At 50.0% G+C, this 71370-nt stretch overlaps 2 protein-coding genes and 1 pseudogene across 2 annotated transcripts; 1 reads left to right on the top strand and 2 right to left on the bottom strand.

The window, feature by feature from the left end:
• Positions 1-174: 174 nt before the first annotated feature.
• lrrc51 (leucine rich repeat containing 51) lies at positions 175-25732 on the top strand. Its single transcript, XM_072477490.1, has 5 exons — positions 175-360; positions 5723-5805; positions 12279-12484; positions 24241-24389; positions 25417-25732. The coding sequence occupies exons 1-5, from the start codon at positions 263-265 to the stop codon at positions 25553-25555; spliced, it is 675 nt and encodes a 224-aa protein (XP_072333591.1). The 5' UTR covers positions 175-262; the 3' UTR covers positions 25556-25732.
• On the bottom strand, positions 6232-6406 carry LOC140392200 (U2 spliceosomal RNA; annotated as a pseudogene).
• A 7585-nt stretch (positions 25733-33317) lies between the features above and the next one.
• On the bottom strand, positions 33318-63039 carry lamtor1 (late endosomal/lysosomal adaptor, MAPK and MTOR activator 1). Its single transcript, XM_072477491.1, has 5 exons — positions 62874-63039; positions 47550-47701; positions 41332-41409; positions 36901-37024; positions 33318-36323 (listed from the first exon to the last, which is right to left on the bottom strand). Exons 1-5 carry the CDS (start codon positions 62913-62915, stop codon positions 36231-36233), a joined length of 489 nt encoding a protein of 162 aa, XP_072333592.1. The 5' UTR covers positions 62916-63039; the 3' UTR covers positions 33318-36230.
• Between the last annotated feature and the right edge of the window lie 8331 nt (positions 63040-71370).

Genomic DNA, 71370 nt, shown 5'->3' with positions numbered 1-71370 from the left:
ATCCGGGCACTCCACCCGGCTCTTCGCCCGTCAACATTCTGCCCCCTCGCTCCCAACTGCGCAGGTAACGTCAGCAACATCCGGGTAATTGTGCTCCTGGCTGAATGGCCTCACCGCCAGCGTCAGCTCCCCACCCCCGTTACATCCGGGTATGAGCGGGGCTCCAGCGTGATGAGATCACGCGCAAACAAGCGGGCTGTCCTGTGCCAGCCGCCATGGTGGCCACTGAGACGGGAACGCCGCCAGTGTAGAGAAAGCGGCCATGTCATCCAAAGAGACGCAGTCCCCAGGTGTCCTGAGCTGGATTGCGGACCTCCAGGAGGAAAGTTCCCGACCGTCGACGTCGCGTGATATCACCAGGTGAGCGTCTCGCTTTGAATCCTGTTAGTTCTCCCCTCCAGCTCAGCGGTTAACTTCGGATTTGCTTTTGTGAGTGAAACGCGAACGGTTGAAGCGTGCGCGGAATTCGGCAACTGGGGGGAGAAATAAGTCACCTCAAATTTACTCCAAAGGCCGCCGGGCTCCGCGCACGGCCTGTTGGGGGCTGTGGTTCTTTCCCGGGATCTTTGGCTGGGTGACGCGGCGGGCGGAACTACATCCCCCAGCAGGCAGCGCGCGGCGAGTGCTCCGTTGTCCCTGGCAACGCCATGATGCCAATGGAGGACGGTGAGCGCCTTGACAATGGGCGAGGAAAAGCGACCATTCAATGGTTTATCCCCTGTGATATACTGAAAAACAGCACTTCATCCTTAAATTAGACATTTTACAGTCTTCTGCACTCAGCATTAAATCCGACAATTTCAGACTGTAAACTCTATTCTGTTTCCTTTCCTTTGTATGACTAGGTTTTCTTCTTTTTTTTTTCTCTTTCAGATAGTAGTGGATTTGCTTTAGGGTCCCTACACCGCAGAAGGAGTAATCTGCACCACCCTGCGATAGAGCACCCCAACCCAGGTCCACTCCCCTGCCCTATCCCCGTAAACCCACCTAATCTTTGGACCCTTAAGGGGCAATTTCTAATGGACAATCCAAAGCCGACACTCCCAATGCAGTCTTTGGAGTTGTGAGGTTCCTGTGGTGGAGAGTGGCTGCTGCTCTCTCTCTCTGTTGCTGTTGCTCAGTTTGTTGCTTGTTTCCAGTGTTGGTTGCTGCTGAGCTGCCTGGAGGAAGGAGAGGTGAGGGAATAAACAAGAGAAAGACAATAAGAAGGTGACTTCAACGCTGAGGTGGGAGTAGAGCCCTTTAGACTCAGAATCATAGGATTTACAGGGCAGAAGGAGGCAGCATGGTAGCATTGTGGATAGCGCAATTGCTTCACAGCTCCAGGGTCCCAGGTTCGATTCCCGGCTTGGGTCACTGTCTATGCGGAGTCTGCACATTCTCCCCGTGTGTGCGTGGGTTTCCTCCGGGTGCTCCAGTTTCCTCCCACAGTCCAAAGATGTGTGGGTTAGGTGGATTGGCCATGCTGAATTGCCCTTAGTGTCCAAAATTGCCCTTAGTGTTGGGTGGGGCTACTGGGTTATGGGGATAGGATGGAGGTGTGGACCTTGGGTAGCGTGCTCTTTCCAAGAGCCGGTACAGACTCGATGAGCCGAATGGCCTCCTTCTGCACTGTAAATTCTATGATAATCTATGAATTTGACCCATCGAGTCTCCACTGGCTCCTGGAAAGAGCACCCCACTTAAGCCCACACCTCCACCCTAATCCACTAACCCCACCTAATCAAAGGACAATTTAGCATGGCCAATCCACCTAACCTGCACATCTTTAGACTGTGGGAAGAAACTGGAGCACCCGGAGGAAACCCATGCAGACATGGGGAGAACGTGCAGACTCCGCACAGACAGTGACCCGAGCCGGCAATCGAACCTGGGACCCTGGAGCTGTGAAGTAACTGTGCTAACGACTGTGCTGCCCTGTGGATGGCTGAGGGCCCTGCCTGGCCCGGTTCCCCCAGCTATCAACATCTGCCTCGGCAAGGACAAAGCCTTCCTTCTTCCATCAGGTGTGCTTGTTCCAGGACAGGGGGATCCAGTAGACAGTATGTTTGCTGAGCCCCTCCCAGGCTGAAAACCCCATACACTGGTGGCCTCTTTCTGCAGGGAGGACGTCAGATTGCATTGGGTGGTCATTCCAGGGTGGGAGCACGGACTGTGTTTTTTTTTTTTTGTTGAGTCCTACTCTGGCTGAAGACCTCGCAAACCAGCGCCTACATGCATTGGTGTGGTCATTCCAGGGTGTGAACACGGATTGTGTTTTTGGCTGAAGATCTGCTTGTGATCAACTATTGTCCGACCCAGGCAGCGCAGTGGTTAGCACTGGGACTACAGCGCTGAGGATCCGGGTTTGAATCCCGGCCCTGGGTCACTGTCCGTGTGGAGTTTGCACAATCTCCCCGTGTCAGCGTGGGATTCACTCCCACAACCCAAAGATGTGCTGGTCAGGTGGATTGGCCACACTAAATTGCCCCTTAATTGGAAAAGAAAAATAATTGGCTACTCTAAATTTATGTACTCTTTTATAAAAAAAAAAAAACACTGCTGCATCACTGCCAAAACTGTCCTCCCACCCTCCAGTTTCACAGGAGTTTCCACCTCAGACACCCATCTATGGTACCTTACCCTCTTGTGGTGCTATCCCACTCCCACTATGTCCCTTATTCTCTCTTCCCTTCCTTTTCTTCCTCCTCATACCTTCCTAGGGGGGAAGAATACATTGTTCCACCTCACTCTTCCCCTCAAACTCCCCATTATCTATTTTCCAATCTAATACAACACGACAACGCCCACATCTCCATTCTGGAGCTTTTCCCTGAGTTATTCCCGGATCTGTCCAGTGGCCCGCTTCGCGAGCGGAACCGGTGTCGGAGCGACTGCCCAGTTCCCCGAGAGGAGCCGGCGAGGAACCCGTCTGTCTACGATCTGTGGGGGTGGGATCGAGGCAGACCCAGGGCTAGTTGGTGGGTCCGTGCCGTCTGCCACGTTCAATGTGGTGGGGGACTTGAGTGGTGACTCATTATATTAAAACAAACTTTAATTTAAACAGAAAATTAACTATTAACATCAAACTTTACAAAGCAAATAGCTTTACAATGATCAGTTAAGCAGTTCTTAAACGCAAGGAAAAACTTCAACTTACTATCTATACCTGCTACGAACTCCAATTCAGCAACCCAATACAGTTCAAATGGCACTTATAAATTTAACCGATTACTTGCTTTGTTGTGCAGAGACTTCTGGAGAAAGACATCCTTTCAGGAGCAGAACCAATACACTTCTGCTCAACCTAACAGCAAATGGCAAAACTGCTGTCCAACTTAAAATCCTTCTGTTCTGTCAGACTCAAGTCCTATGGCAAACTGCAAAACTACAGACAGACCTGGTTCCTCCCATTAATTACATCATCTGTATCCCACTAAGATGTCACATGACATGCTTATGTCGGACTAAATATGGACCTCAAATTATCTACTCTAGGGAATCTCCAGCAATCAAAACAATATCCCATTTGCACTTTATCTGTAACCAAGTGGTTGGAATGAATCATAACCTCATCTTAGAGACACAGTTTGGATACATTAACCTAGGTTCTTTCGTAATATTACTGCAACAAATGTATACCGTAACCCTGCTTTTAATAACATTATTGCTACAAATATAAAATATATTCGGGCAGCACGGTAGCACAAGTGGATAGCACTGTGGCTTCACAGCACCAGGGTCCCATGTTCGATTCCCCATTGGGTCACTGCCTGTCCTGAGTCTGCATGTTCTCCCCGTGTCTGCGTGGGTTTCCTCCCACAGTCCAAAGACGTGCAGGGTAGGTAGATTGGCCATGATAAATTGCCCTTCGTGACCAGAAAGGTTAGGATGGGTTATTGGTTTACAGGGACAGGGTGGAAGTGAGGGCTTAAGTGGGTCAGTGCAGACTCGATGGGCTGAATGACCTCCTGCATTTACGATGTGTATATATATATATATATATATATATATATATATAATAAATTGTACATTCATCACACATTTAACTGCCCCCTGAAATGGCCTAGCAAGCCATTCTGTTCAAGGACAATTAGGTGTGGGAAATTATTGCTGGCCTTGACAGCGACACTCCATCCCATGGAGGAATTTTAAAAAATAGCCAGACATGTCTGCTGGTGCATGGTAGCACAGTGGTTAACACTGTTGCTTCACAGCACCAGGGACCTGGGTTTGATTCCCAGCTTGGGTCACTGTCTGTGTGGAATCTGCACATTCTCTGTGTGGGTTTCCTCCTGGTGCTCCAGTTTCCTCCCACAAGTCCCGAAAGATGTGCTGTAGGTTTTTGGACATTCTGAATTCTCCCTCGGTGTACCCGAACAGACGCCGGAATTTGGCGACTAGGGGATTTTCACAGTAACTTCAGTGACAATAAAGATTATAAAAAGATTGTCATCTTATGAGGATCACACAGATTTGGTGATTCCGAGGACTGCGCCTTCTCTTTCATGTGAGACTTCAACCATGAAGTGAGGGAGCAGCGAATTGAATTTTATTTGGTTCTGGTTTTATTTATTACTTTCATAACATAGTGTATTGTTTAAAAAGAAAAATCAAGTTAGATTACTACCTAGTGAATAAATAAAGACAAACGTTCCACTGGCAAAAGGGACAGTAACCAACACACATGGATCATTAGACAAAGAATCCGAAGCGGGATGTTGTTTTTTTACACAGTGAGTTGTTGTAATCTGGAACACGGTGTCTGAAAGGTGATGGAAGCAGATTCAACAGAAACATTCAAAAATAAATTGGATATGTACTTGAAGGAAAAAAGATGTGAGGGACTAAAAGGACAACTTTCTCAAAGAGCCAGTACAGGGTTAACGGACTGAGTAACCTCTTTCTGTGCAGATTCCCCCCCCCCTTTTTTAAAAAATATTCTGTCATGGGCTGCGGGTGTTGCTGGTAAGGCCAGCATTTGCCGCCCCTTAGAGGTCAGTTCAGAGTCGACCACATTGCTGTGGGCCTGGTGTACGCACCATTACAGATTCCATGTTTAGCAATTGAATTTACATTCTACTAGCTACCAGGGTGAGATTTGAACCCATGTCCCCAGAGCTTTTACCTGGAGTCTCTGGATTGCCAGTGACCACAATATCAAAATGCCCTCTTTGGCTATTTTGTTCTTTGGGGCATAAAGATAATGCAAGTTGTTGTCGGCGCAGGGTGTTGAGATACTATTCAACTACGGAAGCCAATTCCATTTCGATTCAGCCTGTTTACTTCGAAAAAAATGTAATTGCAGATTTTGTTTCCAATTAACTTCCATCATTCACAGTGTCCAGATTAGCCTCCTGCTAGTTCACTATTGCTCATTGGATGTTAGGTTGACAGATTTTTTAAGCTTCATAAAATGGTTACAGGACAGAAGAAAGCCAGCCAATCCCATCAGCTAAAAAAAGATGGATAATACCATGATGACTGAGTAAGGTATAGGGGTCAAATCTATCTACCCTGCATAGTTAAATCAAATAAAAGCAAATTACTGCAGATACTGGAATCTGAAACGAAAGAGAAAATGCTGGAAAATCTCACCAGGTCTGGCAGCATCTGTAGGGAGAGAAAAGAGCTAACGTTTCGAGTCCGATGACTGTCAAATCAAATGATCTCTCCTCCCTGCACCCTCCTACCCCTTAATTTGTACAAAATTCAGTAATTTATTTGCACTTTATTCCCACAGGTCCATTCTAACAAAAGAGTTCGATTCCATCTTGTATGGTCCAATTGTGGATTATTCCTTCAGAAATCTGGAAACTTTATCTGGTGATGTCTATCTATAAATCTTCACAAAAACGCTACTTCATATATTCAATCGCCCCTCGGTTCATTTTGCTCATTAGAAATAATACAGAATCAGATGGGGTCATAGACAATACAAAAATGTTTGGAATGTCTTGTGTATAAATGCACAAAAGGTGTTCACAAGGTCCATTAAGCTGCGGGCACAAATAACCACATGGGAATGTCATAGTGGCGATACCCAAGACCTGCCTTAAAAAGAAAAGTGATTATTCCTGGGTATGAGATGTTCAGGAAAGTTAGGGAAAGAAAGATTCCTTATGGCCTTTTCGTTAGCGTCCCTGCCTCTGAGCCAGAAACTCTTCAAATTCAGGAATTGATCGCCATTAAAGGTGTATTCGTAATACAGCCAAACAGGTTGAATATTAACCTGCAAAATCCTTTTTTTTTAAAAGTTCCTGTCTCAGAATTACAAAGCCAAAGCGCAGAATGTACAGAGGCAAGCCTCTAATCCATCTCTTTGCCTGCTCCAAAAACCAATTCAAGTTGAATCCAATTCATGGTCCCCACAAGAAAGACGCACCTGATCTCGCGCTCGATCTTAGCCAAAAGGCTGAGAAGCGATAACCTGCAAAATCCGTAACACACCAATGACAGGGGGTAGGAGTGTGATGGAAATAAATTGGAACCTATCACAATCCATAGATCCAGGCGACAACATGTGTGTAAAAGTGTACGTTACCTCAGCAACTCGGACTCCTTTGGAGGGACCAGTTAGCTCGGTTGGACAGTCAGTCTGGACCAGATTGGTGCCAACACCACGTGATGCAATCCCCATTCCAGCTGGGGTGGATTTCGGACTTGCCTCCTTGCCCAACCCGGGGCCGTGATGGGGATCACAGCGTGAGGCTGAGACCTGCCTCCAGGCAGAGAACTCAAAAGGGAAGGAAGAGGACCATAGAGCATTGATAATGTGAGATGTGAACTATCCCAATATTGAATGGGAAAATGATTGTCAGAGGTAGAGAAAGGAAGGAATTTCTGAGGAGCAATATAAAAGGGAATCCAAGGTTTTTATGTAAATATTCATGCCAGAAGTGAAATGACAAATTATTTGCACTTTGAATTTGTTACTGATTTTAATGGAGGTGCATAAATTGTCTGGGGCAGACTGGGTGAATGGAGGAAGATGCACAGTAGAGAGGCAGTCCTGGCTGCCCCAGGGAGACTGGTGTCATCTGGTCAGCTGAGGCTCTTTTGACCCACCTTCCAAACCTGTGACTTCTACCACCTAAAAGGATAAAGCATGCAGATGCAAGGGGCCATTACCACCTACAAGTTCATCTCCAACCACACACATCGTGGTTTAGGCTGTATCATCGTTCCTTCAATGTCCCCTCCCTATCAGCACTGAGTGTACAGATACCAGATAGAGTGCAGTAGTCAAGAAACCAATGATCATACATTTTTCAACACTTCTCGGTTATTTTCTTCAATGATCCCACAATCGTCTTTTTTAAAAAATGTATTTTATTCCAAACATGTATCAAAACAGGTTACAGCAAACAAACACCCGGGAAACATGCTTCCCAACAATCCACTATACAGTCTATACAGAGTTTTCCCCTTTTCACTCTCCCATGATGAACAGCCCCTCAAACACGGTCTCGAACATCCCCAATCTTTCCTCCCTTCTGAAGAGCCCCTTAACTCATCGGAGGAAGTCGTACAGGTCACCCAACCAAGCCGCTACCCTCGGTGGCAATGCCGACCACCACTCCAGCAAAATTCGCCACCGTGCAATCAGAGAGGTGAAGGCCAAGACATCGGCCTTCCTCTCCATGAGCTCCGGCTACTCGGAGACCCCAAATATCGCCACCAAAGGGTCCGGGGAGCCCACGATTTTCACTGACTCCCTGATCTGCTGGTTCCTGATATCCTTTTCCATTACTCCACACATCCATCTCGGGATCTAGATCCAATTAGTATCCAGTTCTCTCTTCTTACTGCCCAAGTTTCAGCACTTTATAACAAGAGTGGTCTCTCAACTGTCTTATAGATTCTTCCCTTCAATTTTAGCGATCATTTTCTATCACGCAATACTCCATTGCACTTCTACCAAAGCTAATCCATTGCTTAATTTCTATTTCCATCTTCTCCCACCACTGACCAAATGCTTGAAACTATTCACTTTCCCCCTGATTTTCACCCTCACTCTGATTCTCTTCCCTAGGATTGAAATATTTGATGAAGTCAGTGCCATGGAAATGAAAGAGATTGGATGTGGTTTTGGGCTAAGGACAGATAGGAACTTACATATGGAATGAGTGGTTCTTTGTGTTGACTTGCATATGCTCTTGACATGCCTCACACTTCTTGACGACAACTTCAATGTAATTGTTCCTACTTGGCTAATAGGCTGTCACTCTGGTGAGTCTTCTCATCCGATCAGTGCCCATGTGTGAGTGATGAAGTTGCTGAAGAATATCGAGTCACAAAGATTCCGATATATTGACTTTCCTGCCTTTAAAAATGACTCCCTAGGAGATGCCCTAGCTTGTCCAGTAAGGCCAAAATAGTCTCATGTTCTCATGGACATGTTGAATTGAATCAGGCCATGTTGAATTGAATCAGGCCATTCTTCAATGATGGCTTTCCACAGTTTCTGTAGTGTCAATTCTTTCGCCATTTCTTCTTCAGCTGTTGGCATTTGCGTTGCTCAAAATGTACCAGAACAAAGAAAATTACAGGACAGGAACAGGCCCTTCGGCCCTCCCAGCTTGCGCCGATCCAGATCCTTTATCTAAACCTGTCGCCTATTTTCCAAGGATCTACTTCCCTCTGTTCCCCGCCCGTTCATATATTCAGGGGCAGCATGGTAGCATTGTGGATAGCGCAATTGCTTCACAGCTCCAGGGTCCCAGGTTCGATTCCGGCTTGGGTCACTGTCTGTGCGGAGTCTGCACATCCTCCCCGTGTGTGCGTGGGTTTCCTCCAGGTGCTCCGGTTTCCTCCCACAGTCCAAAGATGTGCAGGTTAGGTGGATTGGCCATGATAAGTTGCCCTTAGTGTCCAAAACTGCCCTTAGTGTTGGGTGGGGCTACTGGGTTATGGGGATAGGGTGGAGGTGTTGACCTTGGGTAGGGTGCTCTTTCCAAGAGCTGGTGCAGACTCGATGGGCGGAATGGCCTCCTTCTGCACTGTAAATTCTATGATCTATGATATATCTGTCTATCAATTTGGGGATAATCTTCAAGTTCGATGTCAATGAAGTGAACTTGTAGATCTAAGGATACATCTTTTGTTTTCACTGGGCTAGGCAATCTCCTAAGAGTATCCAATGTGATCATCAGCTTGCCTGGCTTGTACATAATCTCACAGTCATAACCATGAATCTTTGTCAAGAGATGTGGCAATCCTGGTGGTACACTGCTCTTGCAAGTATCCCATACGCCATGTCCCGCTGCCTTCAAGGATCTATGGATATGCACCCCAAGGTTCCTCTGTACTTCCTTAGGGTCCTTACAGTTCATTGTTTATTTCCTTGCCTTGTTAGTTATCCCAAAATGTATCGCCTCGCACTCTTCAGGGTTGAATTCCATTTGCCAGTGTTCTGTCTTATATGAGGGGATCTCATAGAATCTTATAAAATTCTAACAGAATTAGGGTAGATTCAGAAAGAACATTTCTGATGGTGGGGAGTTGAGAACTAGGGGTCAGAGTTTGAGGATAAGGGGTAAACATTTTAGGACAGATGAGGAGCACTTTCTTCACCCAGAGAGCGGTGAATCTATGGAATTCGCCACCACAGAAAGTAGTTGAGGCTAAAACATGTGAATTCAAAAAGGAAATAGATATAGCTCTGGGGGCTAAAGGGATCAAGGGATATGGGGGGAAGGTGGAACAAGGTATTTATTGAACTTGACGATCAGACATGATAATGAATGGTGGAGTAGGCTCGAAGGGCCGAATGGCCTCTTCTATTTTCTACATATGTTTCTATGTAAGGAGCAGAATGTAGAAGAAGAGGTGAAGGGTTTGGATGGAGAACACAAACGTGCCTCAGCTGCACAGGGAGGTGATCTGGTCCAGCACAGACTCAATCTCATCAGATGTCATTAATGTCGGGGATCATCTGATTCTGACACAACTCCAGTGGGCCCCTCTGACCCAAGAGGAACGGCAAAGTCTCCAGCTCACCCTGTGCTAGCACTTTTATTCAAGACGCAGCCTGGAACATGCAAATTCTTACTTTAAAAAAAATTAATTTAAGGGATGTGGGTGTCACCGCTTAGGCCAGCATTTATTGCCCATCCCTAGTTGCCCTTCAGAAAGTAGCGGTGAGCTGCAGTGTCTGAGATGTAGGTACACCCACTGTGCTGTTAGGAAGGGAGTTCCAGGATATTGCCCCAGCGACAGTGAAGGAACGGCGATATATTTCCAAGTCAGGGTGGTGAGTAACTTGGAGGGGAACCTCCAGGTGGTGGAGTTCCCAGGTATCTGCTGCTCTTGTCCTTCTAGATGGTGGTGGTTGTGGGTTTGGAAGGTGCTGGAATCTTGATGAGTTACTGCAGTGCATCTTGTAGATGTTACACACGGCTGCCACTGTTCGTCGGTCGTGGAGGGTTTGAATGTGGAAGGGGGAGTAATCAAGCGGGGCTGCTTTGTCCTGGATGATGTTGAGCTGCTTGTGTTGGAGCTGCACTCGTCCAGGCAAGTGGAGAGTATTCCATCACACTCCTGACTTGTGCCTTGTAGATGGTGGACAGGCTTTGGGAAGGGGGGTCAGGAGGTGAGTTACTCACCGCAGGATTTCTAGCCTTTGATCTGCCCTAGTGGCCACAGTGAAGGGAGTACATCTGTCCAGAGGTTCCACCATCACAGGGAACCATTCTCTCCGTCACCACTCATCCCTTTTTTCTTGTCCTACAATTTAATAAAAGGATGTTTATGCGATTGGCTTCATGCTTCAATATCAAGTTTTCTTTTTTAAATTTAGAGTGGCCAATTCATTTTTTCCAATTAAGGGGCAATTTAGCGTGGCCAATCCACCTAGCCTGCTCATCTTTGGGTTGTGGGAGCGAAACCCACGCAAACACTGGAAAAATGTGCAAACACCACACGGACAGTGACCCGGGATCGAACCTGGGACCTTGGCTTTGTGAGGCAGCAGTGCTAACCGCTGCGCCACCGTGCTGCCCTACATGTTTCAATATTGACGCGATGCTCATCAAGACAAACAGTTACAGGTAGAAAATGCCCCAGGGGCCCAATTTGCCCCAAGCAGTGGCTTCTGCACGTGGCTACTTCTACACAAAGCTCCCCTTGTGGCCTCGTAAAAATTGAATGCAGGCTGCTCACTTGCCTCGACTTGAGAATGAAATGCACATCGGGTTGTCCTTTTTGTCGAGGTGTCCATGGGATCATCCCTCCCCGAGGCTGCTGCACTGCATTGTTACAGAGCCAGCCTCTGTCACTGCACAGATGTTGCCACTGTCAGAGGTGACCCCCTCACCCTCGTCAGTCACTGCCTCATTCATTGGCTAGTTCTTTGGATGGCTGAAAGGGCCACCAGCAGGGGTGCTGCTGACATCCCTTCAAAGCGCCCATGCACCATCAGCACCCAAACTGCCAAGGCTCCAGATTGTGGAATGCAGTGTGAACATCAGTGCACATTTCCTGCAGTCACTCCATCTGCTGCCACATATAGCCCTACAAGAGGTTGGCCACTCTCAATGCAGGGGCTCATGCACACAAATCCCTGAGCGATGGTGACATGAGCTGCATAGCCTCTATTCTGAACCCATCATGCTGCATTATCTGAGAATTCCAAGATGTGGGAGCACATTAGTGGTTGCTGGACCATTCCTGAAACCCTGCAATGCCCCACTCAGCAAGGCTGTGCCTGTTCTCTGTCCTCACAGGGACAGTATTCATAGCTGCCCTTCCTCTGTCACCTTCCCCTTATGACGGTCCTGCTCATCACCCACTGCCACCCTATCTAGTTTATCAGGGTTTACCACGGACAGCAGGATTAGTTTGGGATTGATGCAGGGGGGGGGGGTTGTGGATTGGGAATAGTTTGGGATTGATATAAAGCTATGGGGAGAGAGTGGACCAACATATTTCTTGGAGGGCAGCACGGTGGCGCAGTGGTAGCACTGCTGCCTCACGACACCAAGGTCCCAGGTTCGATCCCGGCCCTGGGTCACTGTCCGTGTGGAGTTTGCACATTATTCTCCCCGTGTTTGCGTGGGTTTCGCCCCCACAACCCAAAGATGTGCAGGCGAGGTGGATTGGCCACGCTAAATTGCCCTTTAATTGGAAAAAAATGAATTGGCTACTCTAAATTTAAAAAAAAAACATATTTCTTGGGCTTCATGGTCTTGATTTGTGTTGCAAAATGTTATAGGAACTGGTAATTCAATAGTCTCTAGTGTATGATCTGTTTCTAGGGCATTTGAACTCCTTTTTAACTGTTTCTCTCCATTATGCAGATTGTGTTAAACTGACCCCTCGGTCTGGCTTCCGACCAAACCAATACACAGAGGACAAGAAGCTGAAGAGCTGTTCCCTACGTCTGAGCCACAACCAGCTGTGTGAAATGACTGGGCTGAATCAGCTGATTCCCGCCTTGCTTGTGGAACCTGAACGTTTGTTCTGGATTGATCTCTCCTTCAACATCTTTCCCAGCATTGACCCTGTAGGTCCTGGGGTGCTGCTGGGCTAGCTTTTGTTGCAGTGAAATCTATCTACCTTTCTCCACTCACTTGCCACTATTTCAACAGCAATCAAGGAGCCAAGCTTCATATTCACCCGGTTTCATTATCTAATCAAAACCAGAGAATCACTTGAGACAACTTTAGCTGCTCCCGCACCATTACCTGTGGTGTCCCCCAAGGCTCTATCCTTGGCCCCTTCCTATTTCTCATCTATATCAATTTCTACAACCAGCTCTACTGCACCACCAACTCTCCAGTTCTCACTAAACTGGCTAGTGTGGAGCAGTTGGGACTGTTTTCCTTGGAGAAAAGAAGGCTGAGAGGAGACCTGATAGAGATATTCAAGATCCTGAGGGGTAAGGAGGAGGTAAATGGTGAGAAACTGTCCCCACTCAAGACAGCACCTAGACGGCACAGATTCAAAATAATTGGCAAAAGGAGTGCATTTTATTTAGAAGTTGGGGTTTGGAATGAGAGGGTGGTGGAGGCAGGTTCAATCGAGGTATTCAAAGGGAATTGGATTGCTACCTGGAAAGAAAAAGTGTGCAAGGTTAGAGGCAGTGGGATTCCTGTGGAATGCTGTTTGAGAGCCAGTGCAGACTCGATAGTCTGGCCCTAACCCGAACCCTTCTGCACCGTAATGGTTTATGATTCTGCTAGAAACTCCATTTCCTAACTACCAGCTCCACCCCTCTCCCTGGCAACAATTTGAGATTAAGCCAGTCTGTTCACTTTTTTCATGTCACATTTGACCCTGAGGGGAGCTTCCAAATATGCACTTGTCCCCTCACTAATTCTGTTTACTTCCATCCTCTGTAACATTGCCAAACTTCACTACTATCTTTACTCATCTCACTTGTTGCTGAACTCATTTACTTCCAGACTTGACTCTCCAATACTCAACCTTCCGCACTCTGTAACTTTCTGCTGCTCTGTCCCATTCACCTATCACCCACTTTACTCCTGACCTACATTGGCCCTCAGTCCAACAATGCCTTCCTTTATTTTAAAATTCTCATCTATGTTTTCAAATCTCTCCATGGGCTCACCTCCTTATCTCTCTAAACCCCTCTGAGATCTCTGCAATCATATGATTCTAAGAACAATGCAGAAGGAGGCCATTTGGCCCATCGAGTCAACACCGACCCTTGGAAAGAGCACCCTACCCACCCCATCCCAGTAACCCCACCTAACCTTTTGGACACTAAGGGGCAATTTATCATGACCAATCCACCTAACCTGCACATCTTTGGACTGGGAGGAAACCCACGCAGACACGGGGGGGAACATGCAGACTCCACACAGACATGAACCCAAGCCGGGAATCGAACCTGGGAGCCTGCCGCTGTGAGGCAGCAGTGCTAACCACTGTACCACCGTGCCGCCCTGATTCTGGCCTCTTGAGAAACCCTGATTTTAATCGCTCCACCATTGACAGCCGCGCCTTCACCTTCCTGAGATTTCGAGCTCTGGAATTCCCTCTCTAAATTCTCTCCACTTCTCTACTCCTCTTGCCTCTCTACTCTTAAACCTTGCTTCTCTGACCAAGCTTTTGGTAATCTTCCTTCTGTTGGGTATTTCAGGTTTGGCTTTATGATCTTCCTGGAAAGTGCCTTGAGATATTACAATTAAAGTGAGAAATAAGCTGTTGTTGTAGCTAGCGCTCCAATTCTGGGAACTTGCTCCAATTGCTCTTGCGTATCCCAGATTTAAAAAAAAAAAAAAAATTTTTATTAAAGTTTTCACAAAATATCAACAACAAAATGTAGAAGGAACCCAATAGAATTAAATACAAAACAAAACAACCCAGTGCCCCCCTCCCCCCATACATTAATAATAAATTAACACCCGCCGAAACACATAGCAAACATATACACCCCCTCAGATCCCCCAGTGTAAACAAACAAAAATAGAACCCCCTCCCCACCCCGCCCCGGTTGCTGCTGCTGATCAATGTCTACCGTTCTGCCAGGAAGTCCAAGAACGGTTGCCATCGCCTGAAAAACCCTTGCACCGATCCCCTTAAGGCAAATTTCACCCTCTCCAATTTAATAAACCCCGCCATATCGTTGATCCAGGATTCCACGCTTGGGGGCCTCACATCCTTCCACTGAAGGAGAATCCTTCGCCGGGCTACCAGGGACGCAAAGGCCAAAATACCGGCCTCTTTCGCCTCCTGCACACCCGGCTCCTCTGCAACCCCAAATATTGCGAGCCCCCAGCCCGGTTTGACCCTGGATCCTACCACCCTCGACACCGTCCTCGCTACGCCCTTGCAAAATTCCTCCAGCGCTGCGCATGCCCAGAACATATGGGTGTGGCTTGCTGGGCCCCCTGAGCACCTAACACACCTGTCCTCACCCCCAAAAAACCGGCTCATCCTTGTCCTGGTCATATGTGCCCTGTGCAGCACCTTAAACTGTATGAGGCTGAGCCTCGCGCACGAAGAGGAAGAGTTCACCCTCCCTAGGGCATCAGCCCACATCCCCTCCTCGATCTCCTCCCCCAGGTCCTCCACCAAGGCCTCTTCCTCCTCCTGCATCACCTGGTATGTTGCCGAGATCTTCCCCTCTCCAACCCACACCCCCGAGAGCACCCTGTCCTGTACCGTGCGTGGTGGCAGCAGCGGGAATTCCGCCACTTGCCGCCTGGCAAACGCACTTACCTGTAGATACCAAAAGGTGTTTCCCGGGGGCAGCCCGTACTTCTCCAGCTCACCCAGGCTCACGAACTTCCCATCCACAAACAGGTCCCCCAACCTTCTTATCCCTGCCCTGTGCCACCCCGAAAACCCTCCATCTATTCTCCCTGGGACAAACCGGGGTTCCCCCGTATCGGGGTCCACACCGAGGCCCCAACTTCCCCCCCCCCCTGTGCCGCCTCCATTGCCCCCAAATTTTGAGGGTAGCCGCCACCACCGGACTCGTGGTATACCTCATTGGAGTGACAGCGGTGCCGTTGCCAGTGCCTCCAGACTCGTACCCTCATAAGACGCCGTCTCCAGCCTCTTCCATGCTGCCCCCTCCCCCTCCATCACCCACTTGCGCACCATTGCCGCATTGGCGGCCCAGTAGTACCCACAGAGGTTGGGCAGCACCAGCCCCCCCGCCCCCGTCCCTACCCTTCTCACCCTCGTAGAGTCCCTCGCGCCCACACAAACCCCGTTATGCTCCTGTTGACCTGCCTAAAGAAGGCCTTCGGGATAAGAATGGGGAGGCACTGGAACAGGAGCAGAAACCTTGGGAGTACCATCATCTTGACTGACTGCACCCTACCCGCCAGGGACAGCGGCAACGTGTCCCACCTCTTAAACTCCTCTCCATTTGCTCCACCAGCCTCGTGAAATTAAGTCTATGCAGGGCCCCCCAGCTCCTGGACCCCCAAATACCTGAAGCTCCTCTCCACCCTTTTTAGTGGGAGCTCGTCAATCCCCATCTCCTGGTCCCCTGGGTGAACCACGAACAAATCGTTATTCCCCGAGTTGAGCTTGTACCCTGAGAAATACCCGAACTCCCTGAGGATCCTCATATTACATCCGGCATTCCCCGCACCGGGTCCGCCACATACAGCAGCAAGTTGTCCGCATAGAGCGACTCTCTATGCTCCTTCCATCCCGCACCAGCCCCCTCCAGTTCCTCGACTCCCTCCGTGCCATAGCCAGGGGTTCAATCGCCAATGCGAAGAGCAGGGGGGACAGGGGACACCCCTGCCTCGTCCCTCGATGCAACCGAAAGTACTCAGATCTCCTCTTGTTCGTGGCCACACTCGCCATCAGGGCCTCGTACAATAGCCTAACCCACCTGACGACCTCTCCCCAAAGCCGAACCTCTTCAGCACCTCCCACAAGTAACCCTACTTTACCCTATCGAAGGCCTTCTCCGTGTCCATCGCCACCACTATTTCCGCCTCCCACTCCCTCGCCAGCATAATAACGTTCAGAAGCCTCCGCACATTCGCGTTCAACTGCCTCCCCTTCACAAACCCCGTCTGGTCTTCGTGGATCACCTGCGGCACATAATCCTCAATTCTCGTGGCTAAGACCTTCGCCAGCACCTTGGCATCTACATTTAACAGCAAAATTGGCCTGTAAGACCCACACTGCAGGGGATCCTTGGCCCGCTTCAGGATCCAGATCAGTGCCTGGGACATAGTCGGGGGCAAAGCCCCCCCCTCCCTTGCCTCATTGAAGATCCTAACCGGCAACCAGCCCAACAGGTCCACATATTTTTTGTAAAATTTGACCGGGAAACCGTCCGGCCCCGGTGCCTTCCCTGCCTGCATGCTCCCTATCTCTTTGGTCAGCTCCTCCAGCCCAATCGGGGCCCCTAATCCCGCCCCCAGTCCCTCCTCCACCTTCGGGAACCTCAGTTGGTCCAGAAAGCAGCCCATCCCTCCCTCCTCCAGTGGGGGTTCAGACCGATACAGTTCCTCATAAAAGTCCCCGAAGACCCCATTGATACCGACCCCACTCTGCACCACGCTCCCTCCCCTATCCTTAACTCCCCCGATCTCCCTAGCTGCGTCCTGCTTCCGAAGCTGATGCGCCAGCATCTGACTTGCCTTTTCCCCATATTCATAAATCGCCCCCCTGGGCCTTCCTCCACTGCGCCTCCGCCTTCCTGGTGGTCAACAGGTCGAATTCGGCCTGGAGGCTACGCCTCTCCCTCAACAGTTGCTCCTCCGCGTACCTCCTGTCTACCCTCACCATCTCCCCCACCAGCCTCTCCCTCTTCCACTGCTCTCTCCTCTCCTTGTGGGCCCTAATGAAGTTCAGCTCTCCCCTAACCACCGCCTTCAGCGCCTCCCAGACCATCCCCACTCGGACCTCCCTGTTATCGTTGGCCTCCAGGTATCTCTATGCTTCCTCGGACCCGCTCGCTCACCACCTCGTCCGCCAACAGCCCCAACTCCAAGCGCCACAAAGGGTGCTGGTCCCTCTCCTCCCCCAGCTCTAGGTCTACCCAATGCGGGATGTGATCCGAAATGGCTTTCGCCTAGTACTCTACTCTTGCAATCAGCGCCCTGCTCAGAACAAAAAAGTCGATCCGGGTATAGGCCTTATGAACGTGCGAGAAGAATGAAAATTCCCTAGCCCCCGGCCTTGCAAATCTCCAAGGGCCCATCCCTCCCACCTGGTCCATAAACCACCTCAGCACTTTAGCCGCCGCCAGCCTCCTACCCGTCCTGGACCTGGAGCGATCCAATGCCAGATCCAACATCGTGTTAAAGCCCCCCCCCCCCCCCCCCCCCATCATCAGGCCCCCCACTTCCAAGTCCGGGATCCGACCCAACATGCGCTGCATAAAACCCGCATCGTCCCAGTTCGGGGCATACACGTTGATCAGCACCACCCTCTCCCCTTGCAGCTTACCACTTACCATTACGTACCTGCCGCCAATGTCTGTCACAATGCTCGACGCCTCGAACGACACACTCTTTCCCACCAAGATCGCCACCCCCCGATTTTTGGCATCCAGCCCCGAATGAAACACCTGGCCTACCCACCCCTTCCTCAATCTTACCTGGTCTGCCACCTTCAGGTGTGTCTCCTGGAGCATGACCACATCCGCCTTCAGCCCCTTCAGGTGCGCGAACACCCGCGCCCGCTTAACCAGCCCGTTCAGTCCCCTTACGTTCCAGGTTATCAGCCAGATCAGGGGGCTTCCCGCCCCCCCCTCCCCCGCCGACTAGCCATAACCCCATCTCAGCCAGCCACGCGCCCCACGCCCGGCCCGTTCCCCATGCCGGCAGACCCCCGTCCCAACCCCCCTCTACTCGCTCCAGCTCCCCCTTGACCATACCAGCAGCAACCCGGTTCCCCCTCCCCAGCTAGGACCCCTCCTAGCTGCATTGCTCCCCCCATTGCACTCCCGCAAGTCAGCTGACTCCTCCTGACCCTGGCTGCTCCCGCCTCTCCTTCGACTCCTCCCATTGTGGGACTTTCCCTCCCCCTCCATTACCCACCAGCAGGCTCTCCGCCTCCCCCTTCCATCCCAAGCATGGGAAAAAAAAAAACGTGCTTCCCCGCCCCCTCCAGCCTTCAGCACGGGAAAATGTCTGCTTTCCACCTGCCCGGCCCCGCCTCCTCTGGCGCAGCTCCTTTCACAGGCCCAGTCCCCTCACCCCTGACTCGGGCCTCCCCCTCCCCCGCGGGGCCCCATCCCCCCTACTCCATTTACTTACCCCCCTCCAAGAGCCCACCCGACAAACCCAACCGAAACAGTGCCCAACCCACCCTAACCACCCACATCGAACCAAAAATAAACACAAAGAACCCCCCCTCAAAATGTAACACAACAACAACAATCTCTGACCATCCCCACGCCCGACCCCCCCCCCCCCCCCATCCCGACCCTCAGTTTGTGTCCAGCTTCTCGGCCTGAACAAAGGCCCACGCCTCCTCCGGGAACTCAAAATAATGGTGCCGGTCCCTGTAGGTGAACCACAGACGCGCTGGCTGCAGCATGCCAAACTTCACCCCCTTCCTGTGCAGCACTGCCTTCGCCCGGTTGTACCCGGCCCTCTTCTTCGCCACCTCCGTGCTCCAGTCCTGGTATATTCGAACCTCCGCGTTCCCCCACCTGCTGTTCCTCTCTTTCTTGGCCCACCTGAGTACGCACTCCCGATCAGCTAACCGATGAAACCGCACCAGCACCGCCCGCGGTGGCTCGTTAGCCCTGGGCCTCCTCGCCAGCACTCTATGGGCCCCTTCCAGCTCCAGAGGCCGCTGGAAGGACCCCAGACCCATCAGCGAGTTTAACATGGTGACCACATAGGCCCCCACGTCCAGCCCCTCCGGGAGGCCCAGGATCCGCAGATTCTTCCGCCTCGAACGATTCTCCATCTCCTCGAACCGTTCCTGCTATTTCTTGTGGTGTGCCTCGTGCGCTTCCACCTTTACCGCTAGGTCCGAGATCTCGTCCTCGTTATCTGAGATCTTTTGTCGGACCTCACGGATCGCCACCCCCTGGGCCGTCTGGGTCTCCAGCAGCTTATCAATAGAAGCCTTCATCGGCTCCAGCAGGTCTGCTTTGAGCTCCCTGAAGCAGCGCTGGATAACCTCCTGCTGCTCCTGCGCCCACTGCATCCACGCTGCCTGGTCCCTGCCCGCCGCCATCTTGCTCCTCTTCCCTCGCACTTTCTTTGGCTTCGCCACCACTTTTTTAGTCGCCCCGCTCCTGGTCCAAGCCATACACTGTCGGGGGAATGTTGCAGTCTTCTTCCCACACCGGGAAATGTCGTAATAATGCCCTTGGGGGCCCTGAAAAGAGCCCAAAAGTCCGTTCCAAGCAGGAGCTGCCGAAAGTGTGACTCAGCTCTGCATAGCTGCAACCGGAAGTCCTCCGTATCCCAGATTTTAATCGCTCACCACTGGTGGCTGTTCCTCACTTGGTGTCAATTTTCCATTTGATACTGCCCCAATGAATTGCCTTGGGATGTTTTACAAAATTAAGGACACAACACAAATACACTGGGGGTCTGGTTAGCTCTGTTGGCTGCTCGGCTAATAATAATAATAATCGCTCATTGTCACAAGTAGGCTTCAATTAAGTTACTGTGAAAAGCCCCTAGTCGCCACATTCCTGCGCCTGTTCGGGGAGGCCGGTACGGGAATTGAAACAATGCTGCTGGCCTTGTTCTGCATTACAAGCCAGCTGTTTTAGTCCACTGCTAAACCAGCCCCTTCTAGCGTGCAGATCAGAATAAAAAGAACAGCACAATCCCCCTTTCCGGCTGAGGTAGACCTGGGGCCTGCCTCCTCGCCCGACCCAGAGTAATGGGTTTTAACTGTTAACTGTGGCTTGTTGAATGATCGCCAAGGACCTGCCTTTGTTCAGAAAACTGAAGAAATAAATGCACACTTTCTCCCCCTGCACTGACTCAAATTTGAGACCATATCACTCCAATGATTGGGTGACCTGATTGGTGCGCAGTATTAAACATGATGCCAAAACACTCAAGTCTTAAACACTCTAATCAACTCTTCAGTTGAGTAAGGGCAGCACGGTAGCACAGTGGTTAGCACTGTGACTTCACAGCGCCAGGGCCCCAGGTTTGATTCCCCACTGGGTCACTGTCTGTGCGGAGTCTGCACGTTCTCCTAATGTCTGTGTGGGTTTCCTCCGGATGCTCCGGTTTCCTCCCAGTCCAAAGACGTGCAGGTTAGGTGGATTGGCCATGCTGAATTGCCCTTAGTGTCCAAAACAACAAAAGGTTAGGAGGGGTTACTGGAGGGGTTATTTGGTTCGGGTAGAAGTGAGGGCTTAAGTGGGCCGGTGCAGACTCGATGGACTGAATGGTCTCCTTCTGCTCTGTATGTTCTATGTTCTGATTTGCATCCTAAAACACTTGCTTCAGAAATCCAATTGGAGTTTGTGCCATTTTCAGATTGGCTTGGTAATCTAAAGTAGTGCATGAGTCAATGACATTCCTAACACTGCAGTTCTCCCACAGTACAAATTCATACAGCATTGGAGGCCATTCAGTCCATTGTGCCTGGCAGCCCTTTGAAAGACATTGAATTATTCCCGCACTTCTGTCCTTTCCTCATTTCCCTGCAATTTGTTTCCTTTGAACGATTTCGCCAATTCCTTTCCGAAAGCTATTATTGAATTCGTTTCCACAGCCCCGTCAGGCATCGCGTTCGGGATCACAGCTCACTGTCTTAATGAAAAATTCTCCGGAGAGGTGAGCACCCAGTTGTCTGTACATTTATTTCCCACATGCCAGCAACCCCTTGCCAGCAACCCCTCGGGTCCCCATTACCCCCTGGCCAATTATTACTGCTGTTTTGGGAGATTGTGTTCAGTGTCCAATTCACAGTCTGCGTATCAGCTGCAGGGATGTTCAGGGACTGGGTGATGGTTTGGGACGAAATCCAGACCCGGCCCTTCTGGCTTTTGGGGAGGTGGCGTTTGTTCGAGATGGAATGAGTTTGGCTGCCACGATCCACTGTTCAGCCAGCAGATGTACATCCTGTAATATTGCATTGTGCTGTACCTGTCCTGGGCGTGTTTGATGGGGACAGAGTAGAGGGGAGCATTACTTTCCTTTTTTTAAAAATTGTTTTTATTCAAGTTTTTCTTAAACAAAATTTTACATAACCAATAACAAAAAGGAGAAAATTAAACAAACAGGTGGTTATAGTCCACTTACAAAAGAGTACATTCCATACACCGTTCCCCACCTATCCCCGGATTGCTGCTGCTGACTTTTCAATGTTCTGCCAGAAAGTCAAGCAACGGCTGCCATCGCCTGGAGAGCCCCAGCAAGGACCTTCTCAAAGCAAACTTTATCCTCTCAAGACTGAGAAACCCAGCCATGTCACTAACCCAGGTCTCTACACTCCGGGGGGGGGGGGGGGGGGGCTTCGAGTCTCTCCACATTGACAAGATCCGTCTCCGGGCTACCAGGGAGGCAAAGGCCAGGATGTCTGCCTCCTTCTCTTCCTGCACTCCCGGATCTTCCGACACCCCAAATATCGCTAACTCCGGACGCGGCTTTACCCAAGCGTCCAAGACCTTGGACATAGCCTTTGCAAAGCCCTGCCAGAATTGTTTAAGCGCCGGGCATGCCCAGAACATATGGACATGGTTTGCTGGGCTCCCTGAGCATCTCTCACACCTGTCCTCCACCCCAAAGAACTTGCCCATTCTCGCTGTCATCATGTGTGCCCCGTGGACCACCTTAAACTGAATTAGGCTAAGCCTGCCACAAGATGAGGAATTAACCCTGCCTAGGCCATCAGCCCACAGGCTCTCATCCAGCTGCTCGCCCAGCTCCTCCTCCCACTTGCCCTTCAGCTCCTCCGCCGAGACTCCCTCTGCAGTTCTTGGTACATGTCTGACACCCTCCCCTGTATCCTAGGGGGGGGGGGGGGGGGGGGGGGAGGGGGTAGTAGCGGGAATACCACCACCTGTTTCTTCAGAAAAGCGCGGACTTGGAGGTATCTAAAGGCATTCCCCGGGGGCAGACAAAATTTCTCCTCCAGCGCCTTCAGTCTAGGAAAAGTCCCAACTATAAACAGGTCCCCCATCCTTTTGATACCCGCCCTATGCCAACTTTGAAACCCTCCGTCTATCTTGCCCGGCACAAATCTATGATTATGCCGTATCGGGGTCCAGACTGAGGCCCCTTCCTCCCTCCTGTGCCTTCACCACTTACCCCAGATCCTCAGTACCGCCGTCATCACCGGGCTTGTGGTGTACCGTGCCGGCGAGAACGGCAGCGGTGCCGTTATCAGTGCCTCTAAGTTGGTGTCCTCGCGTGACGCCGCTTCCACGCCGCCCCCTCATCCATTACCCATTTCCTAATCATCGCTATATTAGCCGCCCAGTAATAACAGCAGAGGTTCGGCGGCGCCAGCCCTCCTCCCCTCGACTGCGCTCTAAGAACAGCCTTTTAACTCGCCGGGTCTTGTTTGCCCACACAAATACAGTGATAATCCTGTTCACCTGCTTGAAGGAGGATTTGGGGATGAAGATGGGAAGGCACTGGAAGACTAACAGAAACCTGGGAAGGACCGTCATTTTCACAGACTGCAACCTATCGCCAGAGAAAGCGGGAGCATGTCCCACCTTTTGAAGTCTCCCTCCATCTGCTCTACCAGCCGAGATAGATTGAGCTTGTGCAGGGCATTCCAATTCCTAGCCACCTGTATACCCAGGTACCGAAAGCTCTTCTCCACCCTCTTGAGCGGGAGGTCCCCCAGTCTCTCCTGGCCCCTCGCATGGATCACAAATAGCTCACTTTTCCCCACGTTCAACTTGTACCCCGAAAAACTCCCGAAGTCGTTTAGGATCCGCGAGACCTCCCCCATCCCCTCTAGCGGGTCCGAAATATACAGGAGCAGGGGAGCATTACTTTCTAAATAACAATGCCTAGGTTTATTTTATTAGGGCGCCACAGTGGTGAGCACTGCTGCCTCACGGTGCCGAGGTCCCAGGTTCAATCTCGGCCCTGGGTCACTGTCCGTGTGGAGGTTGCACGTTCTCTACGTGTTTGCGTGGGTCTCACCCCCACAACCCAAAGTAGTGCAGCGTAGGGTGGATTGGCTGTGCTAAATTGCCCCTTAATTGAAAAAATATGAATTGGGTACTTTCAATTTAAAAAAAAAAAAGGTTTTATTTTGTTAACTCAGTCAAAAAAGCAGATGCTTGGAAATGCTGACAGAATAGACCTGAATGGGTTCTCTTTTCACCACATCAATATTCTTCACCTTCAGCCCAAAAGTGATGAGAAAATAAATGCAATGAAAACATTTCATTTATATAGCACCTTTCACATTCCTTACAGCCTATACCTTGTCACCATTAAAATGTAGGAAACGAGGCAGATAATTTGGACTCTGCAAGCTCCCACAAATAACAATGAGATGAAAACTGATCATTTGATTTAGCCTTGCTGGATGAAGAATAACTATTGATCCAAGGACCAGGGAGAACTGCTTGCTTTTCTTCCAATAGTATCATCTTTTACATCCTTGCTTGATGTCTCGTCTGAAAGACAGTAGCAGACAGTGCAGAATTTTCTCAGTATTGCACTGTCTGGGATTATGGACTCAAGTCTCTGAAATGTGACTTGAACCCACACATTCTGAATCAGTGGCATAGCTGTTTTCAGAGATTGGGAATAAGCGCATTGAATTAACTGGTAATGTTTGAATATAAAGTACAGCTGCTGTCACTTTGGCTTGGAGATTTTTTACCAATGACTCACCCGTTTCATCTTTCGACAGGTCCTGCTGAAGTTCACCAAGTTGCAGATCCTCAATATCCACGCCAACCAGATTAGCGAGCTGTTTGAGGTGGACAAGTTGGTCTCGCTGAACCGCCTGCGGAGCCTAACATTGCACGGTAACCCAATGGAGCAGACCAAAGGATACAGGTACCCAGGCGGGTAGTCCCTGCCTCCTCTGGCCTCTACAGCTACATGACTTCATTTCCCCTCTCAGTAAACCGCCGCATGAACCCAAGACCAAATATATCTTCTTCTGACAGGCACTATTTTATTTTTTTTATAATTGAATTTTTTTTCACCCCCAAGTGGCAATTCAGCGTGGCCTATCCACCTACAGAGCACATCTTTGGGTTGTGGGGGTCAGACCCGCGCAGACACAGAAAGAATGTGCAAACTCCACACGGACAGTGACCCGAGGGCGGAATCAAACCCAGATCCCACAGCAAACGCTGTGATGTAGTAGTGCTAACCACTGTGCCACCGTGCTGCCAATTCTAGGATCCTATTTTAAACCTTTTCATCTTCACTTAGGACACTTCGCCGGAATGTGGCGACTAGGGGATTTTCGCAGTAACTTCATTGCAGTGTTGATGTAAGCCCACATGTGACAATAATAAAGATTATTATTAGGATAAAGGGAAAATGACTAATTAAGAATAAAATCACTTGGCGATACAGAACTTAAATACTGTTGAAGGGATGCGTTGTCGAAGCTTTTTGTCTTGCACACATCAGGACTTTGATGACATTCTTCTTTTCCACCCGAGGAGTCCAAGGTGAAAAACTTCGGCAAGAGTGTCCTTTCAGCAATAATCAAGAACAACGGGTTGTCACAATTTTTCATGTTTGCAGCGGTTCAGGAAGGCAGCTCCACCCCACCTTCGAGAGCCATTAGGGATGGGTAATAAATACTGGTCTAGCCAGCGAAGCCCACATTCTAGTTACAAGTCAATGAGGAACTTTGTCTGGTAATGCTGCTGTGATGTAATTTGGGAGATTTGACATTGAGTGGTAGATAGGTTGCTTTTTGTTGTTTTGAAAGAGTGGAGCTAATAGGGAAGCTTTTTCAAAGAGCTGACACAGGTACTCTGGGCTGTGACCCCCTTCTTGACTGCAAGAGTCCATGAATCGTAGGTACCATAGTTTAACACTCTCTTTCTCTCCCCCCCCAAAGGAGTTATGTGGTGGAAGTTATCCCACAGTTAAAGTCACTAGACTACAGTTTAATCACCAAGCAAGATCGTTCAACTGCCGCTGTTTTGAAGAAATTCATCAAGCGTAAGCATGTTGCAAGGAGAAAGTATGATGACTGATTCCAAGGTTACATGACAGTGGATTTGTCCCCCGCACATTGCTGGCACTGGATTCCCCGCTGGAGCAGAGCCGCTCAATCAGGAATGCTGGAACTCTCTCTGCAACTTTTACAAAATAATTTGATTTTAAAAAGTCCTGTTGATTGCTGCTGATTATTAATAAGATTATTCAATGTCTTTCCCTGCTTGAGGGCGAGGTGTGTGTGTGTGTGTGTTTTTCTCCCCCTCCCACTCTGCTTTTCACTCTTTACGGAAGTTTTTCAGCACGAATGGGTGGCAGAGGCAGGAACCCTCAACATTTAAGAAGCATTTAGATGAGACCTTGAAAAGCCACAGCTACAGATAAGGCTATGGAGCAAGTGCTGGAAAATAGGATTGGAATAGATAGGTGCTTGATGGCTGGCGCATAGGGGAGGCGGTGGCATTGTCGCTGGACCAGTAATCTGGGGACCCAAGTTCAAATCCCACCATGGCAGGTGGTGGACTTCAATCTCCATAAAATATCTGGAATTAAAAGTCTAATGATAACCATGAAACGATTGTTGTAAAAACCCATCTGGTTCACCAATGTCCTTTAGTCAGGGAAATCTGCCTTCCTTAGCTGGTCTTGCCGACATGTGACTCAGATGCACAGCAATGTGGTTCACTCTGAAATGGCCCAGCAAGCCACTCCGTTGTATTCAACCGCTATGAAAACACAAAAAATGAATCCGGATGGACAATCCGGCATCGAACCAGGCACCGAACACAACAACGGCAAAGCTGACCCTGCAATGTCTTCCTTACTAATATCTAGGGGCTCGTCTCAGACAACAAGTCATACTAATTCTGTAATCCCACCCAATGTGGGATTGTCAGCAGCCTGACAGTCATACTCACAGAATCATAGCTTACAGACAATGTCCCAGACAGCACTACCACCATTCCTGGCTATGTCCTGTCTCACCGGCAGGACAGACCCAGCAGAGGTGGCAGCACAGGAGGGAGTATACAGTCAGGAGGGAGTTGCCCTGGGTGTCCTCAACATCGACCCTGGACCCCATGAAGTCTCATAGCTTCAGGTTAAATATGGGCAAGGAAATCACCACGTGCTGGCTACCATCAGCTGATGAATCAGTACTAGAACATAGAACATAGAAAAATACAGCACAGAACAGGCCGATGTTGTGCCGAACCTTTGTCCTAGATAAATCATAGATTATCATAGAATTTACAGTGCAGAAGGCCATTCGGCCCATTGAGTCTGCACCGGCTCTTGGAAAGAGCACCCTACCCAAGGTCAACACCTCCACCCAACACCAAGGGCAATTTTGGACACTAAGGGCAATTTATCATGGCCAATCCACCTAACCTGCACATCTTTGGACTGTGGGAGGAAACCGGAGCACCCGGAGGAAACCCACGCACACACGGGGATGATATGCAGACTCCGCACAGACAGTGACCCAAGCCGGAATCGAACTTGGGACCCTGGAGCTGTGAAGCAATTGTGCTATTCACAATGCTACCGTGCTGCCCTTAAGAACAAATTAATCTACACTAAATCATTCTACCGTAATCCATGTACCTATCCAATAGCTGCTTGAAGGTCCCTAATGTTTCCAACTCAACTACTTCCACAGGCAGTGCATTCCATGCCCCCACTACTCTCTGGGTAAAGAACCTACCTCTGACATCCCCCCTATATCTTCCACCATTCACCTTAAATTTATGTCCCCTTGTAATGGTTTGTTCCACCCGGGGAAAAAGTCTCTGACTGTCTATCTATTCCCCTGATCATCTTATAAACCTCTATCAAGTCGCCCCTCATCCTTCTCCGTTCTAATGAGAAAAGGCCTAGCACCCTCAACCTTTCCTCGTAAGACCTACTCTCCATTCCAGGCAACATCCTGGTAAATCTTCTTTGCACCTTTTCCAAAGCTTCCACATCCTTCCTGAAATGAGACGACCAGAACTGTACACAGTACTCCAAATGTGACCTTACCAAAGTTTTGTACAGCTGCATCATCACCTCACGGCTCTTAAATTCAATCCCTCTGTTAATGAATGCTAGCACACCATAGGCCTTCTTCACAGCTCTATCCACTTGAGTGGCAACTTTCAAAGATGTATGAACATAGACCCCAAGATCTCTCTGCTCCTCCACATTGCCAAGAACTCTACCGTTAACCCTGTATTCCGCATTCATATTTGTCCTTCCAAAATGGACAACCTCACACTTTTCAGGGTTAAACTCCATCTGCCACTTCTCAGCCCAGCTCTGCATCCTATCTATGTCTGTTTGCAGCCGACAACAGCCCTCCTCACTATCCACAACTCCACCAATCTTCGTATCGTCTGCAAATTTACTAACCCACCCTTCAGCTCCCTCATCCAAGTCATTAATGAAAATCACAAACAGCAGAGGACCCAGAAATGATCCCTGTGGTACGCCACTGGTAACTGGGATCCAGGCTGAATATTTTCCATCCACCACCAATCTCGGACTTCTATCGGTTAGCCAGTTCGTTATCCAACTGGCCAAATTTCCCACTATCCCATGCCTCCTTACTTTCTGCAGAAGCCTATCATGGGGAACCTTATCAAATGCCTTACTAAAATCCATGTACACTACATCCACTGCTTTACCTTCATCCACATGCTTGGTCACCTCAAAGAATTCAATAAGACTTGTAAGGCAAGACCTACCCCTCACAAATCCGTGCTGACTATTCCTAATCAAGCAGTGTCTTTCCAGATGCTCAGAAATCCTATCCTTCAGTACCCTTTCCATTACTTTGCCTACCACCTCCATGTTTTTTTAAATACATTTTTAATGTATCCAATTCTTTTTTTCCCCAATTAAGGGGCAATTTATCGAGGCCAATACACCTAGCCTGCACATCTTTTTTGGGTTGCGGGGGCAAAACCCACGCAGACACGGGGAGAATGTGCAAACTCCACACGGAGTGACCCAGAGCCGGGATCGAACCTGGGACCTCAGCGCTGTGAGGCACCGTGCTACCCTAGTACTCCTCCACGTTGAACACCACTTGGAGGAAGCACGGAGGGTGGCTAGGGTGCAGAATATGCTCTGGGTGGGGGACTTCAATGTCCATCACCAAGAGTGGTTCAATAGTACCACCACAGACCGAGCTGGCCGGGTCCGAAAGGACATGAAATGAAAGTCGCTTATTGTCACAAGTAGGCTTCAAATGAAGTTACTGTGAAAAGCCCCTCGTCGCCACATTCCGGCACCTGTTCGGGGAGGCTGTTACAGGAATTGAACCGTGCTGCTGGCCTGCCTTGGTCTGCTTTCAAAGCCAACGATTTAGCCCTGTGCTAAACAGCCCCTAACATAGCTGCTAGACTGGGACTGCAGCACGTGGTGAGGGAACCATGAGGGAAAAACACACTTTACCTCACCCTCACCAATCTATCTGCTGCAGACGCATCTGTAAGACACAGTATCAGTAGAAGTGACCACCGCACATCCTTGTGGAGACCTTCCATTGTGTTGTGTGGCACTACCACCGTGCTAAATAGACTTCGAACAGATCTAGCAACTCAAGACAGGGCCTCCATGAGCTGGTGTGCCATCAGCAGCAGCATATTGGTATTCAACCACAATCTGTAACCTCATGGCCCAGCATATCCCTCACTCTACCATTACCACCCAGCCAGGGGATCAACCCTGGTTCAATGAAGAGTGTAGGAGAGCCAGGAGCAATATCAGGCAGACCGAACAATGAGGTGTCAACCTGGTGAAGCTACAACACAGGACCACTTGGGTGCCAAACATCATAAGCAGCAAGTAATAGACACAGCCAAGCAATTCCACAACCAACACATCTGCAGTCCTGCTACGTCCAGCTGTGAAGAATGGTGGTGGACAATTAAACAACTCACTGGAGGAGGAAACTCCATAAATATCCCCATCCTGGAGGAGCCCAGCACATAAGTGCAAAAGACAAGGCGGAGGTATTCGCAACAATCTTCAGCCAGAAGTGCCGAGTGGATGATCCATCTCGGTTTCCTCCAGAAGTCCCCAGCATCACAGATGTCAGTCTTCAGCCAATGCGATTCACTCCATGTGATATCAAGAAGTGGCTGAAGGCACTGGAGAGGCAAACAGCCCTGACAACATTCCATAATAATACTGAAGAGGTGCTCCAGAACTTGCCACACCCCTAGCCAAGCTGTTCCAGTACAGCTACAACATTGGCCTCTACCCAGCAATCTGCACCCAGGTGTACACAAGAAACAGGACAAATCCAACCCAGCCAATTACCGCCCTATCAGTCTACTCTCGATCATCAGCAAAATGATGGAATGAGTCATAAAAGTGTTGACAAGCAGCACTTACTCGGCAATAACCTGCTCACGGACGCTCAGTTTGGGTTCCGCCAGGGTCACTCAGCTCCTGACCTCATTACAGCCTTGGTTCAAACATGGACAAAAGAGCTGAATGCCAGAGGTGAGGTGAGAGTGATTACCCTTGACATCAAGGAGCCCTGGCTGAACTGGAGTCAGTGGGAATCAGGAGAAAACTGTCCGCTGGTTGGAGACATACCTGGCACAAAGGAAGATGGCTGTGGTGGTTGGAGGTCAATCCAGGACATCACTGCAGGAGATCCTCAGGGTAGAGTCCTAGCCCCAACCACCTTCAGCTGCTTCATCAATGACCTGCCTTCCATCACAAGGTCAGAAGTGGGGATGTTATTGGCTGACTGCACAATGTTCAGCACCATTTGCAACTCCTCAGATAATGAAGCAGTCCATGTCCAAATGCAGCAAGACCTGGACAACATCCAGGCTTGGGCTGACAAGTGGCCAGTTACATTTGCACCACACATAAATGCCAGGCAATGAACATCCCCTGCAAGAGAGGAGCTAACCATCACCCCTTGACATTTAATAGCATTACCATTGCTGAATCTCCCACAATCAAAACTTGGGGGGTTACCATTGATCAGAAACTGAACTAGCCATATTAATACTGTCGCTACCAGAGCAGGTCAAAGGCTAGGATTACTATGGCGGGTAACACACCTCCTGACCCCCCCCAAAGCCTGTTCACCACCTACAAGGTACAAGTCAGGAGTGTAATGGAACACTCTCCACTCACCTGGATGAAATGAAAATGAAAATCACTTATTGTCACAAGTAGGCTTCAGATGAAGTTACTGTGAAAAGCCCCTAGTCGCCACATTCCGGCGCCTGGTCGGGGAGGCCGGTACGGGAATTGAACCCGCGCTGCTGGCCTTGTTCTGCTTTTACAAGCCAGCTGTTTTGCCCACTGTGCTAAACCAGCCCCTGGGTACAGCTCCAACAAGAAGCTCAATACCATCCAGGACAAAGCAGCCCGCTTGATTGCTCCCCCTTCCACATTCAAACCTTCCACCACTGATGAACATTAGCAGCTGTGTACACCATCTACAAGATGCACTGCAGTAACTCACCAAGGTTCCTTGGACAGCACCTTCCAAACACACGCCCACTACAATCTAGAAGGACGAGGGCAGCAGATACCTGGGAACCCCACCACCTGGAGGTTCCCCTCCAAGTCACTCACCACCCTGACTTGGAAATATATCGCCGTTCCTTCACTGTCGCTGGGGCAACATCCTGGAACTCCCTAACAGCACAGTGGGTGTACCTACACCTCAGGGAGTGCAGCGGTTCAAGAAGGCAGCTCACCTCCACCTTCTAAAGGGCAATTAGGGATGGGCAATAAATGCTGGCCTAACCAGCGACACCCACATCCCATAAATGAATTTAAGAAAGCGACAAAAGGGCCTCTTTTTGTGCTGTAAACTCAATGATATGAATTCCACCCCACCACATTCCCTGCAACCTTTTCTCAGTATCGTCCCCTGGGAGAGTCGAAAAATCAGATTTGAAAAACCCGAGGCCAAGTGAAGGGTAAAAGCAACCCTAAGAACCCTGTAATTGATTGAAAATAAAGCAAGGGATGACACCGAGCGTGGCTAGTTAGTTGGTACCTACTCCCTGTAAGATGCAAAGTGTCCCATCCACACAGCAACCCAATGTTCTCTGAAAGGCCCACAGTGAATCATTGCTCATCACACATCATTTGTTTTCCCCTTACAAATGATATGCGTGCGGTGTCCTGATGAGTGCAAGTCAAAAAGCTTCGACATGTCTTTTCCAGCAATACTTTAAGTGGAGTCACTGTTGTAATGTTTGAAACGAAACGGTGAATTTGTACTCAGCAAGGTCCCACAAACAGCAACTGTCAACTTTGGAGCAGGGTTACCCTAGAGCCCAGCAGGCACCGGGAGCAAGTTCTCCCTCCCCAAACAAGACCACAAACAACAACATGATAATGACCAGGTAATCTGTTTTTGTGAGGTAGAATGAGGGATAAATATTGGCCCCAAGACAGTTGCGAAATCTCCTCTTACTCTAATTCAAAACTGCATCATAGGATTATTTTTAGATCTGTCTGAAAAGGTAGGTTGGGGTCTCTGTTTAATATCTCATCTGCACAACATCACCCAACAACACAGCTCTCTCTCAATACCGTGCTGCATTGTCAGACTGGTCTCCAAATCACAAGATTACGAGTTCAAGAATACTAGCAACTGACACACCTTCACGGGAGTGACTGGAGTTCGCACCCAGTCTCAAGTGACCATGCTAACCTGAAGATTTTAAACAGCAGCAAATGTGCAGTTATATAAATGATTCAGTTACACAGGAAGTGTGGAAGTGAGTCTGTGTCTAATTTAAGATGTGGGGAGAGAATTACATAGGATGCTAAACATGCAGAAAAAGAAGATGGGATATGGGAGAGCAGGCTTACCTCTAGCCCATCAGGAACCCAGGAGCAGGGATCCAGCAGGTATTTCAGAGTACATATCTCTCCCCCCCCCCCCCCCGGCCCCCAAGAGACCAGTAAGTATCCGCGAGCAGGTATTCTCTCCCTGCTTCCCCCCCCACCGAGGGGAAATTCCCCAGAGCCCAGCGAATAGGCATCTCCCCAGAGCACAGCAGGTACCTGAGAGCAGGGATCTCCCTGGCGACCAGCAGATAACAGAGAGCCGGGATTCCCCCGGAACCAAGCAAGTACTTGGGAGTAGGGATTCCCCCGGAGCCCAGCGAATAGGCATCTCCCCAGAGCACAGAAGATACCCGAGAGCAGGGATTTCCCCAGAACCCAGCAGCTCTCCGAGAGCAGGGATCTCCCTGGAGACCAGCAGATAACCGGGAGCAGGGATTCCCCTGGAACCCAGCAGGTACCTGGGAGCCAGCAGGTACCTGGGAGCAGGGATCTCCCCGTAGACCAGCAGGTACCCAGGAGCAGGGATCTCCCCGGAGACCAGCAGGTATCTCGGAGCAGCGATTCCCCCAGAACCCAGCAGCTCCCTGAGAGCTGGGATCTCCCCGGAACCCAGCACGCCATCAGAACCCAGCAGGTGCCCAGGCGCAGGGTTCTCTTCCACCCCCCCCCCCCCCGGAGCCCAGGAGCAGGGATTCCCCCAGAACCCAGCATGTACGCGGGGGCAGGGATGTCTCAGAACCCAGCAGGTAACCAAGATCAGGGATTCCCCCCCCCGATGCCCTGCATGTACTCGGGAGGAGGGATCACCCAGAACCCAGCAGGTACCTGTGAGCAGGGATTCCCCCGGAACCCAGTACCTTAGAGAATCCAAAATAAGTTAAAAAGCAAGCATGTTAAATGCACATTTCCCACTCCAGCAGCATTAGATGGAATCTCATTGCCAGCATGTACTGTGAACAGGGAGTCACACTGGGATGTACTTTGAAAGTTTATTTACTTTTATTCCAGACAGGTTGAACTCAGCACATTTTTCTCAACATTCCAGCCATACCCAATTCACACTTCCATCTGTTAAATGAGTGTTTTGGTGACATTCTCCTTTCCCTCGTCCCATCTATCCACAGTTTCTCCTGCAAACTAGCTGTTTGGGGAGGGAGGTGTGATTCAGTTCCACAGGCTCTGTACCTCACTTCAGTGGTTGTTGAATGTACAAAGTGAGTGCCAACCACATAGTCAATCCCAAACCCACCTTCACTTCACACAGGCACCAGGAAACCTCCCAATGCAGGATCGTCCCCAAAGCTGCGAGAACAAAGTCCCATCAGCCACACCAGCTGCAGCTCCCGGAGGTACATCTCCTGAGAAACCCAACAGTCGCAAATTTTATTTTCTTTAAAAGGAGGAAGAGACAGGCAATTATAAATGACAAGGTGTTTGCAAAAAGGGTTCACTAGGGGTTCTGCACAAGGTCAAATCGGATTTTATTCCCTTGTTTAAAAAAAACAAAATCACACCATTCCATCATGAAATTGATTGAGATACCAGGAGATATAACTGCATGACCCACTGTATTCCAGACTGGCAATAGCCACACCGTTTAAACTGAACACGGGCAGAGAACAAAACACTGGATACGGACAGACCTGTGGAGGTCAGTTAAACGACAATCGAGTTCCTCAGTTAGAGAGGATGTAGACAAAAAGAAATAACCCAAACAGATTAAAAGGCTGAAAATTAAAAGCAAGGCTGAGAATACGGAGTGTGTCAGGTTCAGGAGAGAGAGAGAGAGAGAGAACAACCTTTAGCAAAAATCTGTCACTTGAATCTGCATACATCTAAACTGTTAACCCAATTCTACAACTGCATTCGATCGCACAGGAAGTGACAAAGTAGAAGCAGAGTTAATTCAAACAGCTTTCAGCCCGTACCTTGGCATGGGTTTTAAAAAAAGACATGGTCACTCCAGCGAAGAGGATGGAACTTCACACTCCCTCCCCACCCTCACTGCCCGCTGTTTCAGAGAGCTCATAGTATCTGTGAAATAGTAACGGTGCAACCAAAATCATACACACACAAAACCCAGGGAAAAGCTGTGTCACCAACAGTTTGGATCCCATGTCAACTGCTGAGGAAAATGCTGGATTTTCAACCAGTCTGTGGAAATCAGAGGGGAAAATTAAAAGCAAAACAATTTGTACTCCGTGATCAGGTGTGCATCGTGAAAAAGGAAATGCTGAGTAGATCGGATGGGGGACCCAAGTATTTAGGTATTGGTACAAATCCCATTCAGTGGCTCGATAAGGTGGGGGGGGGGGGGGGGGGGGGGAATGGGATTCGGGAATAAGAAACATCTATTAATTAAATTCTCTATTCTTCTTCACTGTATCGAGTCTGCTTACACTCGAATTCTGATAAAGGAGTGAAATAACTCAGACAGGGGATGGATGCAGTAAATTAAACCAACCCTTTGCAGAGCAGTGGATAAAGACACAACAAAGCCCAGTTTCTGGATCGCAGAAAAGATCCCCCTCCAACTAAATGAAAAATGAATGTTAAAATGATAGTTATCAGATAGGAAAGGGAAGCTCAAATCTCTCGGCTACCAAGCAGATGTGGGCGCTTGAACACACACCATGGGCACATGCCACTGTACCAGGATATTTTAAACTCCGAGCCCCTCAAGACAATTTATGGTCATTTTATCAAATTCAGATTCACAGCTAATTAGTGACTAAGTGAGGTTATGTGATTGAGGAATGTGGTCCTCACACATGGATTTGTATCGAGTCTTCTGCATCCACATCTATGCCAGTTACTGTCCACCGGGACTTTAGGGAGGACAGAAAATTACAGGTGAGTAACTAATTCCACCTTCGGAGCAATGCTCGCAGTTCAGCTTCCGAGATCCTGTCGAGATGACTTTGCAAAGCTCTGGGATGAGGTTTAGGTGGCGATAAATTAACAGAACATGTTCACTATGGAAACCGCTGCCCACTAACCAATACCATCTCTCTACAATTCTGCCCCTCCCAAGGTGTGTGCAGTGGCCCCCGGCAGGGGGGAGGGGGGGGGCTCACACATGTGCAATTCAATGTCCATTACTTACCCTTACCCCACGTCCAAACCGAAATAAACAGAATAGCAGACGCCTTGGGCAGTGCGGGGGCAATTTACACTAACCGACAACCACCTCGTTCTAACGTGTCCCCAACACACTTTTTCCTTTGAGTAACCGAGGAAGAGGAGGGGTGGTAACAGCAGACAGGTAATTTGAGTGCCAAGACTGTGTCAGTACAGCAACAACCCGCAGCAGCTCAACAACCCGATCACAACAACACTCAGAACCTGCTCACACTGCAGAGACGGACAATTAAAAAATGAAAACTAACGACAAACATAGTCAAGACCAATGTTTCACGAGTCTCTCCAGAAACACAATTAGAAATTAAATAAAATAGAACCTCAACTCGGGAAATAAATGGATATCTCATGACAGAAGGATGTGTTTCAGGGAGCAACAAAGGGTTAATTTTGTCAGGCATAATATTTAATAAAAGAAATTCCCACTATCGCTCAGGGTAAATAATGTACAGTTAGTGCTGAATAGGGGAAAACAAATGAAAGTGTGTTTAAAAGCAGGTGAAGTATGTTTCACAAAGTCTCTCCCAGGTCATAAACCACCTAAAGCTTTAACTCAAAAAAAACCACATGGCAATCTAGAAAAATCAAATCAGGTAAATATACAGCACAAGAAGCTTAATTTTAAAAATAGGCGTGATTTACGGGAGCAGACACCCACTGGCATGGAGGTATCTCTACATCTCTCGGTGGATAGTTAGTCCCAATGTTAAAGTCTTCGGAGAATGGGTTCCGACGCAGGTGGAGGGGTCAGGGAATCGCAAACTGCACTACAAGTTCTTCCTTGGCATCCACTTTGATCTGGGAAAGAGCACTTGATGCATAAGCAGCGATTTTAGTGACCTGAGACAAGAGAAACAAACACTGTTGAACATATCTACAAACGCCTCCATCCAGATTTTATTTTGAAAATAGAAACAGGCTGTACAAGTGACATAAATCTCAGGCAGAATGGAGATGATTGGTCAATTCACTACTTGACCAACTGCTATACGTGACTGAGACTAATTTTAACACATCAACAGCATTGGCCTTAAGCCAACACCCCCCCCCCGGGGGCTCGGCCCTCCTCTCCCTCCCAGCTCAGTCATCTTTCCAAGCCCCTCCCCCCCCAGGCTCGGCCATCCTCCACAACACCCGCCATCAGCCAAAGAACCAGCCCTCAGCTATTCCAAGGGCAGGAAGATCATCACTTGTCCATTAAATCATTCCATTGAGGCAGAACAAGTCACCCAATCTCTACAGCCCACCCAGTGCCCAGTAGGAGACAGCGGCTCCTCTGCAAACCTCGGCCATCCGCTTGTGTCTCAACATGATTTTACAGCCAGGAATTGAAAGGGTTAGTAGATTAAGATGACCATACTACTAGTCATCTCCAACACCTTGCCATTGGTGCCAAGGAGAGGGCAGTACCACATACCTGCTGGATGTCTGATGGGGGCACGGGTTCACTGGCCAACACTTGGTGTGGTTGGCTGGTCAACGTCGGCAGGGAAGTGACTCGCTTGCACTGCGTCGAACCGCTGATCATTGCTAACCTCGTGCTGACGAAAAGAACCAAGGCAGAAAGTTACAACCCATCTCAGCATAGAGCCATCCATAACCTTGTAACCCATTCTCCCATTGTGTATGTATCCAATTCCTTTGAGAAAGTTACTATTGAATCTGCTTCAACTGCCTTTAAGGCAGTGTGTTCCAGATCATAACCCGTTACATTAATAAAAGCCCCATTCTTCGGATTCTTTAGCCAATTCCAGTCATTAGGCAGGCCGCAGTGAAAAATCAGTATTCTGGAATTTAAATAACTTTTTTTTAAAACTCGAGGGATATGGGTTTTACTGATCAGATCAGCATTTATTGCCCATCCCTAATAGCCGTTGAAAAGGTGATGAGCTAACCGCTGGAATCCAAGTGGAGATGGAATAAGTACGATAGGCAGAAATGATCTTGGATCGGAAGGTGCAGAGGTAAGAAATACCAAGAGGAAGATGGCACTGGTGGGAGTAGTCTATAGGCCCTCTAACATTAGCTACACTGTAGAATAGAGAATAAATCAGGAGATAATAAAGGCATGTAAAAGACATACTGGGTGACTTTAACCTTTATGTAGATGAGGAAAACCAAATTGGCAAAGGTAGCTATGAGGACGAATTCATCGAGTGTATACGGAGCAGTTTCCTGCTATTTTGAATTTGGTAATGTGCAATGAGACAGGTTTAATAAACTATCTCAGAGTAAAAGATTCCCGAGGAAGCAGTGACCGTAACATGGTAGAGTTTAGCATTCAATTTGAGTATGATAAACTTGGGTCAGAGACAAATGAGCTAAATTTAAATAAGGGTAATTATACGAATGAGGGCAGAGTTGGCTGGAGTGAACTGGCAAAGGAGTTTAGCAGGAAAGACGGTTGATCAGTAATGGCAGACATTTAAGAAAATAGTTCATGATTCACAACAAAATATATCCCAGTGAGGTGGCACAAGGGGCGGCACAGTGGTTAGCAATCTTGCCTTACAGCTCCAGGGTCCCGGGTTCAATTCCGGCTTCGGGTAACTGAGTGGAGTTTGCACTTTCCCACCATGTCTGCATGGGTTTCCTCCGGGTGCTCCGGTTTCCTCTCTCAGTCCAAAGATGTGCAAGTTGGGTGGATTGGCCATGCTAAAATTGCCCCTTACGAGTCCAAACAAGGTTAGGTGGGGTTACTGGGTTACCGTGATAGGGTGCAGGTGTGGGCTAAGTAGGTTGCTCTTTCCAAGGGCCAGTGCAGTCTCGATGGGCCAAATGGCCTCCTTCTGCATAGTAAATTCTATGGTTCTAGGTCGACAGCACTGCTGCTTCACACTGCCATGGATCCAGGTTCGATCCCGACCCCAGGTCACTCTCCATGTCGAGTTTGCGCATTCTCCCCTTGTCCACGTGGGTCTCACCACCACAACCCAAAGATGGACAGGTTAGGTGGATTGGCCACTCTAAATTGCCCCTTAATTGGAAAAAAATAATTGGGTCCTCTAAATTTATAAAACAATATATGTATCCCAGTGAGGAAGGAGGATTCTAGGAAGGGGCTAAATCAACCATGGTTAACCAAGCAAGTGAAGGACAGTATTAAATGGAAAGAAAAAACATAATGTGACAAAGATTAGTGACAAGCCAGTGGTTAGCACTGCTGCCTCAAGGCGCCAAGGTCCCAGGTTCGATCCTGGCTCTGGGTCACTGTCCGTGTGGAGTTTGCACATTCGCCCCGTGTTTGCGTGGGTTTCGCCCCCACAACCCAAAGATGTGCAGGGTAGGTGGATTGGTCATGCTAAATTGCCCCATAATTGGAAAAAATGAATTGGGGACTCTAAATTTTTTTTTTTTTTTTTTAAAAAGATTAGTGACAAGCCAGGGGACTGGGAACATATTTAAATCAATAAAAGATGATCAAAAAATAAAGAAGGAGAAGATAAACTAGGGGCTGTTTAGCACAGGGCTAAATCGCTGGCTTTGAAAACAGACCAAGGCAGGCCAGCAGCACGGTTCAATTCCCATAACAGCCTCCCCGAACAGGCGCGGAATGTGGCGACTAGGGGCTTTTCACAGTAACTTCATTTGAAGCCTACTTGTGACAATAAGCAATTTCATTTAATTTCAACTATGAGGATAAACTAGCAATAGAAAAACAGACAGAAAGAGCTTCTTTAAATATATAAAAAAGTGTGAGAAAAGGTGAACATAGGCCACTTAGCGAATGAGACTGGGGAAATTATAATGGGGAACCGGAAAATGGCATAGGAGTTAAACTAATATTTTGTGGCAGCCTTCACGGTGCAAGACATTAATAACATTCCAAAAATAAAATATCGGGGGTGGGGGGAATAAATACAATATCACTGGGAAAAAAGACTAATGAAGCTACCGGGGCTAAAGGGATGCCCCCTGGATCCGATGGATGGAATCCCGGATATTAAAGGAAGTAGCTACATGGTGGGTGCACTGGTAGAAATCTTCCAAGAGTCCTTAAATTCTGGAAAAGTCCCAGAGGATTGGAAAACTGCCAATGTAGCACCTTTATTTAAAAAAAAGGAGGGTGATAAAAAAAAACAACTAGAGGTCAGTTAGCTTCTGTTATTGGGAAAATGTTAAGAGTCAGAATAAAGGATGTAATAGCAGAGCATTTAGAAATACACAATATAATCAAGCAGAGTCAGCATGGCTTAATGAAGGGGAAATCATGTCTGACTAATTTATTATAATTCTCTGTGGTAACGAGCAGGGTAGATGAAGGGGAATATAATTGGATTTCCAAAAAGCGTTCAATAAGGCTGCTCAAGATAAGAGTCCGTGGCGTTGGGGGGTAATATATTAGCATGGGTAGAGGATTGGCTAACTGGTGGAAGACAGAGTTGGGATAGGAGGGACATTTTCCACATGGCAACCTGTAACTAGTGGAGTGCCACAGAACCTGTGCTGGGGCCACAATTATTTACAATTTTTATTTTCTTGGATGAAGGAAGAGTATGTACTATTCCCAAGTTCGTGAATGACACAAAAATAGTTGCGAAGGCAAGTGGTAAGGATAACAAAGAGTCTGCAGAGAAATATAGACAGGTTAGGTGAGTGGGGAAAGATGTGGCAGATGGAATATAATGGAGGGAAATGTGAAGTTGTGCCCTTTGGTAGGAAGAATAAAGGAGCTGAACATTATTTAAATGGAGACAGACTGCAGAAAGCTGCAGCACAGAGGGATTTGGGGTCCTCATGCATAAATCACACAAAGCTAGCCCGCAGAGTCAGAAGGTAATTGGGAAAGCAAATGGAACGTTGGTCTTTATTTCAAAAGAAATGGAGTTTAAAAATAGGGAAGTCTTGCTGAAACTATAAAAGGCACCAGTTAGACCATACCTGGAATTTTTGGTCCCCTTATCTAAGGGAGTATATACCGGCATTGGAGGCAGTCCAGAAAAGGTTCACTCGGCTGATCCCAGGTATGGATGGGTTTTCTTATGAGGAGAGGTAGAGTTGGTTGGGCCTGTACTCATTGGGGTTTAGAAGAATGAGACGTGACCTTATTGAGTCATTTCAGATTCTCAGGGGGCTTGACAGGGTAAATGCGGAGAGGATGTTTCCCTTTGTGGGAGATTCTAGTTCCAGAGGGCATAATCTCAGAGGAAGGGGTCACCCATTAAGACAGAGATGAGGAGGAATTTCTTCTTTCAGAGGGTAATGAATCTGTGGAATTCTTTACCGCAGAGAGCTGTAGAGGCTGGGTTGTCAAGTATGTTCAAGGCTGAGAGAGACAGATTTTTAATCGAGGGTTACGGAGATATGGCAAGAAAGTGGAGTTTCATATCACACAGCAGACTTGATGGGCAGAGTGGCCGACTTTAATTCCTACGTCTTATGTTACACCCACAGTGCTATTAGGGAGGGAGTTCCAGGATTTTGACCCAGCGACAGTGAAGGAGTGGAAATATATTTTAAGTCAGAATGGTGTGCGGCTTGTTCCCATGTGTCTGCTGCTTTTGTCTTGTAGATATCAGAGGATGCAGGTTTGGAAGGAGCCTTGGTGATATTTGGTTGTTTCCTTCAGGCCCCTCACCTGTACCGCCGCGCTCGACCCCCTCACCTGTACTGCCGCGCTCGACCCCCTCACCTGTACCGCCGCGCTTGATCCCCTCACCTGTACCGCCGCGCTCGATCCCCTCACCTGTACCGCCGCGCTCGATCCCCTCACCTGTACCGCCGCGCTCGATCCCCTCACCTGTACCGCTGCGCTCGATCCCCTCACCTGTACCGCCGCGCTCGATCCCCTCACCTGTACCGCCGCGCTCGATCCCCTCACCTGTACCGCCACACTCGATCCCCTCACCTGTACTGCCGCGCTCGATCCATGTACTCGTGCTGCTCCATACTCTGTGAATCTGCGGCTGATACATCGATGATGTTACTGGGGATGGAAGGACAATCACATTAGTGAGCTGCAGCAGGGGCCAGTGGGATATGTTTTCCTTACCCATCATGCCTAGAGTGCCTTGTCTGGTCACCGGCTCTCAGTCAGCTTCACGAGTAGAGAGAGCAGCCGTGTCGCAAGCGGGTAGCTTCAGCCACAACAGCAAATCAGACACAAAAAACACACACAGGGAGAGACCAAGTGGTCCCAACCACACACTGCAGTTTCAGAGGCCCTTTAACACCCTTCCCCCTACCAGCTCATACACTCCCCACACATCCTTTTGAGGCCAAACAGACCGAAAATAAAACTGGACAAATGCTCCCGAAATCCTAAAGGCATCCAAGCATGAGAATAAGTTACACTGGATCGTACAGCACAGGCCATTTGACCTAACTAGTCCATGTGGTGTACATGCTCCATATGAGCCTTCGCCCAGTGTAGTGAATATCATCAGGTTAACCTCATATTCCATTCTCCCTCATCTGCTGAGCTTCCCCTATGCATCCAATCTATCTGTCTCAATCACCCTTTGTGGTGAGTTCCACATTCTTCCCACTCTCTGGGTACAAAGAAAAAAGCTCCCCCTCAACTCCCTCTTGGATTTATTAATGACAATAACAACAAGGACAGCACGGTGGTACAGCGGTTAGCACTGCTGCCTCAGCACCATGGTGGCACAGTGGTTAATAATAATAATCACTTGTCACAAGTAGGTTTCAATGAAGTTGTGAAAAGCTCCTAGTCGCCACATTTCGGCGCCTGTTCGGGGAGGCTGGTATTTGAATTGAACCCGCATTGCTGGCCTTGTTCTACTTTACAAGCCAGCTGTTTAGCCCACTGTGCTAAACCAGCCCCTAGGTTAGCACTGTTGCCTCACAGCGCCAGGGACCCGGGTTCAATTCCGGCCTTGGGTACTGTCTGTGCGGTGTTCTCCCAGTGTCTGCGTGGCTTTTCTCTGGATACTCCGGTTTCCTCCCACAGTCCAAAGCTGTGCAGGTTAGGTGGATTGGCCATGATAAATTTCCCCTTAGTGTCCAGGGATATGCAGATTGGGTTACGGGGATAGGGTGAAGTGAACAGGGGGTGGACATGTGTACAGCGCTCATTTGAAGGGTCGTGCTGGTTAGATGGGCCGAATGGCGTCCTTCTGCACTGTAGGGATTCCATGATTGTACAAGAATCCCAGAGGTGGGTCAGTAACTAGGAGGTGATTGGCAAAAGAATCAACCTGGGGACAGTGAGGAAACATGTCCTATTTTCCAATTTATCTCTGGCAAGGCCCAGCATTTTGTGTCCCAATTGCCCTTGAATTGAGTGTCTTGCTGGACCCCATCAAAGGGGCAGTTAAGAGTCAACTACATTGCTGTGGGTCTGGAGTCACATGTAGGCCAGACCGGGTAAGGACGGCAGATCTCCTTCCCTAAAAGGACATTAATGAACCAGATGGGTTTTTACAACAATCGATGATAGTTTCATGGCCGCCGTCACTGAGACCAGCTTTATATTCCAGATTTATTGAATTTAAATTCCACTGGCTGCCATGGTGGGATTTGAACCCACATTCCCAGGGCATTGAACTGGATCTCTGGATTACAAGCCCAGTGACACAGTGATTTGTGATCTGGAATGCACCCTTGGAAAGAACGGTGGAAACAGATTCAACAGGAAACTCGGCAGGGAATTGGGTAAATACTTGCAGGACAATGGGGAAAGAGCAGGGGGCCTGGTACTCATTGGACAGCTCGTTTAAAGAGCTGCTCACACACGAAGGGCCAAAGGGCCTATTCCATACACATCAGGTGATGTTTATATCCTGTACGCAGAGAGAATCAAGTTCTCCATCTTGAACTCCTATATCAGGCCAACCCAGAGTCTTCTCTTTTTGAGAGAAAAGAGGCCCAGCCTGGTCAATCGACCTGCTACGTTAGATCTTCCCAGTCTGACAGCTTCCTTGTAAATCTGCCCCTTTTCTAGACTCAGTGACAGTTTGGAAGGTGGGCCCACAGGCGACACAAGTGCCAGCCAATGACCATCTCCAAAAAGAGAGGATCTAACCATCACCCCATGGCATTCAATGGCATTACCATCACTGATTCTCCCACTATCCACACCTGGGGCTTTCCACTAAGCACAAAACTGAACTGGACTAGCCATAAAAGTACTGTGGCTACAAGAACAGATCAGAGGCTAGCAATCCAGCAGCAAGTAACTCACCTCCTGACTCCCCAAAGCCTGTCCATCATCTACAAGGCACAAGTCCCCTTGCCTGGATCAGTGCACCTTCAGCAACACTCAAGAAATTTGACACCATCCAGGACAAAGCAATCTGCTTGATTGACAAAACATCCATAAACATTCACTCCCTCCATCAACGGCGCACAGTGGCAGTCGTGTGCACCATCTACAAGATGCACTGCAGTAACTCACCAAGACTCCTCAGACAACACCTTCCAAAGACTCCTTAGACAACACCTTCCAAAGACTCCTTAGCCAATACCTTCCAAACCCACGACCACCAACATCTAGAAGGACAAGAGCAGCAGATACCTGGGAACCCCAACACCTGGAGGTTCCCCTCCACCCTGACTTGGAAATATCTCACCGTTCCTTCACTATCGCTGGGGCAACATCCTGGAACTCCCTCCCTAACAGCACTGTGGGTGTATCTACACCACATGGACTGCAGCGGTTCAAGAAGGCAGCTCACCACACCTCCTCAAGGACAATTAGGGATGGGCAGCAAGTGTTGTCCTAGCCAGTGACGCTGGCAACTGACCTCAGGATTGCCAGGTATCTGATAGAAACATCACTTGTACATCAGGCCATTAGAGGCTGAAGTCAATCATGTCCAGGAAGCACAGGGAACATCAATATTATTACTTGGCAGCTAACCCCGTGCTGTACCTGTCCTGGGAGTGTTTGATGGGGACAGTGTAGAGGGAGCTTTACTCTGTATCTAACCCCGTGCTGTACCTGTCCTGGGAGTGTTTGATGGGGACAGTGTAGAGGGAGCTTTACTCTGTATCTAACCCCGTGCTGTACCTGTCCTGGGAGTGTTTGATGGGGACAGTGTAGAGGGAGCTTTACTCTGTATCTAACCCCGTGCTGTACCTGTCCTGGGAGTGTTTAATGTGGACAATATAGAGGGAGCTTTACTCTGTATCTAATCCCGTGCTGTACCTGTCCTGGGAGTGTTTGATGGGGACGGTGTAGAGGGAGCTTTACTCTGTATCTAACCCCATGCTGTACCCATCCTGGGAGTGTTTGATGGGGACGGTGTAGAGGGAGCTTACCCCAAAGAATCCCTACAGTGCAGAAGGAGGCCATTTGGCCCATCAAGTCTGCACCGACCCTGCAAAAGAGCACTCTACCTGACCCACTCCCCAACCTGATCCCTGTAAACCCGCGCATTGATCATGGCCAATCCACCTAACCTGCATAGCTTTGGACTGTGGGAGGAAGCCCACGCAGACATGGGGAGAACATGCAAACTTCAGTCTCCTGGGTCACTGGGGCTGTGAGGCAGCAGTGCCTACCACTGTCACCACCATGCCGCCCTTTCCTCAACAAAACGCAGAGAACACAGGTCCCTCGCCCAGAGGTGGACATTAAAATGCCCTAACCTTTCCCCAGTTACCAGCAGCTGCTCCTACAACCAGATCTCAACTTCAATGTGACAGGGTTACAACATTGACATTTTTTTTTGTAATTTAGAGTACCCAATTCACTTTTTCCAATTTAAGGAGCAATTTAGCGTGGCCAATCCACCTACCCTGCACATATTTGGGTTGTGGAGGCGAAACCCACACAAACAGGGGGAGAATGTGCAAACTCCACACAGTGACCCAGAGCCGGATCGAACGGACAGATGTTGAGCAGGACTTGGTCAAGCAGCTTTGGTGCTGCAACAGTACCTCAGAGGTGGTGTTCAAATGCGCTCGGAAACCAAATTCAACAAATAGAAGAAAGCGTGTTGTAAAAATCCAACAGGCTTCCTGGGTTTCTTCAGGGAAGAGCATGAATCTTGTATCTGCTCTGGGTTCACACAGCAGTGTTGTTGATGGAATACCCTTGGGAATTGGCAGTGGTTTAACAGATTTACACATCCCCGAAATATGGATGTTTTTTTAAAGGCACTGTTAATGGTAACCCCAGTTACAAAGCTGCACTCAAACACCATGACAAGAGCCGTTGCAAAGTAGAGCTTCACTAAATGGCCGAGTCTCTCTGCATGTGATTTGATAAAGGTGCTCAGACAGGTTGGCTGATCTCTGTGGGCAGTGATGCTGTCTGCAATTAGCCCCCTTGCATCTTTGCAATCACGCAGCATGGAAGGGGGGCCATTCGACCCATCTGTAACAGACCCGCTCACACCTCTCTTTCCCCAATGTCCTGCAAATTAAAGTATTTCTCCAATTCCCTTTTGTAAGTTATTACGGAATCTGCTTCCACTGCCCTTTCAGACAGCGCCTTCCTTAACACAACAATACAATTATCTTTATTAGCATTACAAGCACGTCTTTCGGGGCTTGTGGGAACTCAGTGTGTGAAAAGAATTATCCTCCTGCCTCCGGTTTCACTTGCTCAGAACATCTGGAAACGCTTCACAGAAAACAGGATTGGGAGCAGTTCATGGATGGTTGATGATCGGATTGGTTGAATACTCATTGGAGAAAAATAGCCTAACTATGGAGAAAGCGGAGCACCCAACAGCACTGCCGCAGACTAAATGGGCCAAATGGCAGCCTCCTGTGCTGTACCATTCTGCGTTCATGGGTGGCACAGAGCACAGTGGTTAGCACTGTTGCTTCACAGCTCCAGGGTCCCACGTTCGATTCCGGCTTGGGTCACTGTCTGTGCGGAGACTGCACGTTCTCCCCGTGTCTGCGTGGGTTTCCTCCGGAGGCTCCGGTTTCCTCCCACAAGTCCCAAAAGACGCGCTTGTGAAATGAAATGAAATTCGCTTGTCACAAGTCGGCTTCAAATGAAGTTACTGTGAAAAGCCCCTAGTCGCCACATTCCGGCGCCTGTTCGGGGAGGCTGTTACGGGAATCGAACCGTGCTGCTGGCCTGCCTTGGTCTGCTTTCAAAGCCAGCAATTTAGCCCTGTGCTAAACAGCCCCTGTGCTAAACAGCTTGTTAGGTGAATTGGACATTCTGAATTCTCCCTCTGTGTACCCGAACAGGTGCCGGAGTGTGGCGACTAAGGGATTTTCACAGTAACTTCATTGCAGTGTTACTGTAAACCTACTTGTGACACTAATACAGGTTATTTTATATATATTTTGTAGTGAAACCATGTAATCCAGAAAAGATCTGCAGGGCAATGGGTAAAGAGTGGTGAGGTGGGGTGGGAGAGGCGAGATTGACTGGATAGCTGGGGCTGACAAGGGTGGAACAGGACAAAAGGTCTCTTTTTGTACTGCTATGACTAGTTACCAATAAAGTGAATTTCTACCCCTGCCCTGCATTAATTCAACAGTCCAGTGGCTCACTTACTCACAACTTACTAAGAGACTTTCCAAATAATCACAGAGTTTTGTTTAAACAGGAACTGTGAGCAAGAAATAGCAGATCAGGCTGTTTATTAGTTCAACACCTGTCACACGCGGATACACTTGCGACCCAGGCCCGGGGGGGGGGGGGGGGGGGGGGGTCTGGTAACAACATACAAGAGGCGCTGAATGGAGAGAGAGCAACTTGCTGGCAGCTCCCTAAAGCCATGGCTGAATGGGTGTTCTGAGCCGAGTGAACGCAAACAGCTGTTCCACATGTATGGGTGTTCAGAGGGGGCAGGGGGGGAATTAGAGCTATATGGGTTGCTGTCTGACCACACAAGACCGGTCCCAGCATGGTCGGAAATTACAGCTAATCTCCCTTGCCACCAAGTTAAGAGGCACTGGGGGCAAATACAGCCACGGCTGCCATCAGTGAACTTGGCAGACTGGTGACAGGACCTGAGGCTGCCCCTCCGCAGAGCAGATAAACCCAGAGTCACACAGGTGGGAGGGGGCACCTCGGCTTGCTCCCTCTCGGGATCACTCTTGCCCCAATGTCTGGGTGAGGGGAAGGCCGCTCGGTGAGGGGAGGGCCGCTCGGTACAGTCACTTGCTCTCTCTCAGGACAATACTCACTGTGCTGTTTTGCTGAGGATAGTGTTGAGAAGAGCTTGTTCATCTGGGAAGCGGGATGAAGGAATACTATGGTAGGTGGGGTCAGTGCCTCCTGATGATTTGTTGGATGCGTGGTTGACTGGGATGAGCAGCGGTTTTCCTTCCTCACGTTCCTGGAGTGGAGAAAAGTACAAAACCTAAGTACGGGAGAGTTCACACTCAACACGTCACACTCGTTGACAACACTTTCAAAAATAAGTCAACACCACAATCTCGGGCTCCACGGACGTTTAATCTTCTCTCTCAGCTAAACCTGGGGGAGACGGTGGTGTAATCGGAAGGCCCAGGCTATCGCTGAGGACACGAGTTCAAATCCCACCGCAGCAACTAGTGGAATTTAAGTTCAATTAATTAAAAAGAACTGGAATATAAAGCTGGTCTCCGTGACGGTGAACATGAAACTATCATCGATTGTTGTAAAAACCCATCTGGTTCACTGCTGTCCTTTAGGGAAGGAAATCTGCCGTCCTTACCTGGTCTGGCCTACATGTGACTCCAGGCCCACAGCAATGTGGCTGACTCTTACTGCTCCTCTGAAATGGCGAGCAAACCACTCAGTTGAAGGGCAATTAGGGATGGGCAATAAATGCTGGCCCAGCGACACCCACATCCCATGGAAGAAAATAAAACTAGATGACTAATCTACCTAACAATTTGCCCTTCACCCACACATTTATTCTTCTTGGGACTGAAACGGTTAAATTGGAGGATGGGCTGCCGAGTATTCAAGATTAACGGGTGATCAATAAACAGATGTTCACCTAACCACACACCTTTCGGGACTTGCGGGCTGAAACCGGAGCACCCGGAGGAAACCCACGCAGACACGGGGAGAACTTTCAGCCTCCGCACAGACAGTGACCCAAGCCGGGAATCGAACCCGGGTCCCTAGCGCTGTGAAGCAACAGTGCTAACCACTGTGCTACCATGCCACCTCAATGATAGTCAATGACTATCTCCAACAATGATGTGGAGATGCCGGCGTTGGACTGGGGTGAGCACAGTAAGAAGTCTTCCAACACCAGGTTAAAGTCCCACAGGTTTGTTTCAAACACTAGCTTTCGGAGCACTGCTCCTTCCTCAGGTGAGCTGCGCTCCGAAAGCTAGTGATTCCAAAGAAACCTGTTGGACGTTAACCTGGTGTTGGAAGACTTCTTACGATCTCCAACAAGAGAGATCTAATTATGTCCCCTTGGCATTCAAAGGCATTACCATCGCTGAATCCCCCACTATCAACAACCTTGGGGGGGTTACCATTGACCAGAAACTGAACTGGATCCAGCCATATTAATACTGTGGCTACAAGAGCAGGTCAAAGGCTGGGAATCCTGCAGCGAATAACTCACCTCCTGACTCCCAAATCTACAAGACACAAGTCTGGAGTGTGAAAGAATACTCACCTTTGCCTGGATGAGTGCAGCTCCAACAACACTCAACAAGCTTGACATCATCTGGGACAAAGTAGCCCGCTTTATTGGCATCTCACCCACAAACATTCACTCCCTCCACCACCGATGCACAATGTCAGCCGGGTGTACCATCTACAAGATGCACTGCAGTAACTTATCAAGGTTCCTTAAGCAGCTCCTTCCAAACCCATGACCACTACCATCTAGAAGGACAAGAGCAGCAGATACCTGGGAACCCCACCACCTGGAGGTTCCCCTCCAAGTCACTCACCACCCTGACTTGGAAATATATCACCATTCCTTCACGGTTGCTGGGTCACAATCCTGGAACTCACTCCCTAACAGCACTGGGGATGTACCTACACCTCAGGGACTGCAATGATTCAAGAAGGCAGCTTACCCTCACCTTTGCAAGGGCAATTGGGAAGGGCAATAAATGCTGGGCCAACCAGCGACGCCCACATCCCTGGAATGAATTTTTTTTCTGAAAATTGACTTCAAGAAGGTGGCAGAGTCGCTTTCTTGAACACAACCAGGTGACTTATTTAAAAAAAAACAGAAAATGCTGGAAACATGCAGCAGGTTCTGGCGAAGGATCATAAAAATAATCTTTATTATTGTCACAAGTAGGCTTACATTAACACTGAAATGAACTTAGTTTGGAAACCCCCTTGTCACCACACTCCGGCGCCTGTTCGGGTCCACAGAGGGAGAATTCAGAATGTCCAATTCACCTGATAGCACGTCTTTCGGGACTTGTGGGAGGAAACCCACGCAGACACGGAGAGAACATGCAGACTCCGCACAGACAGTGACCCAAGCCGGGAATCGAACCTGGGACCCTGGCACGGTGAAGCAATGGTGCTAACCACTGTGCTACCGTGCCGCCCATTGAGATGAACATTTCTCTTTCCACAGACACTGCCTGACCTGCTGGACATTTCCAACAATTTCTGATTTTATTTCGGATTTCTAGAATCTGCAGTGTTTTGCTGTTGTACGAATGTCTCGCTCGGCTATTTCAGAGGGTCAGATAAGAGTCACCACATTGCTGTGGGCCTGGAATCAGATGTAGGCCAGACCAGGTCAGGACGGCAGTAAACCAATGGATTTTTTCCAGATTCCAGTCATTTCTTCATCACCATTACTTTTTTTAAAAAACATTTTATTAAGGCATTTATGTTTTTATAACATTACAAATACAAATGTACACATAGTTCAGTGCGAAACATATCCCTCCATCCCCCTTTGTTCCCGCCTACTCTAAACATAAAATAACCTAAATCCCCCCCTACCCCCCTCTTATCGAATCTGCTGACAGTTAAGTTTTCTCCGAGGAAGTCGATAAACGGCTGCCACCTCCGGACGAACCCCAACTTTTATCCTCTGAGGACAAACTTAATTTTCTTAAGTCTGAGAAACCCAGCCATGTCACTAGGCCAAACCCCTGATTTCAGCGGTTTAGAGTCCCTCCATGCTATTAAGATCCGTCTTCAGGCTACCAAGGAGGCAACGGCCAAAATGTCAGCCTCTCTCGCCACCCTAGGACTCTCAGGTCTTCCGACACTCCAAAGATCGCCACCTCTGGACTCGGCGCCACCCTTGTTTTTAGTACATGACATGACATCCGCAAATCCCTGCCAGAACCCCCTAAGAATCGGGCATGCCCAAAACATGTGGACATGGATTGCTGGTCCTCCCACGCACCTTACACACTTGTCCTCAATCCCAAAAAACCTGCTCATCCGGGCCATCGTCGTGGCTCGGTGAACCACCTTGAATTGTATCAGGCTGCGCCTGGCACATGATGAGGACATGTTAACTCTGCTCAAGAGCAACCTCCTACAGCCCTGCCTCTACCTGCCCTCTCAGTTCATCTTCCCATTTACGCTTTTGTTCACCTATCTGAGTTTCCTTCCACTCCATGAACTCTTTATAGATTTCCGAAACCTTCCCCTCTCCCATCCCAGTTTAGAAACTACCTTGTCCTGTATCCCCTGTGACAGTACAAGTGGAAAGGTCGCAATCTGCCTTTGCACAAAATCCTTTATCTGCAGATATCGAAACCCATTCCCCCCCTCCAATTCAAACTCCTCCTCCAAATCTTCTAAGCATGGAAAGCTCCCATCAATAAATAGATCCCCCAGTCTCTCAGTCCCTGCTCTCTGCCACCCCCGAAACCTCCCCATCTAGCCTCCCTGGGACAAACCGGTGATTACCACAAATTGGAGGCCCACACCGACGCTCCCTCCACTCCCATATGCTTCCGCCCCTGTCCCCAGACTCTCAGGGCCGCCACTACCACCGGGCTTGTGGAGTACCAGGCCGGTGAGAACGGTAGAGGAGCCGTTACCAATGCCCCCTTACATGATGCCACCTCGACCCACTCCCACACCGACCCACTTCTTAATCATGGCTATATTTGCAGTCCAGTAGTAGTCACTGAGGTTCAGCAGCGGCAGCGCCAGCACCCCCCCCCCCCCGGTCATCTCTCCAGCAGCACTTACTTTACTCACGGGGTTTTACCCGTCCCACAAAACCAGAGATCACCCTATTCACCATTACGGACACAAGCTTTACGAGCACCTCCGGGTGCTCCGGTTTCCTCCCACAAGTCCCAAAAGACGTGCCATTAGGCAAATTGGACATTCTGAATTCTCCCTCTGTGTACCCAAACAAGCGCCGGAATGTGGCGACGAGGGGATTTTCACAGTAACTTCATTGCAGTGTTAATGTAAGCCTACTTGTGACACTAAGAAAGATTGTTATTCCACATTTATTAATTTAATTTAACTTCCACCAGCTGCCGTGATGGGATTTGACCCCATGTTTCCACAGCATTAATTCAGGCCTCTGGGTTACTAGACAAAGAACAAAGAAAAGTACAGTATAGGAACAGGCCCTTCGGCCCTCCAAGCCTCCGCCGACCATGCTGCCTGTCTAAACTAAAATATTCTACACTTCCGGGATCTGTATCCCTCTATTCCCATCCTATTCATGTATTTGTCAAGATGCCCTTTAAACATCACTGACGTCCCTGTTTCCGCCACCCCCACCGCCAGCGAGTTCCAGGCACCCACTACCCTCTGTGTAAAAAAAAAAAACTTACCTCGTACATCTCCTCTAAACCTTGCCCCTCGGACCTTAAACCTATGCCTAATAATTGACCCCTCTACCGTAGGAAAAAGTCTCTGACTATCCACTGTCTATGCCCCTCATAATTTTGTAGACCTCTATCAGGTCGCCCCTCAACCACATTCATTCCAGTGAGAACAAACCAAGGTTATTCAACCTCTCCTCACAGTTAATGCCCTCCATGCCAGGCAACATCCTGGTAAATCTCTTTTGCACCCTCTCTAAAGCCTCCACATCCTTCTGGTAGTGTGGCAACCAGAATTGAACACGATACTCCAAGTGTGGCCTAACTAAGGTTCTATACAACTGCAACATGACTTGCCAATTTTTATACTCAATGCCCCAGCCAATGAAGGCAAGCATGCCGTATGCCTTCTTGACTACCTTCTCCACCTGTGTTGCCCCTTCCAGTGACCTGTACAACAAGATCTCTCTGACTGTCAATATTCTTGAGGGTTCTACCATTCACTGTATATTCCCAACCTGTATTAGACCTTCCAAAATGCATTACCTCACATTTGTCCGGATTAAACTCCATCTGCCATCTCGCCGCCCAAGTCTCCAAACAATCTAAATCCTGCTGTATCCTCGGACAGTCCTCATCGCTATCCACAATTCCACCAACCTTTGTGTCGTCCGCAAACTTACTAATCAGACCAGTTACATTTTCCTCCAAATCATTTATATATACTACGAACAGCAACGGTCCCAGCACTGATCCCTGCGTAACACCACTAGTCACAGCCCTCCAATCAGAAAAGCCAACCTTCCATTACTACCCTCTGCCTTCTATGACCTAGCCAGTTCTGTATCCATCTTCCAGGTCACCTCTGATCCCGTGTGACTTCACCTTTTGTACCAGTCTGCCATGAGGGACCTTGTTAAAGGCCTTACTGAAGTCCATACAGACAACATCCACTGCCCTACCTGCATCAATCATCTTTGTGACCTCCTCGAAAAACTCTATCAAGTTAGTGAGACACGACCTCCCCTTCACAAAACCGTGCTGCCTCGCGCTAATACGTCCACTTGCTTCCAAATGAGAGTAGATCCTGTCTCGAAGAATTCTCCCCAGTAACTTCCCTACCACTGAAGTAAGGCTCACCGGCCTGGAGTTCCCTGGATTATCCTTGCTACCCTTCTTAAACAAAGGAACAACATTGGCTATTCTCCAGTCCTCCAGGACATCACCTGAAGACTGAGGATCCAAAGATTTCTGTCAAGGCCTCAGCAATTTCCTCTCTTGCCTCCTTCAGTATTCTGGGGTAGATCACATCAGGCCCTGGGGACTTATCCACCTTAATATTTTTCAAGACGCCCAACACCTCGTCTTTTTGGATCTGAATGTGACCCAGGCTATCTACACACCCTTCTCCAGACGCAACATCTACCAATTCCTTCTCTTTGGTGAATACTGATGCAAAGTATTTATTTAGTACCTCGCCCATTTATAGAGTCATAGAATTTACAGTGCAGAAGGTGGCTATTTGGCCCATCGAGTTTGTACCGGCCCTTACAAAGAGCACCCTACTGAAGCCCACGTATCTACCGTATCCCCGTAACCCAATAACCCCCACTTAACATTTTTTGGACACTAAGGACAATTTAACATGGCCAATCCACCTAACCCGCACATCTTTGGACTGTGGGAGGAAACCGGAGCACCCGGTGGAAACCCACGCACACGGGGAGAATGTGCAGACTCCGCACAGACAGTGACGCAGCCGGGGATCGAACCTGGGACGCTGGAGCTGTGAAGCAATTGTGCTAACCATTATGCTACCATGATTCCTCTCGCTCCACACATAGATTCCTTCCCCTATCCTTCAGTGAGCCAATCCTTTCCCTGGCTACCCTCTTGCTTTTTATGTGCGTGTAAAAGGTCTTGGGATTTTCCTTAACCCTACTTGCCAATGATTTTCGTGACCCCTTTTAGCCCTCCTGACTCCTTGCTTAAGTTCCTTCCTACTTTCCTTATATTCCACACAGGCTTTGTCTGTTCCCAGCCTTCTAGCCCCGACAAATGCCTCCTTTTTCTTTTTGGCGAGGCCAACAATATCTCTCGTTATCCAAGGATTGCGAAATTTGCCACATTTATCCTTCTTCCTCACAGGAACATGCTGGTCCTGAATTCCTTTCAACTGACATTTAAAAGCCTCCCACATGTCAGATGTTGATTTACCTTCAAACATCCGTCCCCAATCTAGGTTCTTCAGTTCCTGGCCTGTTGCAATTACCACCACAAACGATACCATCCCTCAGAACAGATAATCAACAACCTCATAGCAAATAAAACATGTGTGGAACAGCATAGAGAGAGTGAGTGAGCAACATTGGAAACAAACAGTGCAAATTTGCTTGCAATTTGACGGAATAGTCTAAAAACCATTAATAACTCATTCTTCCCCATCTGATGTGATAATCATCTCCTCTCCGCATTCACGTCAGTCGTCAGAAGCCCCAAACGTCTGCCTCCTGCTCCGGGGTAGGGAATTACAGACACTGTCTCCCGCTCCAACTCATTTTCCCAGAAATTCAAAAACTGACGCATGCATTTCCATCCCATGTCCAAAGTCCCATCTCCCTGCCCCGCTGCTCCAAACTCAAGCCTGATCATCAATAACTGCAGCTTCATTCATGCTCACTTTCAAGCCAGGCCTTCTACAGAAAGCTCAGAAGGGGAAGTGAAAACGGAAATAAGAGGGGCAGAGAGGCTACAGGCAACTGGCAGCTCACATCAAAGGGAATCTAAAAATCTTCTACGGGCAAAGAAGCAGTAACAAATCAGTAAGAGGAGGAGTGGGGCCAGTTGGGGACCAGAAGGCAGAGCGACCCATGGAGGTAGAGGACATGCCTGGGGTAGTTAGCATCTGTCTTTCCCAAGGAAACAAATGTTGCCAAAGTCATTGTGAAAAAGAAATCTGTTGATACTGAATGGGCTAAGAATTGATAAAGAGGAAGTTTCGAAAATGCTGGCTGTGCTTAAAGTCACAAGGACTGGATGTGTCCAAGGATACAGGAAAAGTAAAGGTGGCAATTGTGGAGACAGTGGCCATAACCTTCAAATTTGTGGCGGCACGGTAGCACAGCGGTTAGCACTGTTGCTTCACAGTGCCAGGGACCCGGGTTCGATTCCCAGCTTGGGTCACTGTTTATGCAGAGTCTGCATTTTCCTCCGGGTGCTCCAGTTTCCTCCCACAGTCCAAAGCTTTGCGGGTTAGGTGGATTGGCCATGCTAAATTGCCCTTAGTGTCCAAATGTTAGGTGGGGTTGCTGGGTTACGGGGATAGGGTGGAGGTGTGGGCTTAGGTAGGGTGCTCTTTCAGGGGCCAGTGTAGACTGGATAGGCCGAATGGCCTCTTTCTACACTGTAAATTCTATGATTCTATCCTCCAGAGGAAGAGGGATGGTGACAAAGCGGTGGAGAATTGCAAATGTTACATAATTCGGAAAAGGGAAAAAGGATAATTCCAGCAACCAAAGGCCAGTCAGTTTAACCTCTTGGGAGGAGAAAGTTTTAGGAAGGATCATCTTGGACAAAGTTAACAGTCACACAGGCAGCACAGTGGTTAGCACAGTTGCTTCACAGCTCCAGGGTCCCAGGTTCAATTCCCGGCTTGGGTCACTGTCTGAGCGGAGTCTGCACGTTCTCCCTGTGTCTGCGTGGGTTTCCTCCGGGTGCTCCGGTTTCCTCCCACAGCCCAAAGATGTGCGGGTTAGGAGGATTGGCCATTCTAAATTGCCCTTAGTGTCCGAAAGATGTTAAGTGGGGGTTAGTGGGGTAGGGTAGATACCTGGGCTTCAGTGGGGTGCTCTTTGTAAGAGCCGGTGCAGACTCGATGGGCCGAATGGCCTCCTTCTGCACTGTAAATTCTCTGATTCTATGGCCCGGGTTCAATTCCAGCTTTGGGTGACTGTCTTGGGGAGTCTGCCTGGGTTTCCTCTGGCTGCTCCGGTTTCCTCCTACCGTCCTATGATATGCTGGTCAGGTGGATTGGCCATGACCAATGCGTGGGGTTACGGTGGGGGAGTGGACCTGGTTAGAGGACTCTTTCAGAGGGTCGTGCAGACTCTTTGGGCCGAATGGGACCGCAGGGATCCTATGGAAGTGTGGATCAGTTAAAGAGAACCTGCATCGATAAATTGAAGCAAATCATGTTTGGTTCTGAAGGTCATCGATCTGAAACGTTAACTCTGTTTCTTTCCCCAGTCGCTGCCAGACCTGCTGAGTATTTGCAGCATTTTCTGTCTTCATTTTGTGTTTAAGTTGAGTTTTGTGATGAGGTTACAAACAGGGGTGATGTCTAATATGCCTTCAAAAAGGCATTTAATAAAATGCCACATCATAGGCTTACTTGCAAAGTTGAAGCTGACAGAACACAAGTTCAAATAGAACGCAGGCTGAGGGACAGGAGGCAGAGTAATGGTGAGGGTGGCTGTTTTTTTTTGGACTGGACGAGTTCCCAGGGTCAGTGGTTTTCTTCACCATTGACCTACACTTGGGAAGTATTGTGAACAGTGAGGATGGTGAGAGACTTCAAGAGGACACAGACAGGTTGGTAGAATGGGCAGACATACAGAGATATGTGAAGATTTATTTTGGTGTAAAGTAAGCAGAGAGACAATAAAAAGTGTGTGTGTGTGTGTGTGTGTGGGGGGGGGGGGGGGGGGGGGGGGGCTGTAGGAGCAGAGGGACCTGGGGGCATAAATGCACAAATCGTTGAAGGTGGCAGGACTGGTTGGGAAAGTGGTTTCAAGGCACAGGAGACTCTGGGTTTTATAAATAGAGACAGAGCTCAAAGCAGTGATGTTAGTATGAACCTTTACAAAATTACTGATTTGGCCTCAACTGGAATGCCACGTCCAATTCTAAGCACCAGACTGGAGGAAGGTGGTGAAGGCATCAGGGAGGGTGCTGGAGAAATGAGAATCATTCCAGGGATGAGGAACTTGAGTTACAAGGGCAGATTGAAAAAGCTGCTCTCCTTCGAAAAGACAAGGTTGAGGAGATTTGATAGGTCTTCAAAATCATGAGGGGACTGGACAGTAGATCGAGTAAAACTGCTCCCATTGATGGAGGGAGGGAGAGCCAGAGGGCACACATTTAAGCTTATTGGCAAAGGAGCGATGGTGACAGGTGAAACTTTTTCACGCAGCGAATGACACGGAGGCAGGTTCAATCCTACCTTTTAACTGAGAACTGGATATGCAGCGGCACAGCAGGGTATAGGTATCGTCAGTTGTGAGACATTCGCCGGTGCCCTCGTCTGTCAGAAGGTCCCAGCTTCAAATCCCACTTCAGACACTCGAGCATAAAATCTAGGCTGATGCCCCCAGTGCGTATTGAGGGAGAGATGCTTTGTCAGAGGTGCCATTTTTCAAGTGAGACATTAAACCCCATAAGGGCCCCCTTACCTAACTCAGATGGATTTCCTGGCACTACTGGTTCAAATGTTTATCTCTTTAACAAATACCACAAACAGATCATCACAAAACAAATTATCTGGTCACAATTACATGGTTGGCTGTGGGATCTTGCTGGGTTTTTTTTTTAATGTAGTGTACCCAATTCATTTTTCCAATTAAGGGGCAATTTAGAGTGGCCAGTCCATCTAGCCTGCACATCTTTGGGATGTGGGGGCGAAACCCACGTAGACACGGGAGAATGTGCAAACTCCACACGGACAGTGACCCAGAGCCGGGATCGAACCTGGTATCTCGGCGCCGTGAGGCAGCAGTGCTAACCACTGCACCGTGCTGCCCAGATCTTGCGGTTTTTAAAAATTTGTTCAAGGAATGTGGGCGTCAGCAAGCCCAGCATTTGTTGCCCATCCATGGGGGCATTTAAGAGTCAACCACATTGATGTGGGTCTGGAGTCACATGTAGGCCAGACCGGGTAAGGACGGCAGATTTCCTTCCCTAAAGGACATGAGTGAACCAGATGGGTTTTTACGATAATCAGTAATGGTTTTGAATTCAAATTTCACCATCTGACATGGCGGGATTCAAATCTGGGTCCCCAGAGCATGACTGGATCTCTGGGTTACTAGTCCAGCGACAATGCCACTACACCACAGCCTCCCCAAACTTCAAACTGGTTACCAGTTTCTTCCACCACAACAGTGACTAAGCTTCATAATGTACTTCACGGGCACAATGGAAATCCAAATATTCCTTTCAAGATTCCTCCTGATTAATTTTACCAAAATAAGTAACTTCACCCCAAAATCCGGATCTGGTGACAGTGGGTTAGTAAGCTAAGAATTGGGGGGTTATTTTGTTCTGAAGAAATGACATATGATGAGTGAGGTCAGTTTCTGTACACACTGGCTCTGTGAAGAGACACAATGATCCTATTTACTCAGCATTCAGCCCCAGGTTATTCAGGTTACTCGCCTACATTTAACTCGCACTATTGACCAGTCAGGGACCAGTTAGATAACAAGAAAATGATTACATTGGCTGTTTGGTACATTTTCTTCCTGAATATCTTCTTTCTCTCCTGCGAGGGTCTCACCCCCACAATCCAAAGATGAGCAGGGTAGGGGCGGCACGGTGATGCAGTGGCTAGCACTGCTGCCTCACGGCGCCGAGGTCCCAGGTTCGATCCCGGGTCCATGTGGAGTTTGCACATTCTCCCCGTGTTTGCATGGGTCTCACCCCCACAACCCAAAGATGTGCAGAGTAGGTGGATTGGCCGCGCTAAATTGCCCCTTAATTGGGAAACAATAGAATTGGATACTCAAAAATGTTTTTTAAAGTATGAGGCACCTCACACTTGTCAAAAATCCAAATGGTTGAATACAGACAGGCTTGTTCAGATGCTCACACTGTATGAAATTATTTGAACGGAGGAAGAGTGAGACTGCTGTACAATTACTTTACAGATGATTCACTCCCTCCACCACCAACACAGGGTGGCAGCCGTGGGTACCATCTACAAGTTGCACTGCAGTAACTCACCAAGGCTCCTTTGACAGCAGCTTCCAAACCCACCACTACCATCTACAAAGGACAAGGGCAGCAGATACCTGGGGACCCCACCACCACCCAGCATTTTTACCCAGCGACAGTGTAGGAACGGTGATATATTTCCAAGTCAGGGTGGTGAGTGACTTGGAGGGGAACCTCCAGGTGTCCCCATGAGATGGGAGCAGTTGTGGGTTCGGAAGGTGCTTTCTAAGGAGCCGTGGTGAGTTCCTGCAGTGCAGTTTGTAGATAGCACACACTACCACTGTGAGTTGGTGACGGAAGGAGTGGTGGGTGTCAATCAAGCGGTCTGCTGTGTCATTAATGCAGAGGTCGACACCAGAAAAGGCCCTTCGGCCATCACATCTGCACCAGTCACAAACCTAACTATTCTAATCCCACTTTCCAGCACTTGACCCATAACCTGGTCTGCCTTTGGACCACAACTGCACATCTAAATACTTACGCGGGTCTCTGCCTCCACTGCCCTTTCATGCAGCGAGTTCCAGACTCCCAACAACCTCTGGCTGAAAGGTTTTCCTCATATCCCCTCTAAACCTCCTGCCCCTCACCTTAAATCTCTGCCCCCTGATCCCTCCACCAAGGGGAAAAGTTTCTTCCTGTTTATTCCATCCATGTCGCTCATAATTTTATACCTCTCAGTCTCCTCTGCTCCAAGGAAAACAACCCCAGTCTATTCAACCTCTGTTCATAGCTAAAACTCTCCAGCCCAGGCAACATCCTGGTAAATCTCTTCTGCACCTTTTCCAGTGCTATCACATCTCTCCTATACACAATAATGGAGTGTCATTGGAGCCCCACATATCCAGGCAAGGGGAGAGTATTCCATCACACTCCTGACTTGTGCCTTGTAGATGGTGGTCAGGCTTTGGGGAGTCAGGCGTTGAGTTACGCGCCGTACAATTCCTCGCTTCTGATCTGGTCTTGCAACCAGAGTATGTATACGGCTGGTCCAGTTCAGTTTCTCGTCAATGGTAACTCTCAGATTGTCCAAAGTGAGGGATTCAGCTATGGTAATGTCATTGAATGTAAAAGAAGATGGTTAGATTCTTTAATGTTGAAAATGGTCACTGAATGGCACTTGTGTGGCATGAATGTTACTTGCCTATTGTCAACCCAAGCCTGGATATTGTCCAGGTCTTGCTGCATTTGCACGTCGACTGCTTCATTATCTCAGGAGTCGCAAGTGGTGCTGAACATTGTAGTCATCAGCGAGCACTCCCACTTCTGACATGAAGCAGCTGAAGATGGTTGGGCTCCTGCAGTTGTCCCAAGACGGAGATAAATGATCTCCAGCAGCTTAACTATCTTCCAACTCAGCCCAATGCATCACACAAGCTTGCCACCCCCACATTGATTCTGTCTGCACCTCTCGCTGCCTCGGGAAGGCAGACAGCATTATCAGAGACCCCTCCCACCCAGGCATTGCCCTCTTCCAGACCCTTCCATCAGGCAGAAGGTACAGAAGTCTGAAGACCCGCACATCCAGATAAAGGAACAGTTTCTTCCCCACAGCTACTAGACTCAACGACTCTCCCTCGGACTGATCTGTTCCCTGTAAGAACACTATTCACGACGCCCTTTGCTGCTCTTGCTCACATATTTGCTTTGTTTGGCCCCTTGTTCCACACTGTCACCAATCACTGTTTGTCGATGTACCATTTGTCAATGTTCTCTGTTGATTATTCTTTTGTCTACTATGTACGTACTGTGTACGTTCCCTCGGCTGCAGAAAAATACTTTTCACTGTACTTCGGTACATGTGACAATATATCAAATCAAATCCATGGTGCAGGTAAAACTCCAACCAGAGGTTTTTTCCCCTGATTTCCACTGATTCCAGTTTGCGAAGGCTCCTTTGGTACAGTCACTCTCTCCTCCAGAGTGCAGCTCTTTTGTCCATGTTTGAACCAAGGCTGTAAATTAGGTCAGGAGCTGAGTGAAGCTGGGTGGAACCCAAACTGAGCGTCCATGAGCAGGTTATTGCTGAGTAAGTGCCGCTTGATAGCAATGTTGATACCTCCTTCCATCACATTACTGATGATGGAGAGTAGATTGATAGGGCAGTAATTGGTTTGGTTGGATCTGTCCTGTTTCTTGTGTACAGGACACACCAGAGTAATTTTCCACATTACTGGGTAGATGCTAGTGTTGTAGCTGTACTGGAACAGCTTGGCTAGGGGTGCAGCAAGTTCTGGAGTACAGCGTTTCCTAACACCAGGTGGAGTGAATCGTATTGGCTAAAAACTGACAACTGTGTTGATGGGGACCGCCAGAGGAGGCAGAAATGGATCATCTACTCGACAAGTCTGGCTGAGGATTGTTGCGAATGCCTCAGCCTTGTCTTTAGCACCGATGTACTGGGCTCCCCAGCATTGTGGAGCCTCCACCTCCAGCGAGTTGTTTAATTGTCCACCACTGTTCACGGCTGGATGTGACAGGACTGCAATCACTTTGCTCTGTCACTTGTTGCTTCTGTCTGGATGCAAATTTTAGGTGTGTCTGATGGGGATACAATTGGGCCGGTTGCATTTAAAAGCTGCTCCTGACACGCCTTCCTGTACTCAACCTTGAAGGCTAGTCAATCTTCCCACAACCACCATTCACAAACCCCCCTCACCTCCATTGCGTCAGGCTTCCCCCGCTCGGGGGGGGGTGTCAGGCATGCCCAGTTCAGGGGGGGGGGGGGTCGCACGTGCCCAGTTCGGGGGAGTCGCACGTGCCCAGCAGGGGGGGTCGCACGTGCCCAGTTCGGGGGGGGGGGTCGCACGTGCCCAGTTCGGGGGGGGGGGTCGCACGTGCCCAGTTCGGGGGGGGGGGTCGCACGTGCCCAGTTCGGGGGGGGGGGGTCGCACGTGCCCAGTTCGGGGGGGGGGTCGCACGTGCCCAGTTCGGGGGGGGGGGTCGCACGTGCCCAGTTCGGGGGGGGGGGTCGCACGTGCCCAGTTCGGGGGGGGGGGGGTCGCACGTGCCCAGTTCAGGGGGAGGGGTCGCACGTGCCCAGTTCGGGGGGGAGGGGTCGCACGTGCCCAGTTCGGGGGGGGGGGGGGTCGCACGTGCCCAGTTCGGGGGGGGGGGGTCGCACGTGCCCAGTTCGGGGGGGGGGGGTCGCACGTGCCCAGTTCGGGGGGGGGGGGTCGCACGTGCCCAGTTCGGGGGGGGGGGGTCGCACGTGCCCAGTTCGGGGGGGGTGTCGCACGTGCCCAGTTCGGGGGGGGGGTCGCACGTGCCCAGTTCGGGGGGGGTCGCACGTGCCCAGTTCGGGGGGGGTCGCACGTGCCCAGTTCGGGGGGGGTCGCACGTGCCCAGTTCGGGGGGGGGGGTCGCACGTGCCCAGTTCGGGGGGTCGCACGTGCCCAGTTCGGGGGGGGTCGCACGTGCCCAGTTCGGTGGGTCAGACGTGCCCAGTTCAGGGGGTCAGACGTGCCCAGTTCGGGTGGTCAGACGTGCCCAGTTCGGGGGGTCAGACGTGCCCAGTTCCGGGGGTCAGACGTGTCCAGTTCAGGGGGTCAGACGTGTCCAGTTCAGGGGGTCAGACGTGTCCAGTTCAGGGGGTCAGACGTGCCCAGTTCAGGGGGTCAGACGTGCCCAGTTCAGGGGGTCAGACGTGCCCAGTTCAGGGGGTCAGACGTGCCCAGTTCAGGGGGTCAACCTGACCCCACCCCCCTGGTCGAAAACAGGTTTGGGTTCATGAATAGCCGACATTAAATTAATGGGAGTGGGAGCCAGCTCCCCGGTCACCCCCCTCACCTGCTCACTGGTGTCGCCTTCGCTGCTGTAACAACAGCCCATTGTGGATCCGGGAGGAGCGGAGCGCAGGCCGCGGCCTCCCCTATTTACAACATCACCTGACCGGGCCTAGCAACCGCTGCCTCACTTCCGGCTGGAACTGCCAATCAACAGCAGGACCGCCCACATGGTTGCCTCACTTCCACCGTGGCCTGCCAATCAACTTCAGGACAGCCCATATGATAACGTCACTTCCGACATGACATGCAATCAACAGTCCGACCGCCCACATGATAACACCACTTCCGGCTGCGACGCCCACGTTTCTGATTTCACTTCCGTCTGGGGCTGTCAATCAGACGGGGTCCGCCCGTGCTCTGACCTCACTTCCGGCACCCACCCGCAGGCCCCCACTGCAATTCCGTTCTCCATGACCGGAATTTTCGGTCACGTGGAACAGGCCTCGGCTTCTCACGTGACATACACCAGATTGGGTTAGAGGTCAGGGGGCAAGCTAAATAAACAAACAAACTGGGGCTTCCTGGTTATTCTTTCACCAAAAGCTTTAGGAGATTTGCACCTTTGGGGAAAACTTGTTTTGTGCAGAAGGAGGCCATTCGGCCCTTCCAGTCTGTGCTGGCTCTCCCACCTTCACCATTCTTCCTCCTCTCTTGGGCTCCAGCGGCGGCTTGGGGACCGAAGTCCTCGCGGCCAGAAGACGATTATTCTCGCTTTGCCTTAAATCTGTGCCCCCTGGTCCTCGAACAGCTTCTCCCCATCCACTTGAATTTGTTTCCTTTACACCAAGATCATTAATATACATCAGGAAGAGCAAGGATCCCAACACTGACCCCTGGGGAACTCCGCTACAAACCTTCCCCCAGCCTGAGAAACATCCATAACCATTATCCCCTGTTTCCTGTCACTCGGCCAATCTCTTGGTTGTTTTCCTACTGCCCCTTGTATTCCACAGGCTATAGCTTTTCTCACAAGTCTGTTGTGTGGCTGTGGTAAACACCACTGGTCACACACTACGTTGTCTACCTCATATGCTGCAGGAAAGGATGTCCCGAAGCGTGGTACATTGGCGAGACCATGCAGACGCTGTGATAACGGATGAACGGACATCGCGCGACAATCACCAGGCAGGAATGTTCCCTTCCAGTCGGGGAACACTTCAGCAGTCAAGGGCATTCAGCCTCTGATCTCCGGGTAAGCGTTCTTCAAGGCGGCCTTCAGGACGCGCGACAACGCAGAATCGCCGAGCAGAAGCTTATAGCCAAGTTCCACACACATGAGTGCGGCCTCAACCGGGACCTGGGATTCATGTCGCATTACATTCATCTCCCTCCACCTGGCCTGCAAAATCCTACCAACTGTCCTGGCTTGACACAATTCACACCTCTTTAACCTGGGGTTACCCCATCTCTGGATCTGTAAAGATTTAATCACCTGCTAATGCTCGCATTCCAAGCATTGTCTGGCATCTGTAAATCTGTCTATATATATGTTTCTGGAACATACCTCTTCATTCACCTGAGGAAGGAGCAGCACTCCGAAAGCTAGTGACATCGAAACAAACCTGTTGGACTTTAACTTGGTGTTGTAAGACTTCTTACTGTGCTCACCCCAGTCCAACGCCGGCATCGCCACATTACGTTTATTAAGGTACTGCCACTGTACTACAGTTAACACAGTAAATCCCACCTGCTGGCTCCTCTCAGTAGGCAATGTATAAAAGTGTACGCTCTCCTACGCTGCTTCCATTCTGGTTCCAGCTGCAGCAGGCTCAACATCTAGTGCAATGAAGCCTCAATAGTTTCACCATTTTGTCTCGTGGTCATTGATGGTACATCGATTTATTGCACTAGAATTTTAGAGATGAACATCTTAATCAAGCCTGATCGCCTGGAGCTGAACCCTCACGCAGCCTACGCCACAGCCACCTTCGAGCACTGGCTAGCCTGCTTTGAAGGATACCTCGGAGCATCCACAGAAGCCCTCTCAGACCCGCAGAAGCTCCAGATCCTCGACTCACGGGTGAGCCCACAAGTTTTCCCCCTCATTCGGGATGCGCCCCCTACACGGAAGCGATGGTGCTACTAAAAGGACAGTACATCAGGACTGTGAATCAAGTGTTTGCAGGTACCACCTAGCCACGAGATGGCAACTCCCAGGGGAATCTCAGGATGGTTTCTTGTGTGCTCTGCAGACATTTGGTAGGAACTGTATTTGCCAGCAGTGTCGGCAGTCCAACACACAGAACTGCTGATCAGAGACGCCTATATCACGGGCATTAAGTCTAATTACGTTCGCCAGCTGTTATTGGAAGGGGGTACGCCCGACCTTACAGAGACTGTGCAGCTCACTAACTCCCTAGAAGTGGCCTCCCTCAATCTGGAGTGCTACGCCTCCGACCGCGAGGCACCCTCGTGGGCCCCACCATCTTCCAACCCGGGTGCATCGCAAGCCTGTGCCGCGCGGCAGCCAGCCAACTCTGGAGGGCCCAAATGCTATTTTTGTGGCCAGAGCAAGCATCCCAGGCAGCGCTGCCCAGCGCGGAGCGCGACCTGCAATGGGTGTGGCAAGAAGGGCCACTTCGCCTCCGTTTGCCAGGCCCGATCGGTCGCTGACGTTTCCAGGCCCAGCATCGCTACACCCCCCACGTGCGATCCAGGGGCGCCGCCATCTTCACCGCCTTCTGCCACATGCGACTGGCACAATAAAATGTTTTTGGGAAGTCCAAGTACACTATATCAAGAGCATCATCCTCATTGACCTTCTATTATCTCTTCAAAGAACTCCAGTCACTTAGGCAACCATGATTTTCCTTTAACAAGTCCATGCAGACTTTCTTTAATTAACCCAACCTATCAAAGAACAACAAAGAACAAAGAAATGTACAGCACAGGAACTGGCCCTTCGGCCCTCCTAGCCCATGCCGACCATGCTGCCCGACTAAACTACAATCTTCTACACTTCCTGGGTCCGTATCCCTCTATTCCCATCCTATTCATGTATTTGTCAAGATGCCCCCCAAATGTCACTATCGCCCCTGCTTCCACCACCTCCTCCGGTAGCGAGTTCCAGGCACCCACTACCCTCTGCGTAAAAAACTTGCCTCGTACATCTACTCTAAACCTTGCCCCTCTCACCTTAAACCTATGCCCCCTCGTAATTGACCCCTCTACCCTGGGGAAAAGCCTCTGACTATCCACTCTGTCTATGCCCTCATAATTTTGTAGACCTCTACCAGGTCTCCCCTCAGCCTCCGCCGTTCCTGACTTCCGGTTGCGGCTACGCGGAGCTAAGCCGCACGATTCGGCAGCTCCCGCTATTACGGACTTTTGGGCTCATTGGAGGAGCCCCAACGGAACTTTTTTGAAGACAACCCGTGGGGAAGGGAAGAGAGAGGTCTCCCTCCAACTTTTATGGATCGGACCAGAAGTGCAACGGCCAAAAAAGCGGCATTGGAGCAGCGGGAGAAGCGAGGGAAGAAAATCAAAATGGCGGCGGCCGGGGACAAAGCGGAGTGTGGGCCGGAGCTGCAGGAGTTCATCAAGCGCTGCTTCGAGGAGCTGCGCAAGGAGATGCTGGCGCCTATGCTGGCGGCAATTGAAGGACTAGGGATGACCCAGAAGGCCCACGAGGTAAAGATCCAGGAGGTACAGAAAAGAGTCAGTGAGAATGAGGACGAGCTCTTGGGCCTGGTGGTGAGAGTGGAGCGGCACGAGGCGCTACACAAGAGGGGGGCGGGAAGACTCGAAGACCTGGAGAACTGGTCGAGGAGAAAGAATCTGCGGATCCTGGGTCTCCCTGAAGGAGTGGAGGGGGCTGATGCCGGGGCATACGCGGGCACGATGATCGGGGCGATGATGGGCGCGGAGGCCCCTTCGAGGTCGCTGGAGCTGGACGGGGCACACCGGGTGCTGGCGAGGAAGCCCAAGGCAAATGAGCCGCCAACGGCGATGGTGGTGAGGTTCCACCGGTTCACGGACAGAGAGAGGGTCCTGAAATGGGCCAAGAAGGAGCGGAGCAGCAAGTGGGACAATGCAGAGATCCGAATATACCCGGACTGGAGCATGGAGGTTGCAAAACGGAGAGCGGGTTTCAACCGGGCCAAAGCGGTGTTGCACCGGAAAGGAGTGAGATTTGGAATGCTGCAGCCAGCGCGACTGTGGGTCACATACAAGGACCAACACTATTACTTCGAAACGCCTGAAGAGGCGTGGACCTTTGTACAAGCCGAAATGTTGGACTCTAACTGAGGGTTTGTGAGGGTGGGGGGGATGTTTGAGGTTTGATGTGTGATGGTTGTTGTATATAGGGGATCAACCATGCGCAGGAAATGTTACATGGGCTGGGGGAGAGAGACAAGGCCACGACAGGAGCTGCGCCAGAGGGGGCGAGGCAGGCTTTGGAAAGCGCGGGAAGAAAGGCAGGAAGGGGAACAAAGGAACGCATATTGATTGGGAGACTCCCACACGGGGAGGTCAAAGGGACGGCGGGGGAAGCCGGGGTCAGCAGGTGTCAGCTGACTTACGGGAGTGATATGGGGGGAGCAAAAAAGCTAGACAGGGGTCTAGCTGCACTGGCCGAAAGGGAATGGGACACAGAAGAGGTGGTCGGGACGGGGGTCCCCCGGCTGGGGGACTGGAGGGTGAGGGAGATGCGGACACTGGACTGGCCCAGAAAAGGAGATGGCTAGTCAGCAGGGGGCGGGGGGGGGATGAGAGCCCCTCCAATCCGGCTGATAACGTGGAACGTGAGGGGCCTGAATGGGCCGGTGAAGAGGGCTCGAGTGTTCGCGCACTTAAAGGGACTGAAGGCAGATGTGGCCATGCTCCAAGAGACACACCTGAAGGTGGCGGACCAGGTCAGGCTAAGAAAGGGATGGGTAGGACAGGTATTCCACTCGGGACTGGACGGGAAGAATAGGGGGGTGGCAATATTGGTGGGAAAGCGGGTGTCATTTGAGGCCAAGACTATCGTAGGGGATAATGGAGGGCGATATGTGATGGTGAGTGGTAGGTTGCAAGGGACGTGGGTGGTGTTGGTAAACGTATACGCCCCGAACTGGGATGATGCTGGGTTCATGGAGCGCATGTTGGGGCGCATTCCGGACCTAGAGGTAGGAGGCCTGATAATGGGAGGGGTCTTCAATACAGTGCTGGACCCAGCACTGGACCGCTCCAGATCAAGGACTGGAAAGAGGCCGGCGGCGGCCAAGGTACTTAGGGGGTTTATGGATCAGATGGGGGGAGTGGACCCATGGCGGTTTGCAAGACCGCAGGCCAGGGAATTTTCTTTCTTCTCCCACGTGCACAAAGCCTACTCCCGGATAGATTTTTTTGTTCTGGGCAGGGCGCTCATCCCGAGGGTGGAGGGGACGGAGTATTTGGCCATAGCCGTTTCGGATCACGCCCCGCACTGGGTGGAACTGGGGCTGGGAGAGGAGAGGGACTAACGCCCGCTGTGGCGGCTGGATGTGGGACTGCTGGCAGACGAGGTGGTGTGTGGGAAGGTGAGGGGGTGTATCGAAAGGTACTTGGAGGCCAACGACAACAGGGAGGTGCAGGTGGGGGTGGTATGGGAGGCGTTGAAGGCGGTGATCAGGGGAGAGTTAATCTTCATCAGGGCTCATAGGGAGAAGACCGAGGGCATGGAAAGGGAGAGGTTAGTGGGGGCAATTTTGAGAGTGGACAGGAGATACGCAGAGGCCCCGGAGGAAAGATTACTTGGGGAAAGACGACGGCTCCAGACGGAGTTTGACCTGTTGACCACAGGGAAGGCGGAGGCACAGTGGAGGAAGGCGCAGGGGGCGACGTACGAGTATGGGGAAAAGGCTAGCCGGATGCTGGCACACCAGCTCCGTAAGAGGACGGCAGCGAGGGAAATAGGGGGAATCAAAGATGGAAGGGGAGCCACGGTTTGGAGTGCGACGAAAATAAACAAGGTATTCAAAGCCTTCTATGAAGAGCTGTACAGATCCCAGCCCCCAGCGGGGGAAGAGGGGATGAGACGATTCCTGGGCCAACTGAGATTCCTGAGGGTGGAGGAGCAAGAGGTGGCTGGTTTGGGGGCACCAAATGGGTTGGAGGAGCTGAGCAAGGGTTTGGGGAGTATGCAGGCAGGGAAGGCCCCAGGGCCGGACGGGTTCCCGGTGGAGTTCTACAGAAAGTACATAGACCTGTTGGCCCCGCTACTAGTGAGGACCTTTAATGAGGCAAGAGAGGAGGGGACCCTGCCCCCGACAATGTCGGAAACGACAATTTCTTTGATCCTAAAGCGGGACAAGGACCCACTGCAATGTGGACCGTACAGGCCGATCTCGCTCCTCAATGTGGATGCTAAGTTGTTGGCAAAAGTGCTGGCCATGAGGATTGAGGACTGTGTCCCGGGGAACCAGACGGGATTCGTAAAGGGCAGGCAATTAAACACTAATTGGCGGCGGCTCTTAAACGTGATAATGATGCCATCGGAGGAGGGAGAGGCGGAGATAGTGGCAGCTATGGACGCGGAAAAGGCCTTTGACCGAGTAGAGTGGGAGTACCTCTGGGAGGTGCTGCGTAGGTTTGGGTTCGGGGTAGGGTTTATCAGTTGGGTTAAGCTCCTTTACAGAGCCCCGGTGGCGAGTGTAATGACGAACCGGCGGAGGTCGGAGTACTTTCGGCTGTACCGAGGAACGAGGCAGGGGTGCCCCCTGTCCCCCCTGTTGTTTGCATTGGCGATCGAACCCTTGGCCATATCACTGAGGGAGTCTAGGAAATGGAGGGGGTGGTCCAAGGGGGAGAAGAGCATCGGGTGTCGCTATATGCAGATGACTTGTTGTTGTACGTGGCGGATCCAATGGAGGGGATGGTGAAGGTCATGCAGACTATAAGGGAGTTTGGGGAGTTTTTGGGCTATAAGCACTTTTAGGGAAGAGTGAGCTCTTTGTATTACAGGCGGGGGAGCAAGAAAGAGGGATAGGGGACCTACCGCTGAGGAGGGCGGAGGGAGTTTTCGGTATCTGGGGATTCAGATAGCCAGGAGTTGGGGGACCCTACATAAACTGAATCTGATGAGGTTGGTGGAGCAAATGGAGGAGGACTTCAAAAGATGGGACATGTTACCGCTCTCGTTGGCGGGTAGAGTGCAGTCGGTCAAAATGGTGGTCCTCCCGAGGTTTCTGTTTGTGTTTCAGTGCCTTCCCATTGTGAACAACAAGGCCTTTTTCAAGAGAGTAGGCAGGAGTATGATGGGGTTTGTGTGAGCGAATAGGACCCCGAGGGTAAGGAGAGGGTTCCTGGAATGAAGTAGGGACCGAGGAAGGTTGGCGCTGCCAAACCTAGGGAGCTATTACTGGGCAGCAAATGTGGCGATGATCCGCAAGTGGGTGATGGAGGGAGAGGGGGCGGCATGGAAGAGGATGGAGATGGCGTCCTGTAAAGGAACGAGCCTGGGGGCGTTGGTGACGGCACCGCTGCCGCTCTCGCCGACAAGGTACACCACGAGCCCGGTGGTGGCGGCAACGCTAAGTATCTGGGGTCAGTGGAGACGGCACAGGGGTGCAATGGGAGCCTCGGTGTGGTCCCCGATCAGGGGCAACCACCGGTTTGTCCCGGGGAGGATGGACGGGGGGTTCCAGAGTTGGCATCGGGCGGGGATTAGAAGAATGGGGGATCTGTTCATTGACGGGACGTTTGCGAGCCTAGGGGCACTGGAGGAGAAGTTTGAGATACCCCCGGGAAATGCTTTTCGATATATGCAGGTGAGGGCGTTTGTGAGGTGACAGGTGAGGGAATTCCCGTTGCTCCCGGTACAAGAAATTCAAGACAGGGTGATCTCGGGTGTGTGGGTTGGGGAGGGCAAGGTGTCGACAATACACCAGGAGATGAAAGAAGAGGGGGAAGCGCCGGTAGAAGAGTTGAAGGGTAAATGGGAGGAGGAGCTGATGGAGGAGATCGAGGAAAGTCTGTGGGCTGATGCCCTCGGTAGGGTTAATTCCTCCTCCTCGTGTGCCAGGCTCAGCCTGATACAATTTAAGGTGGTTCACAGAGTTCACTTGACGGGGGCGAGGTTGAGCAGGTTCTTTGGGGTAGAGGACAGATGTGGAAGGTGCTCAGGGAGCCCGGCGAACCATATCCATATGTTTTGGTCATGCCCGGCACTGGAGGGGTTCTGGAGAGGAGTGGCGGGAGCAATATCTCAGGTGGTGAAAGTCCGGGTAAAGCCAAGCTGGGGGCTAGCAATATTTGGAGCAGTGGACGAGCCGGGAGTGCAGGAGGCGAAAGAGGCCGGCATTCTGGCCTTTGCGTCCCTAGTAGCCCGGCGAAGGATCTTGCTAATGTGGAAGGAGGCGAAGCCCCCTCGCGTGGAGGCCTGGATAAACGACATGGCTGGGTTCATAAAGCTGGAGAGGATTAAGTTTGCCTTGAGAGGGTCTGCGCAGGGGTTCTACAGGCGGTGGCAACCGTTCCTAGACTATCTTGCGCAGTGTTAGAGGAAGGTTGGTCAGCAGCAACCTGGTGGGGGG

Source organism: Scyliorhinus torazame, chromosome 15 (genome assembly GCF_047496885.1).
Source record: "Scyliorhinus torazame isolate Kashiwa2021f chromosome 15, sScyTor2.1, whole genome shotgun sequence".
Taxonomy (NCBI): domain Eukaryota; kingdom Metazoa; phylum Chordata; class Chondrichthyes; order Carcharhiniformes; family Scyliorhinidae; genus Scyliorhinus; species Scyliorhinus torazame.
This window is presented reverse-complemented; position numbering and strand designations above follow the sequence as displayed.

Coding starts and splice junctions, on each gene's coding strand:
- lrrc51 (XM_072477490.1), top strand. CDS start 263: ATGTCATCCAAAGAGACGCAGTCCCCAGGTGTCCTGAGCTGGATTGCG. Junction 361..5,722: donor ACGTCGCGTGATATCACCAG/GTGAGCGTCTCG, acceptor TTATTCCCACAG/GTCCATTCTAACAAAAGAGT. Junction 12,485..24,240: donor TCTTTCCCAGCATTGACCCT/GTAGGTCCTGGG, acceptor ATCTTTCGACAG/GTCCTGCTGAAGTTCACCAA.
- lamtor1 (XM_072477491.1), bottom strand. CDS start 62,915: ATGGGCTGTTGTTACAGCAGCGAAGGCGACACCAGTGAGCAG. Junction 37,025..41,331: donor GATCGAGCGCGGCAGTACAG/GTGAGGGGATCG, acceptor TCTTTTCGTCAG/CACGAGGTTAGCAATGATCA. Junction 36,324..36,900: donor CCCCATCAGACATCCAGCAG/GTATGTGGTACT, acceptor CTCTTGTCTCAG/GTCACTAAAATCGCTGCTTA.